The sequence below is a fragment of the Perca fluviatilis genome, chromosome 21 (assembly GCF_010015445.1).
Source record: "Perca fluviatilis chromosome 21, GENO_Pfluv_1.0, whole genome shotgun sequence".
NCBI lineage: Eukaryota > Metazoa > Chordata > Actinopteri > Perciformes > Percidae > Perca > Perca fluviatilis.
This window is the reverse complement of record NC_053132.1, coordinates 3974848-4039268: the sequence shown is the minus strand read 5'-3', so window position 1 is coordinate 4039268 and position 64421 is coordinate 3974848. Positions and strand designations below refer to the sequence as shown.

Genomic DNA, 64421 nt, shown 5'->3' with positions numbered 1-64421 from the left:
TTCCACTTCTGGGATATGTGCTGCTTGGAAATGAATGACTGAGCCTATGAACAATCTCAACATCCATTTAAAAACTTGTTCTGGAGCTTTTATTCATCATCACATGATCTTCCTCAGGAAAAGGTCTTTGTCCAGTTGTCATGGAATTGTAAAAGTTCAAATTAAATTTTTTTTCCAAGCACTTTAAAGACTTCTCGTCCCTGCTGGCCTAAAGAGGTTGTGATTGAAAGTTCATTATTGACTTTGGAAACATACATTTAAAATGTTTCTTATGAGTCGTGCATTTAAAATGAGTTATGATTCACATTAAACAGATACAAAATGTGATAAATGAACAAAAGCTCCTTACATCAGTAATGCACGACAGCTCATCATTCCTGTTTATGATGTGAAGTCCGCTGGAGGCCATTCAAACACTCTGCTTTGCTTTTCCTGGAAGCCCAGTCTGTTTGTGTGTGTGTGTGTGTGTGTGTGTTTTTGTGTGTGTGTGTGTGTGTGTGTGCGCGCAGCCCTAATGCAGGTCTTATTCTTCATCCATGCATACATGTGTGTGTGTGCATGTGTGAAATAGCAATCTAATTCCACTTCCAAGTTGAGTCAGTCAGCAATAATGTTTTGATTTATGTATGTGCGTGTCCGAGTTGGAGAGAGAGAGAGAGAGAGAGAGAGAGAGAGAGAGAGAGAGAGAGAGAGAGAAAAAGACATGAGAGAACATCAAAGTCAGAGCTGGCATATGTTAACATGCAGCTGTCAGGCCTGTACAGAACGGCTTGTGCATATGTCAGAGTGTGTTTGTATATATATGTGTGTTTGTGTGTTGGTCTCAGATGACTCAGGCCCCCTCCCATCCGTCCCAACAGTCCAGTGAAGTCCTTATGTCAGAGCCGTTCATCACGTTTGTGGTTGTGGTGTCAGATATTGGCTGCAATTGAGTAATCACAAAATCTTGGATGCTGATTTTGTTCTTAAAAATGACAAAGGGGACATTTCCACGTCAGAAGTCTGCCACCTGAAACAGAGCAGCAGAAGAACCAGGAATACTTCTACTCCCTGTGGATAACTGTCCAAATAAAAACGGGACTGGCTTCAAATTCCTGTTCCTTGTTTAGAAAATATTCTCCCAGCTCTTTTCTGCTCCTCAGATCTCTGCAGGGTAAATCCAGACAGCTAGCTAGACTATCTGTCCAATCTGAGTTTTCTGTTGCACGACTAAAATAACCTTTAAACGTACACACGTTCCACCAAAACAAGTTCCTTCCTGAGACTAGTTTGTAGCGGCACCGTGGCTTCATCTGGCGCTTAGCACCGCCCAAGACGACTGTGATTGGTTTAAAGAAATGCCAATAAACCAGAGCATGTTTTTCTCCCATCCTGAAATGCTCTGTGGACTAGCCAGACCCTCCTCCGCAGCGCTGTAAAGAAGGTCTGACTTCCTGTGACGACTTTGCCGCTCTTTTGTCCATCTGCGATGCCAGGACATCAATCCATGTTAACCCGGGGTAATATTTTATACTAAGCTCATGTTGCTGCACTTAAAAGAAAATGAAGCAGCTTTCACTTTGATTTAAAAGTTTTTGGACTGAATGTGCAGCAGCGGGGCTCCAGTGCAGGACTCCTTGTTTTGCTTTTGTTCTTACTGGCAGCGTCACGGCTCGTTCTTAAATCCTCAAACTGGCAGCACGGGTCGGTTTCTGTCTCCATGAAAGAACACTTGGTACTTTCTCTGACGTCTATTGACAGGGGCCTATTTTCAAAATATGAACTCGGAGCCAGCCCCTTCCACGCTCCCATTTGTCTTGATATGTGCTGAGCGATGGTGGCTTCATTAGCCGGATGAGAGGCAGCTGAGTCCGGCGCTGATCAAGCCTCAGTATACTGCTGAATCTAAATCCCAGGGTGGAGATGGCCGGCTGGGTAACATCCTTTTGGTGTTTCAGCAGGAAACGCTATGTGTGATAGCCTGAGATCAATATGGATTGACTGGGAGACTCCGGGGCTGGAAGTATGGGACCCAACGTGTCTTTCTGATCTGCGTTATAATTCAGGGCCTGCCTTCTTTGAAGTCGGATATTGAAGAGGAAAAACGTCATAACAAATCAACAAAGGCCCAGTTCGATGTTTGAGTTTTCGTTATCCAAGGAACTAAAGAAATACAATAACTAGTCTCTGTTTTGTACGTTCACAGTCGGGCTTTCACCGCATCTGAAAAACTGAACATCGTGGTAATTGAAAAGTACGGAAGAGGAATGGGGCTAATGTGTGTGTCTGACTTTTTCCTCAGAACTCAAGTACATTTTTCACATGTGGCCCTAATCCTCTTCCGTAGAAAAGAACTATCACCAATGGGAACCGAAAAGTACAGCCCCAGAACTCAATTTAGCCCCTAGTTCCTCTAGTAGTTTGACTCATCCACCACTCCAACCTGCCTTCCTACGTGGACTGTCTTTCTTTCATCTCTCTACCGTTGTCTCTCTTAACACTACGTCATCTTATAGCACCGCGGTCAAGCTGCTTTTTTGGGAAATGAAACGTCGTCGATATAGACTCGACCCAGCAGAAAACGTTTTCAGGGCTTTTTTTATTTGAGGGGAGACAGGCGATGAGCAGAGCAACTGAAAGCAAAGGCTGCTCGCTCTAAAAGAGCCGTTAACGGCAACGCTGTGTGGTTTTAGATCAAGCCGATCTTTGGCTGAGCAGATCGGCCAACCTGAAGTCAAGCGCTTTCTCTTTAACCTTTGAACAGATTTGGTCTTAAACCATCTATGCGTCATGTGAAAAAGTGACACAAGCTTTTATAAAACAGCATGAAGCTGTTACAGAGTAATAACAAAAAGTTATATTCAATTTCAGAGCTGCTGTCATTTCTTGGCTTATAAAATGGGAAGGATTTGTTGATGAAGCTCTTAAAGTGAAAGCAGTAAAGTGTTTTATAGTGTTCTCTTTCCAAAATATGTTTCTCATTACACTTGATTTGTTTTCAGCTGCAGATATTCGGAATTCCAGCAGAAAAATTTAAAGGTGAAGGAGTAGATGTACTTAAAGACACTTTACAGATAGAGGAGGTCTAGACCACACTCTATAATTTACAAAGACCCAACAATTCCAGTAATTCCTCCAAGAGCAAGCATTTTAGTGTGACAGTAGCGAGGACAAACTCCCTTTTAGGGAGAAACTTCGGCAGACCCAGGCTCTTGGTAGGCGGTGTCTGACAGGGCCGGTTGGATGAACAGTGGCAATAATAGTCATAATAAAGATAATGGAACTATGACCAGAAAAGTAGTTGTAGTAGTTCATGGTGTAGCAGGGCGCTGCATACAGTGGGTACGGAAAGTATTCAGACCCCTTTACATTTTTCACTCTGTTTCATTGCAGCCATTTGCTAAAATCATAAAAGTTAATTTCTCATTAATGTACACTCAGCACCCAATCTTGACAAATTTATTAAAAAAGAAAAACTTAAATATCATATGGTCATAAGTATTCAGACCCTTTGCTCAGTATTGAGTAGAAACACCCTTTTGAGCTAGTACAGCCATGAGTCTGCTTGGGAATGATGCAACAAGTTTTTCACACCTGGATTCTGGGATCCTCTGCCATTCTTCCTTGCAGATCTCTCCAGTTCTGTCAGGTTGGATGGTGAACGTTGGTGGACAGCCATTTTCAGGTCTCTCCAGAGATGCTCAATTGGGTTTAGGTCAGGGCTCTGGCTGGGCCAGTCAAGAATGGTCACAGAGTTGTTCCGAAGCCACTCCTTTGTTATTTTAGCTGTGTGCTTAGGGTCATGGTCTTGTTGGAAGGTGAACCTTCGGCCCAGTCTGAGGTCCTGAACACTCTGGATGAGGTTTTCTTCCAGGATATCTCTGTACTTGGCCGCATTCATCTTTCCTTCAATTACAACCAGTCGTCCTGTCCCTGCAGCTGAAAACCACCCCCATAGCATGATGCTGCCCCCACCATGTTTCACTGTTGGGATTGTATTGGGCAGGTGATGAGCAGTGCCTGGTTTTCTCCACACATACCGCTTAGAATTAACGCCAAAAAGTTCAATCTTGGTCTCATCAGACCAGAGCATCTTATTTGTCATCGTCTGGGAGTCCTTCATGTGTTTTTTGGCAAACTCTATGCAGGCTTTCATATGTCTTGCTCTGAGGAGAGGCTTCTGTCGGGCCACTCTGCCATAAAGCCCCGACTGGTGGAGGGCTGCAGTGATAGTTGACTTTGTGGAACTTTCTCCCATCTCCCTACTGCATCTCTGGAGCTCAGCCACAGTGATCTTTGGGTTCTTCTTTACCTCTCTCACCAAGGCTCTTCTCCCACGATTGCTCAGTTTGGCTGGACGGCCAGGTCTAGGAAGAGTTCTGGTCGTCCCAAACTTCTTCCATTTAAGGATTATGGAGGCCAGTGTGCTCTTAGGAACCTTGAGTGCTACAGAAATTCTTTTGTAACCTTGGCCAGATCTGTGCTTGCCACAATTCTGTCTCTGAGCTCCTTGGGCAATTCCTTTGACCTCATGATTCTCATTTGCTCTGACATGCACTGTGAGCTGTAAGGTCTTATATAGACAGGTGTGTGCCTTTCCTAATCAAGTCCAATCAGTTTAATTAAACACAGCAGGACTCCAATGAAGGAGTAGAACCATCTCAAGGAGGATCAGAAGAAATGGACAGCATGTGAGTTAAATATGAGTGTCACAGCAAAGGGTCGGAATACTTATGACCATGTGATATTTCAGTTTTTCTTTTTTAATAAATTCTGTTTTTTTCTGTCAAGATGAGGTGCTTCAATAGATTTTAGCAAATGGCTGCAATGAAACAAAGAGTGAAAAATGTAAAGGGGTCTGAATACTTTCTGTACCCACTGTACATGAATGTATTGAAAAAAAGGTTAAAAAAACATTAAAAAAACAATTCCCAAAAAACTGTCAAAAAAAAAACCTTTTAAACAGCGACCAAAACGTCGAAAGATTTGTCCAAAACACAGAAATGAAGCGCCAAAAACATTGAGAAAAGCAGCAAAAAACTTTCAAAGGAACAAAAACTTCAGGAAAAAAGCCCAGTTTTGATTATTGAGGGGTTGTAACACCCCCTAACAGCACCTTCAGTACAACAACATGGTAGATTTAAAAAGGGGGGGTTCTCACTCAAAAACCTGTTGCAATGATTGAAATCGCTGATCAAACATCTGGGCGAGACGCCACTGCCTCTCTGTTTGGCCAGTTCCCCTCAGGAATAAATCACTTTCGGGGAGTTTCTCTTTAAGGCCTCTAAGCCACATGAACTGAACCTGATTTTGAAATATTTTTGTGGAGGGCAGCCCGGAGAATGCTTACGTCCTCCACACCAAGTTCATCACGCGTGACATGGTCTCGTATAGTCCACACAGCATTCCTGGATGGGAGAAAAACATGCTCTGGTTTATTGGCCTTTCTTTAAACCAATCACAATCGTCTGCAAAATAGCCTCTGGAAGGAACTTGTTTTGGTGGAACGTGTGTACGTTCAAAAGTAGTTTTAGTCGTGCAACAGAAAACTCAGATTGGACAGATAGTCTAGCTAGCTGTCTGGATTTACCCTGCAGAGATCTGAGGAGCAGTTAACCATAGTCCTCATAAATCCACCAGAGGTTAGAACGCCAACACAGAGGAAGAGGAAGAGGAAGGGGACGGACATCTAGCTGAAAAGAAATTGAACAAACCCGGAAATGAAATGTCGTAGATATGGACTACGTGAGACAAAACGCAGAAAACTCTGCACTTCTTCTGTATGTTGCTGCGTTGTTTTATCAAAAAGAGGTCTCGTTCGCAGAGACTTTCACAGAGAAAAGTTGGGATATTTGAGACGAAAGTCTAAAGAGTTATAGGAAAGAATTTGTAATATTTTTGATTCATTGTTCCACTGAGGAACATGTGGTCTTGTTGACTCGTCTCTGGTGAATAATGATGGAGCAATGGCAAACATCTTCCTCCTAACCTGGTAAGAGGTACAATGTAAAAAACAAAACAATAAAAAAGCCTTTTTTAACATTGAAGGCAGGGGACTACAGATGAAAAATAGCTTTTTGGCTAATTCTGGCTTTTTAACCCATGGGAAATCATGTGTTTTATTAATTTGCGCTGTCCCCTTTCATAAATAAACTAAACAAAAAAAAAGAAACAAAGATCGTGTAGAAACTGAGCTCAGAAATGTGGATGAAAGAGGGCTGTTTTATGCACCAAAGGGACTGCTCAGTGTTTCTATCCACTGAGCACGGTGCATCAGCTCAGATAAATATGTCTTCATCACTCTCTGGGATCTTCATCTTACGGAACTCCAGTCCCCGAAGGTGTGGGACGGGACTGCAGCATGTTGCCCTGCAGCCAAAAACCATGACCTAATGACCCGACGGCCGCCTGAGAAGAGTTCATCTGGAGAGCCTCCACCCGAGGAGAAACGGCATGAAGCACGGACGCTTCCTGCAGCCATACATCTGGACAGGCCGTCTGAAAATGAGGAAATACTGAATGTGAGCAGATTAACATTTGGAAACGGTGACGCCTAGTGGACGTACACAGATCTGCTCCTCACTGAGGATTTACAGTTTTTTCCGAAAAGTTTCTCTATCAGAAATGTGGGTTTCTGTCAAGCAAATGAACGTGGATACTCCCATACAATGCTCTTCTCAATTTAAAAAAAGATGATCGGTTCACTATGAATTTGGTTGCTTAATTCAATTTTATAGCATTTGAATTTTTTTTTTTATAAAAGAATTTTGAAAAAGTGACCAAAAAAACCTTCAAAAACGTTTAAAAAAAAAACCCAAAAAAATAGACAAAAACATCGGAAAGTTGGGGAAAGTGACAAAAGGGTCGAAAAAGAATAAATAAATATTTAATTAAAAAAATAAAAAGCTGCATAGTCTACGGGAAGACAACACAAGGATTAACATGATTTAAGACCTAGAACACAATACTTCAGCGTATTTAAGACCTAAAATTTGGATTTAGAAACCCCGCGGAAACCCTGAAAGAAAACGGGCACGTTCAATCTCAAAACAGCGTGCAGCGTTTTGCTACGGTTTCCTGGTTGAACGTGCAACGTGCTAAGAGTAGGGTTGGGTACCGGAACCCGGTTCCACTATGGATCCGGTTCCTACGCAACCGGTAGGAATCGGACCGGATTAGAACGCAAATTTTGGTTCTTCATTTCGGTTCCATTTTATGTGTTGACAAAAATGTTTTCGCTCTGTTGGTCCGAAACGGACGTAACAATATGACACTTTCTCTGTAGTCTACCGTTAGCTAGCTATCGTAATCTGTAGTCTACCGTTAGCTAGCTACCGTAATCTGTAGTCTACCGTTAGCTACCGTAAATGTAGGCTACTTTTAAAATGTCATATTTTCCCTCTGGGCTCACTGAAACGTCAAAGCATATTAACCGTTCACTGCACGTGATCGCTAGTAAACATATTACACTTGCTCTGCTAGTCTATCGTTAGCTATAGCTAGCTTTTAGTGCATTTAAATGCTTAAAGCGAAGCGGTCAAAAGTGTGGCTGTGTTTCACAGCCAAGGATTCTGTGTTAAGTGACTTAGGTTTACTTATTATATTTAAAGCGTCCATATTATGCTCATTTTCAGGTTCATAACTGTATTTTGAGGTTGTACCTGAATAGGTTTACATGGTTTAATTTTCAAAAAACACCATATTTGTGTTGTACTGCACATTGCTGCAGCTCCTCTTTTCTCCCTGTGTGTTGAGCTCTCCGTTTTAGCTACAGAGTGAGACATCTCACTTCTATCCCATCATTTATGGGAGGCACGCATGCGCAGTAGCTAGATTATGTAATTGTGGATTATGGTGAACTAGTGTGTGTTGTAGCAGTGTTTGCCAATGAGAACGAGCTAGCATGCTAACAGTTAGCCCCCTTCATTTCGGCTAGTGCCGTAGAAAGCCGTGCAGATGTAGACCAGCTCACCAGGAGACTGAAGGCAGGACACATTCAGAAACCAGATCTCACTCAGAACACCAGGGATGGATTTTATCAAAGTTTGTATGCGTGTCTCTCGTTTATTGGCTGCGTCCCAGGCGATACCCAACCAGCAGAGGCGTGTCCGTTAACTCGTGGCGATGAGAAAGGCGGAGCGTGTTGCTACGTTTAGTCGGGGCTGAACGTGGCCCCTGGCTCCACCATGGCTGCACCTGATTGGACGAACGCTTCACTCTCGGGGCTGTCTGCTCCCGGATTTCAAAACAAACCATATTGGTGGATCAATTGAAAATTATCTCTTATTTTATAAAAAAAAATATGTTTCGGAAAACATTTTAATGCGAAGAAAAAAAAAAGGCTACGCAGCTGCTGAATCCGTCTTCCTTTTAGATCGACAACGGTCACTTTTAACAGATTTTCAGGATTTTTTTTGGAGAGGCAACCTTTTACCTTTGGTATACTTTGCTTTTAGATCCCCCTGTTGGCTAAGAAGACACCTGAATGCAGTTCAAAATAATTTTCAAATGTCTTTTAATAAACAGAGCACACGGTCTAAGTATCAAGTACACACTAGAAAGGGTCAAAACAGCTCGTCAGTTTTCATCAACTCTTTACAAAGAACAATGCAGGCACTTTACCCAGCTTATAACAGGGAACAGCGGTGGTGGTGGTGGAGGTGGGGAGGGGAGGGGGAGGGGGGTTGTGTGCATGCAGCCATGCACACGTGTTTATAAAACATATACTATATGTAGATTTGTTTTCCTCAAAAAGCACCTCATCACTGTGAATAAAAAAAACATCAAGACTAAAAACACAAATCCGAACATGAAAAAAAGAAACACACACGACCCGTCTCAGTGTGCAGCGCTCTCGCAGCGAAAGAAAAATAAAATAAAAATAAAATAATGGCTGCTGAGATTTTGTTCCAAAAACAACATTTACACATCGAGAAATCAACAACATGAGTTTGGTTCTCACGGCTTAACACAAATACACAAACACCTGATGGAGTCGCAAAGGAACAAGTCCAGATCCACCAGGTTACACCTAGGGGATAGTCGCCTTCCTCTCGCTCTTTGTGTTGGCGTTCTAACGTCGTTGGCGGTTTTTTATATTTTTTTTAAAAGGGACAAAGACATCAAAAAAATAGTCGAAATAAAACTCCAACAAAAAGGGCCAAAGACTTTTGAAAATAAACCAAAAGAAAGCGAAAAAAAGGGTAAAAAAAAACTTTGAAAAAGGTGACAAAAAAGTTGAAAAGGCAACAAAAAAAACACCAAAAAACTTCGGGAAAAGCCCAGTTTTGATTATTGAGGGGGAGGGTGGGGGGGGTTGTAACTCTCACCGCCCACCCCATCCTCCCACCCCCGTAAATGATGCCTATGGAAGAGTGATTTAACGTTGAGTGATCCATCCCATGTCACTGCTTTGGTAAATGTCTTCTGCTTCGATTGAAAGATTTATAATCTATGGATTTAGAAACGTTTTTTTTGAATTTCACGTTTCTAATTCTAAAAGATGCCACGTTTCAGAAAGGTTGACATTTTAGAAGCGCAAGATTTTCACTTGGATGTCAAACCCCCCCGCCCACCCCCCTGGATCTGTAGACGACGCGTGGACTGCAGAAGAAAAGTAGGCAAATCTGCATCTCTCGTGAATGTTTTTACATGTGGGAACATTTTAAGGCTTAAGGTTGAAAGGTTGTAGCCTTAATGAGCGTAGAGAGAGGACAGCGGTCAATAGACCGTGAAAACGACGTGCAGACATCTCTAGAAAATCACCCTCAGTCAATCTGGACTTTGGAGCTCGAAAGCGCTACATCATCATCATCATCATCATCATCATCCGATAACTTTTTCTACCGGAGATGAGAGAGAAGAGACGGTGAAAGTTCTCCGGAGGACACCTGGGATTATAGAGTTGATAACGGCAAGCGGGATTGTCTTAAAAAGATCAAACCGAGGACTCGGATTAGTCAGTCTCTCGGCAGCGTCTGAACCGCAACGTTTTCCCTACAGGAATCGCCAAACCAGCCCATCCTCGTGCAAATGAGCCGGGGCTCATGGCGATAACGTTGTCGTACAATATATACGATTTTTTTTTTTGTTTTCTTTCTTCTTTCTTTGCATGACAAACATGGCTTTTTTCTTCGCCAGCAGCCGTACTTTGTTAATAATATCCGGGAAGACAAAAGTGAAGGAACGGATACACTTGACTTGAAGGTATCTACATAAGAGTGACATGACACGGTCATGAACGTGTCATAAAACATTATAAACAAGTCATAAACGTTTATGACATAACGCTTCTTTTTAGTAAGTGTCATTCGTTTTTTTGATGACCTTCGTCGGATCAAGCCATTCATTCGCCATGAAAGAACTCTTCTTAACCATAGACTGTTAATGTTAATGGACAGAGCATGTGTGATGTCACCCATTGGTTGGTTTGTGGAGGTCTGCTATGAGTCATCCAGTTTGCTGTTACGTGCGCAGCCATCCTGGTTGGGTATGTGACGATTTTAGACGAGAGGGAGGAGCCACGTTACACGCTTTCACTGGCAATCACATCATAGCCACGCCCTAAAACACCCCCTGCTTTATCTCCGATTTTAAAATCAACGAGACCATAGTTCTAAAAATGAAAATCATTCTGTGTTGCAGAAGACTTAAAACTAGCGATTGAGACCATAAACTCATTATGAAAATGTTTACTGAGGTCATAAATCAAGTGAGAAGTGGGTCACTTTCTCATAGACTTCTACAGAAACCGACCTTCTTTTGGAACCGCACGTGTCGCCCCCTGCAGGAATTCAGACAGAACGCAGGTTTAACCCTTGTGTTGTCCTTCGGGTCACCGGGAGGCTCAACACCAGGCCAATACAAAACATCAAATAAACTGGACGGGTCCCAGTGACCCGAAGGACAACACAAGGGTTAAGGAGTCGCCCCCTGCAGGAATAAGGCACTTCCGCATTTGCAGCACTTCGCTGAACCAGATGCTTTGTCCATTAATATTAACAGTCTATGATCTTAACCCAGTAAGTTTACCAGAGAGACTGGCAGTCACTCTGAGAGTCCTGGCATCTGGCTGCCCTCAAACTCGTCCATGCTTCCTGTTTCCGCCGCTGAAAAAAATACTGTCATGCACGACCTCTGCTCGCGCACTCAAAATCCAGGCGAGGCCAGCGAGAGCTACGTCATTTTGACCTCACACTGGCGTCCGACAGGTCGGCTACGGTTAGGGTTCATGTGTTGATAACAGTGTCATGTCACTCTTATGTAGATACCTTCAAGTAAAGAGTTATCGAAAAAACAGCAGCGGAAGAAGGTCCTCTTTCACATGTGCACACACGTACAAACTAAAATGGCCCCCAGGAATTTTTGTAGACGGCTCATTTTAGCCAGTCAGGTAGTTTCCGAAACACACAGAGCAGTCTCATCACATGGAGCCTGTGTAGAAGTGTGTGTGTGTGTGTGTGTGTGTGTGTGTGTGTGTGTGTGTGTGTGTGTGTGTGTGTGTGTGTGTGTTCTCGTTGATCATCATCGTCAAATCAGAGTAATCTGCCGGTCGGTGTTCTCAGTGGTTTGACTGTTCAGCTGGTCCCCGCCACGGCTGCCGGCGAACCCCCACTGGGCCATTTCGCTGTGCTGTTTCCACGGGGATTCGTCGTCGTCGTCCTCCTCCGTTATTTGGAAGAGTGCAGCGTCTCCTGCAGCGACAGGCGGGAGCGCGCCGACGGGAGAGGCATCATCACGGTCTGGACGCCGCTTAGCCTCCACGGGAGCAGGCCCACGAAGTTGTCCTGGTGGTGCGTGTCCAGCGTGAAGCTGAGGGCGCGCGGTGGCGCCGACGGAGGAGGATTGTGGGTGGTGTGGTTCCGGGCCACAGGGGTAGTAGAAGGTGGAGTAGGATGTCGGAGAGGATGAGGAGTGATCGCTGCGTTCCTGGAGAGAGACGGAAGAAGGAGAGGAAGTGAGCGGCAGAAGAGAAAGGTGGTTGTGAATGGCGGATGGATGGATGGATGGATGGATGGATGGATGGATGGAGCACAGGGATGACTCAATGGATGGATGATGGATGACAAGTGCAGCGAGAGAAAATAAAAAAGGTAAAAGGGGAAACAGTCCGTCTTCGTTCAGACAAAGGGTAACTACCAACCTGGACCCTATGTTCCTATGTGTTTTTGTGTCTGAGTGACTGATGGGAACGACAATCTTTGACATTGGTCAGGTATTAAGTGAGATCAACAAGCTACAATCTAAGTTAATAGGACAGTTGCTCAGCTTGTATTTACCTTCCCAAAAGTGCTCATTTTGCAGCTGACAGACTCAGATTAATATTCTAAGTGTCTGACAACATTATGGAAAGGATTTCTAAGGAGGTCGACCTTTCTGTTGAAGAGTAAGATCCTTTTTTTAAACATAAAAAAGTCTGTGAAATTGCCTTCGCTAAACCCACCAGACTCCATGTAAATAAACAGTAATTTAAGCATAGTAAAATACACTTAATTCACAGTCGACGGAAACAAAATAAAACTATGAAAAGCCGTTTTGGGTTGCCTTTCCACTTTTCCAACCATCACAACTCTAGTGTTGGTTGAAATAAACACACAGTTTACTGATTTACATGTGGAAATATGTTGCTCTATACACGCTAAAAGTATTGTTTTTTTAAATGGAGTCTGGTGGGTTTAGCGCTAGCAACTTCAGAGAAAGGTCTTACAGAGGTTTTAAAGGTCTATCTCTTTAGGGATCCTCTCCATAATGTTGTCAGACACTTAGAATAATAATCGGAGCCTGTCAGTAGCAAAATAAAACACTTCAAGTGGACACTAACAGACGATGCACATTTGGCCCGTAGGGTTACATTGCAGCCCGGTCTGTGGCTGCCGGTTACAGCGTTCACGCTTAATACTGGACCAGTTTCAAAGACTGTTGTTCCCATCGGTCACTTGCACACAAAAACTTAGGAAAATAGGGTCCAGGTTATTATTTTACCTTTAAAAAATTGGATCTTTAAAGTCATCTTGTTCACCAGTAAACTTATTTTACTTTTGATATTTTAGGAAATAAGGCTTCTTCACTTTCAGGTGTAGTTTAAGAAGAGAGGCGGCCAATGCATCTGCCTTTGGCTTCCCATAAAATGCTCAGTATACCCAACCCTAACCCATCCGACCCTTATTTAACAGCCACCACTGAGCTTTTGTCAGTGAAAACTTATATGTGCTGGTGAACAAGGAAACATTTACCTAATGCAGTTTGACATGTAATTAGATTTTTTACATTCACTCCTGATATGAAAAGAAAAAACAACATGCATATCAGGTTTTAGAGGTTAAAATTAAGTTCAGCAAACATTTGGTATTAGTACAGAAAGTAGATATAGCAGCCAGAGCCAGATCACAGCAACAACATGACACAAAAGTATGTGGCCAATGGGAATCGACCATTACATTTTACATGCCAGCTTGATTGCTGAGAGTCACACAATATGCGTCCAAAGAAATGCTGTTTATCGAGACTGTAAGACAAGGGATCATGCAGTTACAAGCAACACGTACGAACGAGTGATGCTGCAGTTGCCAGGGAGCAGGGCAGGAATCGAACAGCGGTTGCTAAGGAAGCGGAGAGGCAGTGGGGCTTGGTGATTGGACGATGAGCAGCGGTGGGAGGGGCAGGAAAGTAGGCAGCAGTGCTCATTTGGGGAAGGTTAGTACGTCACTGTCACACCTCACTCTCTGAAAAGCAGGCAGGCAGACACACGCACACGCACACACACACGCACACACACACACACACACACACACACACACACACACACACACACACACACACACACACACACACACACACACACACACACACACACACACACACACACACACACACACACACACACACACACACACAGAGGAAATACAGAAAGACACAGAGGGTTAGCGGGAAAAAAGAAAAAGCTTGAGATGCCTTTGGTTTGGCGAAGTTCTGCCGGGAGTCAGGAACGCTGTAAATGTTATTAATACGTGAATAATGACAACATGAAAGAAAACAGCTGACATAGAGAGTAAAGAGAGGAGACAGAAATTAAAAAGGTCCCGAGACGATTGTTCACGTTATGAGAGTTAAATGGAAAGAATGGTTGACCGGACACACAGTGGATGGATGAATGGATGGATGGATGGATGGGTGGATGGATGGATGGATGAATGGATGGATTGATGGCCCTCAAAGTTTTCTGCCAACATAACGTGTAAAAAATATTTTAAAAAAAAGACGAGAAGCTGGTTAAATCAGATTAATAAGTAAACGGTGATACCTGGGTGGGATGAGTTATGATGGAGGATGAGGATGAAATGATCTCACATCTAATTAGGCTTCATCTAACATCCACTACTACGTTTTCAATAAAAAAAAAATTTTTAAAAACGATCTCCGTCCACACAGTTTTTAGCCTGACATGGTCTGAGTCTGATGCTGCTCCGTTGGGCTGGGATTATGGGGCGTGTTACAACCGAACCAGGAAAGAAAATGCCTCTGCACTCAATTGGATAGACCTACAACCAATCAGAGCGACGGATAGAACTACAACCAATCAGAGCAACAGATAGAACTACAACCAATCAGAGCGACGGATAGACCTACAACCAATCAGAGCAACAGATAGACCTACAACCAGTCAGAGCAACAGATAGACCTACAACCAGTCAGAGCGACAGACAGACCTACAACCAATCAGAGCGACGGATAGACCTACAACCAATCAGAGCAACGGATAGACCTACAACCAATCAGAGCAAGAGATAGACCTACAACCAATCAGAGCAACAGATAGACCTACAACCAGTCAGAGCGACAGACAGACCTACAACCAGTCAGAGCGACAGACAGACCTACAACCAATCAGAGCAACGGATAGACCTACAACCAATCAGAGCAACGGATAGACCTACAACCAATCAGAGCAAGAGATAGACCTACAACCAATCAGAGCAAGAGATAGACCTACAACCAATCAGAGCGACGGATAGAACTACAACCAATCAGAACGACGGATAGACCTACAACCAATCAGAGCAAGAGATAGACCTACAACCAATCAGAGCGACGGAGTATGTGACGTTGCCGAATCCTGTAGGAAGGACGGCAAAAACATCTTTCTTCTTTCCGAACGACAAATGCCTCGATCACGTTTTTTTTAAATGAATGCGCTGTCGATATCTTCTATAACAGACGTGATGGCACATTTCAATTCTCCAGTGGCAGCCATCTTTGTTGTAATACGAATTCAACCCGAGCGCTCTTTGGTGACGAGGTTGATTACGTTCCTGCTGATCATCTGTCCATCATCGTATAAAGCCCGCCCCCTGACAAATCTGATTGGTCCAAACAGCTCTGGTTGGAGCATAGTCGCTCCACAACGGATCAAGTCCAGACTGAACTTCCCGACCTCAAATCTTGTGGGCGGGGCTACGTTCGGCTGGCATCCAGGCTGCACAGTTTTAGCTCCAGCAGAAGAACTAATCCCCGTCCATATTAACGCTTCCGAAAATGCGTATCACATGACTATTCACACACACACTGGGCATGTGCGTCCCGGTGTAAACAGGAAGCAGATAGTCTTGACGTTTTATTATCTTGGAGCGACGACGAGGTGGAACGGTTACTGACAGGTCTGGAAGCTACCTAACCGATGAGACTGACTGACAGGCGGCCTCGTTTCCAAATGTCTCCGTTTGTGTCTGTCCACTACAAAGCAACCTCTGAGTTTTTCAAACAAAAATCGGGCGGAAAACATAACAAAAGTGATTGTTTTTCAAAAACGTAGTAGAGTAGATGTTGCCGTAGCTGCTTGTTTTATCGACACTTTGCCTATTTTGAGGAGCAAACTGAATGATGTTTGCATTCGAGATGAATCTCATATCTACAAACTGTCCCTCTGCTGTCCCTACGGACTCCAGCAGGCAGCGAGACTCTTCAAACCGTACAGCTAGCGGTAGCTTTAGCATGACAGACCACTACAGGGTTCAGTCGGGATACAAATACAAAGGCCTCAGGCCTCATTTACAGCGCAACGTTGGGGGTTTTCTAAGCAGAGTTTTGAGCCAAAAAGCGATCTCCGTGCACACAGGTGTTTTTAGCTCCAGCAGAAGAACTAATCTCTGTTTAAACTAACACGGCCAAACCAAAATATCTCATCAACATTCTGGTGCACTGGGCATAAACAGGATGCAGCGTGTAGACTCCGCCAGTTGAGTCAGAAGGGTTTCGAAATGTCTCCGGTTTAGGGGCTCGGAAACACCAGAGCAGGGGGGATGAGAGGGGGAGATGCCAGAGCAGGGGGAATGAGAGGGGAGATGGAATGAGAGGGGAGATGGAATGAGAGGGGAGATGGAATGAGAGGGGGAGATGCCAGAGCAGGGGGAATGAGGAGGGGAGATGCCAGAGCAGGGGGAATGAGAGGGGAGATGCCAGAGCAGGGGGATGAGAGGGGGAGATGCCAGAGCAGGGGGGATGAGAGGGGAGATGCCAGAGCAGGGGGATGAGAGGGGAGATGCCAGAGCAGGGGGGATGAGAGGGGGAGATGCCAGAGCAGGGGGGATGAGAGGGGGAGATGCCAGAGCAGGGGGGATGAGAGGGGGAAACATAGCAGAAGATCTTCCTTTTTAAACCAAAACGTAGCGATGTAACTGTAGCGTCAGTGGGACACAGAACCAGGGAACTCCTGTAGTGTGCAGGGTAAATGCTCGGTAATGGGAGGATGGTGGCTGGGGTTAATAACAGGGGTCACATACGTGCTGCATTCACCACCGCAGAACGGCGTATACCTCTGTATACAAGGGCTGGACAGCCTCCTGGCCTGACGGACCTGGAAACAACAGTTTACAGCACAGCTCAGTGACAGTCATGTGAAGAGTAGGCACGGGCCGGTACCATAACCTTCAGGGGGAAATATCACGGTTTCACGGTACGTATATCACAGCTTTAAAATCTATTATTTTTTCAAATGTCTGGGTAAAAAAACAACAACTTTTTTTCCCCCATTGTACACAATGGATTTTATTTTGAAACACACTGCACACTGGCAGGCAGAGGGATTACTAAACCGCACCACTCATAAAACAGCAGCTCAGACCGTAGGAACGGTAGGACATCGGAGTGGTTTGGAAACCGTGACTTTTTCTAACCGTGGTGTACCCTGAAACCGGTAACCGGCCCATGCCTAGTAAAGAGCTCCTTTTCCAAAATACTACACATCCATCCATCCACAGAGGCCTGACCACCCCAAGGACAATCCAAACAGGAAGAGTATATGTGTGTGTTTGAGCGTGTGTGTCTGTGTATGTGTGTGTGTGTGTGTGTGTGTGTGTGTGTGTGTGCGTGTGTGTGTGTGTGTGTTTGTGAGCGCGCGTGTGTGTGTGTGTTTGTGAGCGTATGTGTGTGTGAGAATTAACAGGGTAGCACAAAGTATAAGGTAAAAAAAAGAAAGAAAGCAGTTGTCAGGGTGTTAAAACACATTTCAATCATCATCATCATCATCATCATCATCATCAGGTTGTAAACTCCTAAAAAAGGAATAAGAATGATAACCCGTGGACCGTGAGGTACAGACAGACACATCACGGACTTACCACAACACGTACAATCACCTGATGACTAATATAGAATTATTATATTTCTAAACATGGGATAATGAGATTGAAATTGAGCATCTAAGTTATCTAAAGATTGTTTTTCGGTGAATAAATGAAAATAGTTGAACTCAAATGTTCAACGTTTGAAACCTGGTTAAGCGGTTTCTCTGCTGCAGTACCTGCTTCTGCCACCAGAGGGAACCATTTGACCTGATTCTATGGACCACATAGTGTAGAGCTCCTTCAGGTGGACTGATCAAGGGACCTAAACAGTTTCAATCAGGAGTCTTTAAACCAAGGACCCCTTAAACTGACAAAGAGATGCAGCACGGACCCCCTAATACATATATTGTATCAAATTAAAAGTTGCATATTAAACTGGGCCTACAATAACGTGTGGGCAACCTAAAGCCTTTTATACATACCTTTTTAGTGCATAGAACTCTAAGCTATTAAAATAATTGTTGGCTTGATTTTATAAATCATGTTTTTGTGTTAAAGATACGTGTGGCAGTGAATCCTTAGGGCACCTTCACGCTAGCTGCGTGGCGTGAGCGTGGCGTTTCTGTTGCGTGGCAGCTGTGTGGCATTTTCTATGTCTTTGCACCCCAGAAACGTGTCTCAGCTAGCTAGCCTAGCCTTGTCTGTACACATGTATGTATTCTATTCTACCTGGAAACACTTGAAAAATAGGTATCGACCCAATTTCTAGCACACACGCGTTGAGACGTGCGTGTCACGCAGGCAGTGTGTAAGCTCTAACCTGTTAACACGGGAGCCGAAATAAAAACGGACAAGCCCTCAGGATGAACTGTATCTGTGGATCTCAGGGACTACCTTTTTCCAACACACCTGCACAGAAGGGTTTGTGGATGTGCGAGTTGTTTCTTCAGAAAAGAACAGTGTCAAAAGTTCTAAACGTGTACATTTCTGTATCCAGTTCAAGGTTCTGGTCTCGGTTTATAAAGCTCTCAATGCAGGTTCGATGCCATTCAGTTTGTTTTTTTAATTACACCACCCAGTATTCAAATTTGTTTCCACGTCTTATGTTGCGGAGTTTAAACGTCTTTCTCTTTTAACATTTTACCAAATCTACTTAATGTCCTCCGAGTCAGAGAGGATACCTACAGAGTTAGCGGAGCGTCCGGGGCCGCGCTGAGCAACGATCGCCCCTGAGATGGCCTTAATCCAGCTGTGCATGTCCTCTGGACTGTCAGCCTGACACACAGAGAGAGAGAGAGAGAGAGAGAGAGAGAGAGAGAGAGAGAGAGAGAGAGAGAGAGAGAGAATTTAGTGTATCATTTTGCTTTGTTTTCTTCTTTTTCAAAGATACATCCGAGCTACGATGCTAAAGCAGTCATTTGTGGTTACATAAAGAGCTATACTACTACAGTGCTCATCATGTTACGGTGTTAAAATACACATATAACGTGCTTATAAAGAAGCAATAAAACAACAGATATATTGAGAGATGGACATAAATGATGAAACCTTCAAAGAAAACAGCCTGAGAACGAACAACGTGACAAATCATAGTAAGCAATGGCTTTGTCCTAGAGGGTGACGCGGGAATCAATTGTCGCCCCCATCCCACCCCACCCCATCCCATCCCGAGCCCACGAAAAAAATACTCCCGTCACATCCCGATCACGTGACTGCATCCCCCCAAAAAATCCTGTCCCGAGAAAGACTCCTGAATCCCGTCCCGCTCCCGTCCTGTTCCCTATGTTGTCTGAAGTTATCAGACTCTCGGACACGCGCTTCACACCGCGAGCAGGCTCGCGCGCCACCCAGCGGAAAAGAGAGAAAGAAAAAGAGCCGTTGTCTGTCGCTGTCTGGAGGATAACTAGCGCAGTTGACATCGCGCGTGTGCGCTTGGTTAATTGCGGTGAAATCACTGAGGTTGCCTCAAATTTTAGGCTCTATTATACATGCCTTACCTGCGGGCCTAGGCCATTTCATTACGTAATTGCTAACGGAGATCTTCTCACACTCAAAACACACATTTCTCCGTCCCGCTCCCGTTGGTTTCTACGCTCTATCCCGTCCCTATCACGTTACCAACGGTGAAATTGACTCCCGTACCGCGGGACTCCCGCAGGAATACCGAAAAATTGTCACCCTCTACTTTGTCCAGACTGTTGGATCCAACCCTCGCCATGTGTGTTAGCCATAGGTGTAATTTATAGGGGGATTGGGGGGGAAATAATTCTAATAATTTCCTTTACATATGCAGAAAAATTCACCAGAATGCAGAAAATAAAGTGTCTGATGCTCTAAATTTCAATTTTGCTCAAAAGGGGAGCTCTCAACCCCCACCCCACCCCCAATGTTGAACCCAAAATTCTGCCCCTTACCTGTATGTAGAAAGTTCTGGAGCCTGTGACCATTTCAAACAGGTTGTCCCTCATCATCAGCTCACTGCACAGCACAGAAGACAAGAGGGACAGAGCAGCAGCAGCAGTTATTAATGAGCTGCCACGGAGCGCGGTACATTCACCTGCCAACAGCTACGTGTGCTCCCTGACCTCTGTTTGCACTCCTGCACTTTGTGGATCTCCTTCAGCGGGATGACTCTCAGCGCCTCCCTCTCCTGCAAGGAACAAGAGAGGAACAATAACAAGTCATGGTTATGGTTAGGGTTCATGTGTTCATGACTGTGTCATGTCACTCTTATGTAGATACCTTCAAGTAAAGTGTAACCAAACTAAATTAGACCAACTTTTGTTGTTTTTAAGATTATTTTTGGGGCATTTCCGCCTTTAATCACCAGGACCGCATGAAAGGGGGGAGAGAGAGGGGGAACACATGGGTGCGCGCTCTACCAACTGAGCCAACCGGGCGGCCCCCAACTATTGCCTTCTAATGGGCCATTTAGAGTCTCTTCGTTTTGACACAACAAAAACTCTTCTATACATCAGTCCATCCTGTTGCTAAACCAACATCAGTGTGCTGCCAGTTAAGATCTGGATCCGAGGATATCATGAAACATGGTTCTTTGTCATGTCTGTTAATGCGTCTTCATCTTTGTACTCTATGTGTAATTGTTGCCTGGCTCTGTGTGTATTTTTTTTTTCGCGGAGCCTCTCGGGAACGCAAAATGAATTTCGGTGTGAGGTAGAGCTGGACAATATATCAATATTATATCGAAATCGTGATATGAGACTAGATATCGTCTTAGATTTTGGATATTGTAGTATCGTAATATGGCATAAGTGTCTTTTCCTGGTTTTAAAGGCTGCATTACAGTAAAGTGATGTACTTTTCTGAACTTACCAGCCTGTTGTAACTGTTCTATTATTTGCCTTTACCCACTTAGTCATTATATCCACATTACTGATTACTACAATATCGTTGCGGTATTGATATCGAGGTATTTGGTCAAAAATATCGTGATATGATCGCCCAGCCCTAGTGTGAACTGACAATAGAGCTGTAGCGCATCATGGCAGTAAAATAAAACACATTGCATAACCACAGGTGTGGTTCATTCTGCAGACGAGTCAGCTGTGTTCACATGCAGTCCTGCACGTTGATCCGGAAACCAGTTCACTTTCAGATTCTGGGTCAGAGTTCTGGAAGAATTCAGCAGACATGCGGTGGAGTAATATCATAAATATCCAGCCAACAATCTGACAGACTAAATAGGAAGTTAAAATAATGAAATATGATTGAACAGATCAATAAATCATACAAGAGACTTCTAGGTTTTCCCTGTTCAACCACGTTGAGACACACACACACACACACACACACACACACACACACACACACACACACACAGGGTGTGTCCATTTAAGTGCACAGACAGGCTGCGGTTAGGACTCGCTAATCTGCCAGCACGTGGATGGAATGAGGAGGTATTCAGGACACATGCCGCTGCGTGTAGAGACACACCGCTAACTTATGGCAACACACGCCTCTGCTTCTTTCTGCTCTTTCAATTGTTACTTTGAATTCACTTCATTGTTGCAGTGAACATCCGTACAATGATACTACTACATTCTAGGAAGTGCTGTGTGCGTTTGTTCGTGATTAGGTGTAATGTAAGCCAACAGGTTACAGCCAGTTCTAGCTGCTGTTTTTAAAATGAAAGTTCACTCAAATAACAAAAAAAATAAATAAATATTGCTCACCAGGTCAGATTTGTAGTAGCTGACAGCGTTTTCATCCAGCATGAAGTACCTCCTCTTCCAATTCTTCATCTGAGTAAGAGGAGCAGAGCTATCAGCATCAGTGCATTTGTTACTTTAGCCCATCTGGTTACAGCAAAATTAGGTTTAATTTTGTAAAAAAAACAAAAAAAAAAAACAATGACAAAAACACCCAAAGTAAGCCAGAAAAATGTTTTAAAGTCCCAGTGTGTAACGTGTTTAGTTGTTCATTACCAAAATCTGTGTTGCCTGTTCACCAACTTGTCCTTTTTCATGAATATTTACCTCCACCATCAATTCCAAGTGTTCCTATTGGCTTGAAATTTTACATTTACATTCGCATGACCTGGGGTAGACGCTCCATATTCATGCGCCATCTTGAAATATGGTAGCCGGTAAGGGACATACAGGACATACTGCTCCACCTTTCACATTTTCTCTGCCACATGATAAACTCCCAGCTGCTGCTAATGCTGCTAATGGCTATCATGGCTTCCTGGCCCCCGGCGAGTTTGAAGAAGGAAACAAGGAGGACCACACGTATTCAAAATCCAAATTTCAGGAACAGGAGTCTTCTTCTTCACCCAGGAAAGGGATATTAAAAAGAGCAAGAGACCGGCATCATCAGAAAAAAGCAGAAGGCCACCGTAGCTGTAATACCTACTTTGAACTGCGTGGCGCGAGAGAGTTGATTGCGATATATGATCTCAACGCTAGATGGGAGAAATTCTTACACACTGGCCCTTTAAAGTCATCCTGGTCGTGTGTACCAGAGGCTGCAATGTATATTACACCCGGTGGTGCTAGAGGAAAGGAGATGGGCTCATTAACATCTAAAAGGGTTCATCCTCTGAGGGGCAGGAATGCTTTCGGTCAGTTTTCAGGAAAATGGTTTACAAGATTTTCTTATTTCTTGCGCACAAGTTGACAGTTTAGCCTAATGGACGGGTCAAGTCGTCACAATTGACATTAGGAATCCTCCTCTGGAGAGCATTAATATCCACACTTAAGTTAAGTAAAAGCATGATCCCTCTTTCTCTTAAACCGTTAGAACATGGAACTTGGTTTTCACATCTGAGGGGTCTAGGTGCAGAAATGTAAAGCAGAGTCAGACCATGTAGGGGTTTAAGAGTAATTAATAAATTCTTAATTTCTGAAACAAATAGCGATGCAGAACTAACGGGTTCAAAAGGTCATTTATTCCTCCTGCCATTGGCATAGTGAATGACTTTCTTAAAATGTAACTCTTGTAATTCACTTTGTTGTGAAGTAACACGTGAAGTAAATGAGTAAACAGTAGTCGAGTGAAAAATACCCCAACTACTGTGACATGGTTATTTAAAATAAGTTCAAAAATAAATGTCAACCTATTTATGCAACAACAAACCAACCCTGAAGACCGCTGCAATTGGTATTATCTCAAATGTATTAAAGGTGATGAAAATTGCATGAAGCGACTGCCGATGGACATTGAACTGTCAGATGTGATTTCAGCACAAACTTCAAGACTAGCAGCTTGAGCTAACTGACTCAACCAACAAAAGCTGCCATTTTGCATGTGACATTTGACCGTAAGAAATGACAGACCTGATTCCAAACACACATAACAGGCTATGTTCCTAAAAATCAACCAATAAAACCTGAAGTGATCAGGAGCATGTGAAAAGGTGTGCTTGCTGTCTACGTAGCCTACTGCTGGCTGTAAACCCAATGGCCCCTTCGAAGATAATAAAGATACCTTGAATGTAACCAAACTTGTTTTGGTGGAACATGTGTACGTTGAAAATAATTCCGCCAGAACTGGAGATAAATGTTCTATGTGTCTAGTGTTTGTGCGGCGCTTTGCTGCCGTAGACGGGCAACTGCTGCAGAATTAAGGCAAGAAAATCACGAATTGCAGTCCTCTGGGTAAGAGGCATTGAAGGTGTAAATCATGTTGGGGGGGGGGAATCATTGGTTTAACTTTGAACAAGACTCTGAATGTGCTGACTGAATTGGAGGTATTGATTAAAAGCAACTCGAAAGGTTTTAAGTTATATGTCAACTAGAACTTCTGTCTTATCAGCGGGCACTGTGTTTGTGTGTGTGTGTGTGTGTGTGTGTGTGTGTGTGTGTGTGTGTGTGTGTGTGTGTGTGTGTGTGTGTGTGTGTGTGTGTGTGTCCCCTCACCAGAGCCCCCTGTTTGACACAGTATCCGGCCTTGATGATGGCCTGGTCCTGCGCTCCTCTGGACAGGTAGTAGGGCAGGTGATTCTGACCTCGCTTCAAGCCCCCACGCTCCGCCTCGTTATGCCCCTCCCCCTGCTCCTAACAACACACACACACACACACACACACACACACACACACACACACACACACACACACACACACACACACACACACACACACACACACACACACACACACACACACAAACAAACAATGTATAAGGGACTTTGTCTCATACTATTCATCAAACAAAACATTTAATATATCGAACTTGTTAGCAAATAGTTGCTTATTACACACAAATATGGAGCAAGATTAGCATATGGACTTGTGTATCCTCAGATTACTTCATTTGTGTCTATTGCAGGCCTGCGTCTAACGATTACTTTCATCGTCAATTATTTTCCTGATTAATCGATTAGTTGTTTGGTCTATGAAATGTCGATGAAATTAAATTATGAAATTAAAATTGTGAAAAATGTAGAAGATGACGTCCTCAAATGTCTTGTTTTGTCCACAACTCAAAGATATTCAGTTCACTGTCACAGAGGAGAGAAGAAACTTAGAAACATAGTCACATTTAACAAGATGCAATGAAAATACTTTTTCAAACTGATTAATCGATTATCAAAATAGTTGCACTCCTGTAAATAATCTCTGTAAAACTCTTAAAGTGCCGCGTAACATGTCTGTCTCTTTAGGTCTGACTCCCAGTCTCCGTCTCTCAGCCATAGAATTCAAACCGGCCGTCACTCGTCTGTGTTGATGCGTGTTGGGTCACGTGTTTAGTGGCTGCATACCAGCACTGACAGGACCGGACCTGCTGAGCTGCTGCCGATAAAAGCTGCTAACACAATGCATATGACCGCGTGTGCGTGCGTGCGTGTGTGTGTGTGCGCGTGTGTGTGCGTGTGTGTTACCTGTGTAGCAGTGATGATAGGGACTCCACCTATGATTTCAGTCTTGTAGGAGACCTGTTTCATGGCTCCAAGTACTTCCTGGGGAGTCTCTGTGTGGCCGGCGTGGCCCTCGCCTGGCTTTGGCACCTAAAGACACAAAAAAAAAACGGTTCACTGGTTTTTATTCACGGAACTTGTTGAGAATAAGAAAAATATCACTTATCCATTCCTACACACTTCATTTAATTTAGCCGAGGCTTCTATCCAAAGCAACGTCCAATTAATATTTACACACCCACTAGTCTCGCATTGCCAGACCTTTCATCCGCATCTTATTCATCTGTATATCTGTGTTTATAAACTGTCTATTTATATAAGGGTGTTTATTGTGTAAATATGTTTGTTTTATTACTATAAGTATTATTATAACTAATTCTATTTTTTCTATTTCTTATACTTTATGTATATTTTTTCTCCCATGTCTACTTAATGTGTATTTGTGTGTACATTTTTTTCTTTTGAGCTGCTGTGGCACAGGATTTTCCCCAGTGTGGGATTAATAAAGTCTATCCTATCCTATCCTTCCTCCACAGAGCTGCGTAGGAAGGTCCGGGCAGTCCACACAGCATTCCTGGATGGGAGAAAAACGTGTTCTGGTTTATTTATTATTACGCCTGAACTGAACTGTGTCTCTGTGGCCTGATGGGTAATTTTCCATCTGCTGTAGCCTGAGGCAGAAGACAGAGCGGCCTACAAAAACAGGAGAAACAGGGTCACCTATTGATCCATTAGAGCGTGTGTGTGCGTGTGCGTTTGCGTGTGCGTGCGTGCGTGTGTGTATGTATGTGTGTGCGCGCGTGGCTCACAGTGATCTTGGTGGCGTTGTTGAGAACGCTGATCCATTCCACCAGATCCTGCTGGTCATTGGCCTGCAGATAAAACTTCCTCATTCCTGCATTTATAACTACAGAGAGAGAAAGACAGAGAGAGAGAAATGTAAAATGTGTAGGTTGTAACCTTCTCCTTACATTAGAGAAGAAAACACACAAGAGGAAGAAGAAAAATACCACCAGCTTCATGCAAAACTTGATCTAAAATTATCCACTTGTTTCTGGTTTCTCAGAGGGAGAGGATATGTACGGTGTGTGTGTGTGTGTGTGTACAGTATATCTTAACATCCCACACACACACACACACACACAGGTCAGGTCAGAGTCATTGTACAGTTTCCTCCTATTGAGTGACAAAAAGCTACTGTCGGCCCCCCCAGAGGAACAACAACAAGCAGCAAAGGACAAAAGAGAGGAAATAATCCTAACAGGAGAGGGAAGAAGGAGGGAGAGAAATGGATAAGAAGGGCAGAAGCGAGGAAGGACTGGGAATGAAGAAAGTAGAAACGGGAGAGGAGGGATGGCTGGATGAAGGGAGGGAGTAGAAGAAGGTATAGGGAATACGGGTGGGGGGAAAAGTCAATACAGCATGGAATGGCAATATTTTCCGTGGCAATACTGTATCGATACACGGACGCCAAGGAAATGTTTTATTATATTAATTGCACATGAGAATTTCACTTTTTGGTATTAGAACAACAACAACAAAAACTTCCATTTGTGAGATGTGAGATGAACAAACAGAAATGTATCTTTTCAGATAAAACAGATGTTGTCAAAGTTTCCTTTGGGGACATCATTTGAAGTTAGAAAAAAGGTCCTAAATTGCAATATTATGCAGAAAATGTTTAAAAATCGCAATAATAGCGTATCTTGCCATACAGTTAGAACAGTGCTGAACTCAAATAGTAAATCTTAGCACAACAGAGCAAAGTGCAATAAATACACCAGCACTTTTGCACTTAACTTGCCCTGCCAAACATATTTCATGACTTCGTGGTAATGTCTGAAGTTCTACCATGGACTCTGTAACATTTTTTGTGGAAAAAATGCCTTGGTTACCTTGTTTCAAGCCATTCTAGCGCGGTATAAAAAGCCTGCAGGAAGACTCGGCTCGATTTGTGCCAGTTCTCATTAATATTCAACATGCTAAGCTGTTTGAATCTGATTGGCTAACAGCTAGCCAATGAGAGCTTGGCTATCAGAATCCTTTACTCAGCCCAACCAAGCCCCCAGGAGGAGCGCTAAGTCTAAAAGCCAACATGGGCTTAGCGGAGAACGGTGGTACTGCACCCCATGGCCCAGAAAGACTTTTCACAGAGACATTACATGGTGAAAGAAACGTCTATATTTCAGCGGATAATTAGTTTCGGGGTATATCGACCCACCAGCCCGAACACTGAAAGGGTCCTTGTTTAAAACATCACGTTTTTAACATTTTTAACATTCACTAGAAGCGAATCCAGAATTATTAAATATGAAATGATGAACACGCATAATGGACGCGAGCAGACCCACGGGACTGCGCACGCCCGCTCACATGACTGTTCCCCCCGAGCTCATGTAGCTAGCTGTAATAACTGATATAGCTAATGGTTGTAATTCACCATGTGTTCTATTAATACATCCATGGTATTATCTTATGAAGTTATGATACATCCGAGGGATGTATGTATGCTGTAAAGCCTGTTATGTGGATGTAACGTCATTAGCGTTTCCCAAACTGGCGGGGCTATCGGCTAGCTAGCTAGTTGCTAACATTAGGCTACTAGCGTGGCGTTAAGATTATTAAGCTACATAACGTTACTACAGACATAGTGATTATATGGCCTTGGTTTTCTTTGCTATACACATCCGAGGGCTGTATGCTGTAAAGCTTGTAACGTGGATGAGGAGATGAGAAGCCATGGATGAGCTCTGTTCAACGAAACTGCAGGCTAACTGCTAGCGCTTACTAGTAGCTAGCTAGCTAGTAGCACGAACATAATGATTAAATCTCCTTGGTTGTCTAGCTAAATACATCTATCGTTTATTTAGCTAAGCATGTAAACGATCGGGTACAACGAAAACACAATGTTTAACGTTAGCTAGTGAATATTTTAGACAATGAAAACGGCGAGTTCATGAGTTCGCCACTTGTAAGAGCCACGAGAGATAAGCTCATGAACGAGCATGTTGCTACCGGTTGCTAAGACAAAACAAACAAATTGTTGCTAGTGCGCGTGTCCACCGTGACGTCATGGGCCTTTTGAGCAACTCTCATTGGAACGTACGGGGCTTCCCGCCGAACACTTTATCCAGTTCTCTTAATACATCCATGAGCCCAACTGGGCGAGCTCATGAATAGTAATGAGCTCAGGCAACATGATGTCAGACTGACCAGCTTTTGTGACTGGTCTGATTTCTCTGCTTATTTCTGTTCAGTGGCTAGAGCTGACAGAGGAGGTAGCAGTTCATTTTCACATTCACCACATAACACAAACACATATGGACCTAACATATTTCAAAAGTCCCTTTTTAAGATGGTGTATGGTCTGTAAAGTCATAGGTGTCCTTCCTTTATGTCCAAAAAACGCTTCGTTGATCTTATGTTTTTATGTCAATTTAGAATGTTTTTTTACGTGTTTTCGTGTTTGTGTTGTGAAGCAACAGATTGTATAGCACTATGCCCAAGACAAATTTCCCCTAGGGGACAAAAAAAGTGTATTCTATTTTACAGTATTGGGATAACATGGTATCGTGGGGCCTCTGGTATGTGGACGCCTGAACATTGCACCCATACAGTATGTGACTTTAATCTCTTGCTCAAACTCTTCTGGTTACGGTCTTTCCTGCAGATGTTGAACCGGCTGCAGACATTTGCTCCAAATCAGACCCGACAGCATCTGACGTTGGTGATCTGGTCTGGCTCAAAGTCGGCCTTTGAGTTAAGATAAGCCTTTGTTATCTCCTATAGGAGAAATTCATCTTGGGCATTCGAGAGAAACGAAATGGCGACACATCGCGCATAAACACACAATAAACATACAGTTAACCTACATAGAAACATAATCATACATTACATCATCCAATGCTTCAATGAACATCTAATAAACCTTGCACAATACCCCCCTACCTTTCCTCACAATCACAGAAGAACAGAAGTGTTCATCAAAAGGTGTACGATGGGGTTAAGGTCTGCCTAGTCTCGCATTGCCAGACCTTCCTCCACAGCGCTGCGGAGGAAGGTCTGACACAGCCTAGTCCACACAGCATTCCGGGATGGGAGAAAAACGTGCTCTGGTTTATTGGCATTTCTTTAAAGCAATCACAGTCGTCTTGGGTGGCGCTGAGCGCTGGACGGAGCCACGGTGCCTCTGCTAAATAGCCTCAGGAAGCAACTTGTTTTGGTGGAACGTGTACGTTTAAAAGTTTTAGTCGAGCAACAGAAAACTGATTCCGGGATGGGAGAAAAACCTGCTCTGGTTTATTGACATTTCTTTAAACCAATCACAAGCGCCCGACGGAGCAACGATGCCTCTGCAAAATCGCCTTGGGAAGGAACATGTTTTGGTTTTTAGTTTTAGTCGTGCAACAGAAAACTCAGATTGGACAGATAGTCTAGCTAGCTGTCTGGATTTACCCTGCAGAGATCTGAGGAGCAGTTAACCATAGTCCTCATAGATCCACCGGAGGTTAGAACGCCTGAACAATCACGGAAATAAAACATTGTTGATATAGACTACGGTGCTGCACTGTACAGGCCAGTTAAGTTCTTCCACACCAAGGAGGGAAAACCACTTTTTTATGGGCCTGGCTTTGTGCACCGGGGCATTAAAACAAACCAAATCATGTTGAAACAGGAAAGGGACAAAAACACACTGGAAGCTCTCTATTGTCTCACATATGATTGCATATTGTGAACTTAAAGGGGACATATTATGGTTTTCTGTGTTTTCTGTCATAGCTATAATGTTATAAATGTTGGATTTTCATGTTAAACGTGGCCAAAACTTCAAATAATGAGGTAAACGTATTTAAGACAAATCCCTGGGAGCTAAAACGTTCAGATTCCCAACTGTTCTGAACGCTCCAGTTTCAACAGTTTTTTCTACTCTCGGCTAAGTGTTACGCAACTCTAAGCCGGCCTTCTATGATTGGTCATCTGCTTCAGGTAGACAGGACTGGAGGGTTTGTTTTTTTTAAGCTACTGCTGTGCTAACTGTTGCATGTACCTACATGCTAAAGGCAGTAAAATATGTCATCTTGACTGACAGTGTCGTTAAATTCTCCCCAATTCTGGGTCGCATTACTACTTAAACATTTTCCGTTTATGTAGTCTTTTGTTTAAAAGCCTTTATATGCAATTTTTGACTATAAAAAGGGCTGCTATATTCTATTAGTGTTCACTGCTAACTATAGTAGCTACATGGCTAACGGCTGTAAACAATGTAATTTCCAGGAAGCACGCTGGCCAATCAGAGCAGAGGAGGAGGGCTTAAAGAGGCTCTCAGACAGAGGGTGAATACAGGTGCAGCAGCCATGGGAAGTATGAGAAAAATAAAAGTGTTTTTTAAACATTAAAGCGTGTAAACATGTTATAGTACAAACACAAAATGCAAGTATAATCCTGAAAATGCTATATAATAGTTACCCTTTAAGATTTCCCTTCATTGGAGCTAAGGGGCCTCGCCAAATCCATGAAAAGAACAGACCAAAAGTACACAAAGAGGGAGGTAAAGAGGGATGGAGCAGAGCGGGGGAATATAAAGAGAGAGAGAAATGGAGGGGAGGAAGGGAAGAAAATGAAGATGAACTTACCAAAGCAGAACTCGGCCTTTGGTCTGAGTTTGGTGGCATCACTGACCTGAATGAGAGAGAGTAAAGCGTTTAGAGGGAAAACATTCACTCAAATTTTCTTATGCTGATTTTCTGGAAATTTGGTTCAAATTTGGGAAAATGTGCAAAGGAAGACAAAGCCAGAAACCAGAGGAGACTGCTGCATCCACAGCTGGTAGCAGGCCGAGGCAGGCCAAGATGCTAATGTCGGTATGCTAACCAGATACCAACATAGCAATGCTAAAGCTTTGCCATGATAACCATCTTGTTAGCATGCCAACATTGGCTTATTAGTAGAGATGGTCCGATACCATTTTTTGCTTCCTGATTCAGATACCTGAACTTGCGCATCGTCAGATACCGATCACTGATCTGGTGCCATTGTGCAATATATTTTATGATGTTTTGTCTTTGTATAGATGTGATATGATTTATATCTTTGTTGTACGGTCTGGCTGAGGTTAAACTCTTCGTGAAATATAAAAAAAAAGGCAAACAATGAATGCCATAGAACTTTTTTTTATTATCCAGTTTGACAGTCCGTTATAACAGAAAAAGAACATAAATAAACTACTTTAAAGCTTTAGTGCGTATATATATATATATATATATATATATATATATATATATATATATATATATATATATATATATATATATATATATATATATATATATAATACTGTATCTGAAGTCTCTTTTATATAGACCTTAGTGGTCCCCTAATACTGTATCTGAAGTCTCTTTTATATAGACCTTAGTGGTCCCCTAATACTGTATCTGAAGTCTCTTTTATATAGACCTTACTGGTCCCCTATAATACTGTATCTGAAGTCTCTTTTATATAGACCTTAGTGGTCCCCTAATACTGTATCTGAAGTCTCTTTTATATAGACCTTAGTGGTCCCCTAATACTGTATCTGAAGTCTCTTTTATATAGGCCTTAGTGGTCCCCTAATACTGTATCTGAAGTCTCTTTTATATAGGCCTTAGTGGTCCCCTAATACTGTATCTGAAGTCTCTTTTATATAGACCTTAGTGGTCCCCTAATACTGTATCTGAAGTCTCTTTATATAGACCTTACTGGTCTCCTAATACTGTATCTGAAGTCTCTTTATATAGACCTTACTGGTCTCCTAATACTGTATCTGAAGTCTCTTTTAAATAGACCTTACTGGTCCCCTAATACTGTATCTGAAGTCTCTTTTATATAGGCCTTAGTGGTCCCCTAATACTGTATCTGAAGTCTCTTTTATATAGGCCTTAGTGGTCCCCTAATACTGTATCTGAAGTCTCTTTTATATAGGCCTTAGTGGTCCCCTAATACTGTATCGGAAGTCTCTTTATATAGACCTTAGTGGTCCCCTAATACTGTATCTGAAGTCTCTTTATATAGACCTTACTAGTCCCCTAATACTGTATCTGAAGTCTCTTTATATAGACCTTAGTGGTCCCCTAATACTGTATCTGAAGTCTCTTTATATAGACCTTAGTGGTCCCCTAATACTGTATCTGAAGTCTCTTTATATAGACCTTACTGGTCCCCTAATACTGTATCTGAAGTCCCTTTCTAGCCACTAGAGCCAGTCCCACAATGAGCTTTCCTTGGTTAGTTAGTTACTAGGTTAGTTAGTTACTACGTGGAGGAGGGGGGAGGGGCCGTGGGCAATCACGGAAGGCTTGTATCATGTGGACGCTCCAACAGTTTTGTTGTCATTACTTATAATTCCTCATGGGGGAGACAGAAACTACACACTATAGCTTTAAAGTATTAGTATTAGTTTGGTCTAAATTACATGGTGTCAGATCGGTGCATACATTCCAGTACTTGCAGATACTGATACCAGCATTATAGGCGGTATCGGAGACTTTTCCAATACTGGTATCGGCATCGGAGCATCTCTACTTATTAGCCCTAAGTACAACTGGAGCTGTTGGGATTAGTTTTAGACAAAGATGTGGACACATTGAAAATGTGCGTGCGTTTTTGAGAGAGTGAAGAGAGAGAGAGAGAGAGAGAGAGAGAGAGAGAGACAGACAGACAGAGAGAGCGAGAGAGACAGAGAGCTTACCTTGGAGATGTAGGTGAGTTTAAGAGATCCCACCTTCTCCGCACCTTTAGGCAGATTCTGAACAAAGACACAGATAATATATATTTAAGCAGAAGTAAAGGTAGTTTTATTGGAAAACAGGGATTGGGTTTGTTACTTATTCCCTCAGAAAAGGCTTGTAAACACTATGGTTGGGTGATACGGTGGAAAAACAATATATCTATATCTCTATAGACGTATATCACAATATGCAAAACCATGGAATAAATGTTCCACGCAATCAACAGTGTTCCCCTGCTATGCATCACAACCGACAAAGGTCTTTCTTTAAACATATGAAACAAGAAGTGCAGTAACTTAGTAAGTTAGTTTACAGCTGGAATGTGCTCATTCATTTGGAAAGTTATGTTCATAACAATTCGTTCACATGCCCACGTGAGTGCTAAAAGCTAAATGCAGCGTCATAGTTTTGGTTTAAAGAAAACGGTGGGAACTGAAAAAAACCCTGCATCCAACTGAAGCGCCAGCGTTTGAGGAATTCCCCGGCTGTGGGAAGTAAAAATACTACTATTACTACTAACCTTTTTCAATTTCTGTTCTGGTTCCTGTTTGATCTTTCAAACCACTCACATGCGTTTAATACGGGCTTATCTAACATGTTATTGAGAAGTGAAAAAGCTTTTACAGCTTCAGCTAAAATCTCATTTCAGTGTAGTTCTGTGCTATAAATCCACGACTTCCTGTTTAGATCTTTATAACCCCCCAATTGTTCAAACATATCGTTTACACCTCACCTTCCTATGGTAACACTTCTTCTGCCTTACTAACTGCATTTTTATTTCTTCTTTTTTACTGTGAAGTGAATTGAGACTTGTGTGACTCTGCACTTTAAATACAATTGGCTTTAATTTGTTTACAGCGATGAGGAGAGACAGAAGTTCAGTTCATCAAAAATCTACTTGCAGAGACGTGCTTAATAGTTATAAGATATATCAGAGAGCATTGAGGTCAGTGTTGCTGAAGCAAGTTCCTGCAAGCAGATCTTCACTGAGAGCTGATGGTATGATGGTATGCATGGATGTAGAATAAAACCTACATTAGGGCAGCACGCGCACACACACACACACACACACACACACACACACACACACACACACACACAACAACAAGGGAACACACACACACACACAACACACACAAAACACAGAGACACAGACACACACACACAGACACACACACAGACACAACAAACAAAGGACACAGAGGACACACACACAAACACACACACACACACAGAGACACACACACAGACACACACACACAGACACAGAGAGACACACACACAAACACACACACACACACACACACACACACACACACATACACTATGAGGAAAATATTTGATATGCGATAATGTTGAAAATCGCGATAAATTACCAAATATTGAAGTGTACTCAGTTCTGCATTTCTACCGCTTTCAGTTAACATTTTGGACATAGAATTAAGGATAAAAAGGTACCACTAAAGATGAATGACAGTTTAATTTCAAAGTGCAGTTTTCTCTTGATATTTTCTTTCAACTCACAAAACAAATCTCCGAGCATCTATCGCGATATGTTGCAACCTTACACAATATGTATATTGGGCCACTTGATATCGCGATGACGATAAAAAATAAAAACGATATACTGTGCAGCCCTAAGCTGCATGCAGCATTCAAGACTCACCTGTGGGTTGTCCATGTACCACAGCAGGCTGCCCTGCTGAGTGTCCAGGATGAAGTATCGGCGCAGGAACCTGCCGCTGCTCTCATTCTCCTCGATGTCCAGGAAGCCGCAGATGCGATTCTGTCGGTCCACATAAGGCATCGCAACCCTGACCAGCTCAGCCCGCCCTGGGGCATCACAGGAACGCTGGAAGGAGGGTGGACAGGTCGACAGTGAGCCGACGCACTCATTCAGAACAACTGGTCCCACGAATCAACCTCTCCAACAGGTCAGAAGAGACGGCCCTCTCTTTTAACTTGACCCTAGTCTCGCATTACCAGATCTGAAAGTCTGGCTAGTCCACACAGCATTCTGGGATGGGAGAAAAACCTGCTCTGGTTTATTGGCATTTCTTTAAACCAATCACAAGCGCCCGACGGAGCAACGATGCCTCTGCAAAACCACCTTGGGAAGGAACATGTTTTGTTTTTTTAGTTTTAATCAAGCAACAGAAAACTCAGACTGGACAGATAGTCTAGCTAGCTGTCTGGATTTACCCTGCAGAGATCTGAGGACCAGTTAACCATAGTCCTCACAAATCCACCGGAGGTTAGAACGCCAACACAAAGAAAGAGGAAGGGGGACGGAAATCCGGCCGAAATGAGGGACATCCGGCAGGATTTCCAGGAGTGGAACGTTGTCGATATAAACTTACTTTTCTAACCTGGATATAAAAACCAAGTCTTAACCCTCAAACAGGAAGGTGAGGACAGGCCAAACTGGGTCCACTCTCAAGGTAAAACTCAAACTGGCTCTCACAAAGACAGATGTACAACAAGTACACACACAAGAGAAAAACACTTGATTTCCAAGTGACAACAAACAGGGAAACACACACACACACACACACACACACACACACACACACACACACACACACACACACACACACACACACACACACACACACACACACACACACACACACACACACACACACACACACGTTAAAGGCTCTATTGTTTTCTTATTCCCGTGCTGCGGTTTCCTCACCTTGCTCGGAGCATGTTTACTGAGATCAGTGGTTAAATCCAGACTTTCAGTGGGTGTCGTCACACCGCTGACAGCAAACCTTAGCTCTTATTTTGGTACACTCTTAAAGGTCCCATGACATGTTGCTCTTTGCATGTTTTTATTTAGGCCTTAGTGGTCCCCTAATACTGTATCTGAAGTCTCTTTTATTTAGGCCTTAGTGGTCCCCTAATACTGTATCTGAAGTCTCTTTTATATAGGCCTTAGTGGTCCCCTAATACTGTATCTGAAGTCTCTTTTATATAGGCCTTAGTGGTCCCCTAATACTGTATCTGAAGTCTCTTTTATATAGACCTTAGTGGTCCCCTAATACTGTATCTGAAGTCTCTTTTATATAGACCTTAGTGGTCCCCTAATACTGTATCTGAAGTCTTTTTTATATAGGCCTTAGTGGTCCCCTAATACTGTATCTGAAGTCTCTTTTATATAGGCCTTAGTGGTCCCCTAATACTGTATCTGAAGTCTCTTTTATATAGACCTTAGTGGTCCCCTAATACTGTATCTGAAGTCTCTTTTATATAGACCTTAGTGGTCCCCTAATACTGTATCTGAAGTCTCTTTTATATAGGCCTTAGTGGTCCCCTAATACTGTATCTGAAGTCTCTTTTATATAGACCTTAGTGGTCCCCTATACTGTATCTGAAGTCTCTTTTATATAGACCTTAGTGGTCCCCTAATACTGTATCTGAAGTCTCTTTTATATAGACCTTAGTGGTCCCCTAATACTGTATCTGAAGTCTCTTTTATATAGACCTTAGTGGTCCCCTAATACTGTATCTGAAGTCTCTTTTATATAGACCTTAGTGGTCCTCTAATACTGTATCTGAAGTCTCTTTTATATAGACCTTAGTGGTCCTCTAATACTGTATCTGAAGTCTCTTTTATATAGACCTTAGTGGTCCTCTAATACTGTATCTGAAGTCTCTTTTATATAGACCTTAGTGGTCCCCTAATACTGTATCTGAAGTCTCTTTTATATAGAAAGCCATGATGTCGCTTTCTCATGGGGGGGCGAAATTCTCTGGGCGTGCAAAGCAGAGAAAGGGGAGGTAACCTTGCTCCTTATGACCTCATAACAAGCAGATTCCAAAACGGCTCATCTGAGCTTTCATTTTCTCAAAGGCAGAGCAGGATACCCAGGGCTCGGTTTACACCTATCACCATTTCTAGCCACTGGGGGACCATAGGCAGGCTGGGGGAACTCATATTAATGTTAAAAAAAACTCATGAAGTGAAATTTTCATGCCATGGGACCTTTAAGTAGGGCTGCAACTTATATTCAATGTTGACTGATCTGTCGATTATTGTATTATAATAAGTAATATATATATTATTGTTTGGTCTATGATAGGTCAGAAAATGGTGAAAAATGTGGATCAGTGTTTCCCAAAGCCCAATAGGACGTCCTCAAATGTCTTGTTTTGTCCACAACTCAAAAATATTCAGTTTACTCTCCCAGAGGAGAGAAGAAACTAGAAACATATTCACATTTAACAAGGTGGAAAATTAGAGAATTTTGTCGAAAAAAATGACTCAAACGGATTAATCAATTATCAAAAAAGTTGGCGATTCATTTAATAGTTGACAACTAATCGATTCATCTTTGCAGCTCTACTTTTAAGGAACTGAAAGCTGGCAATTGAACATTTGGTCAGATTTGTAATCTTGTTCACTTATTAAATCAGATATTAAATAATTGATTAATTAATTTGGGCTACATCTTCTATTTGTAAACCCATCCCTATGTTTGTGGGTAAAGTTCTTTGTAACTACTATCTAGTTTTAAACCAGCGTATTACTCTCTCACTATAACTCTGTGTTCAGACAGAAAGTGAATATTATTTAATTCCGATAATATTCCATATTAGTTCCTAAGGGTTACTCACATCAGTAGCCGGCAGAATGGGTCATTCTGGGGACATGATAAAAAATAAATAAATAAATAAAAGATAACAATGGAGAAAAGGGAGATCTGGATCGGTTTTTCAAACGCCATTGTTGTGACTTCTGACATCTGTTTTCCTCGTTGGCTTGGCTCTCATTGGCTGTTTACTCCCACACACTACAGGACCCATGGGGATTTTTATCAAACATGGAGACGTCCTGATTGGGATCAACCGAGCTCTACGATTACTACATATTTTACAAATGTTCTAAGTATTGTAAAAAAAAAAAATGTGTTTAACTTTTTGGGGCCTATCTTGCACCCGGCGCAAAGCCCGACGCGAGTGTCTTTGCTAGTTTAAGACCGACGCAGTTGTCAATTTCCCGTCCAGCGCCCGCGTGGTTTAAATAACAAATGCACCTGCGCCCATCTTTGCGCCCATGGGCGTGCTGGTCTTACAGGGAGGTGTGTTCAGGTGCATTCTGGGCGTGCTGGTCTTACAGGGAGGTGTGTTCAGGTGCATTCTGGGCGTGCTGGTCTTACAGGGAGGTGTGTTCAGGTGCATTCTGGGCGTGCTGGTCTTACAGGGAGGTGTGTTCAGGTGCATTCTGGGCGTGCTGGTCTTACAGGGAGGTGTGTTCAGGTGCATTCTGGGCGTGCTGGTCTTACAGGGAGGTGTGTTCAGGTGCATTCTGGGCGAAATTGTACAGTGGGAAGTGATTGCGCCATTGACCAACAAAAACCTGGTCTAAAGCAATAACGCAGCATTTCATTGTTATTTTAACAGAGCATTAGTAAAATGCTCCTAGGCTCGTGCACAGCGCGCGCACACTATGCTTGTTACACACACAGGGTCGCGCAGCACACACACACACACACACACACACACACACACACACACACACACACACACACACACACACACACACACACACACACACACACACACACACACACACACACACACACACACACACACACACACACGTAGAAGATTACAAATAAAAATATTACGGTACAAATCCTCCATCATGATAGCAATGCTCCAAGGTCCAAAAGCGCCTGGCTTTTAAAGGGAATGGGAGATGATCTCCGATTGGTTGATTGCATGTTACGCCCAAAACACACCTCTGATTAATGAAGACACTAAGTACAACCCTTCAGAACCAGGCGCCTGGCACACGGACCCTTTTTTCCGCCGTCAAACTAGCAAAAGTGGATTTGGACACGCCCTAAACACACCTGCACTAGGCGCTTCACGCCGTGCGCTTAGACCGTTAAAACAGGGCCCTTTAACTATCTTCTGTAACTTTTATCCCCCCACATATTGTGGTCTGTGTGTTTCTTTACACTGCTAAAAAAATCAGGTGGAGACAACTATATCCAGTGTTCTCCCTGGGTTTGTTAAAGACTTCGATGCGCATATTTGGCGGAGGAGTTTAGGGGTCCTCCCTCAGAAAATGTGATGCATTTCAATAGAAATAAATCATCAATTTCACATCCCTTTGGAGCGTTATTATCCCCATACCTGTGTCTCAAACGTTGGAAAAGCTAGAGCAGATAGTAAATGAATAACACTCAAAATGCTTAAAGACTAAACTTGTCCATTGGAGACCAAGCTATGACCACTAGATCGGAGTATTTCCTCACCTATAGGCCTTATAATGGTAGGGAAAACCCTGATATCCTTTTTAAAAAAAAATCTGTCTTAAAACGTCCCATGGCATGAACATTTCACTTTATGAGGTTTTTTAAAATGAATATGAGTTCCCCCAGCCTGCCTATAAATGGCGATAGGTGTAAACCGAGCCCTGGGTATCCTGCTCTGCCTTTGAGAAAATGAAATCTCAGATGGACCAATCAGGAATCTTCTCCTTATGAGGTCATAAGGAGAAAGGTTACCTCCCCTTTCTCTGCTTTGCCCGCCCAGAGAATTTGGCCCACCCATGAGAGAGAGAGAGAGAGAGAGAGACATCATGGCTTTCAAACGAGCAAAGTGGCAGTTGGTCAAGGCAAAGAGACTTCAGATACAGTATTAGGGGACCACTAAGGTCTATATAAAAGAGACTTCAGATACAGTATTAGGGGACCACTAAGGTCTATATAAAAGAGACTTCAGATACAGTATTAGGGGACCACTAAGGTCTATATAAAAGAGACTTCAGATACAGTATTAGGGGACCACTAAGGCCTATATAAAAGAGACTTCAGATACAGTATTAGGGAACACTAAGGTCTATATAAAAGCATCCAAAGAGCACCATGTCATGGGACCTTTAAAGATCCCATATTATGCACATTCTCAGGTTCATTCTTGTATTTTGGGTTTCTACGAGAACATGTTTACGTGCTTCAATCTTCAAAAAACACGTCGTTTTTCTCATCCTGTCTGTCTGAATATACCTGTATTCACCCTCTGTCTGAAACGCTCCGTTTTAGCGCCTGTCTCTTTAAGACCTCCCCTCGAAACAGCCCAGTCTTTACAAAGTGCAACCCCTTCTCACTCCGAACTTGTAAGATACGGACATTTGGACAGTGGCTGTCAGCGTCTGATGTGATGAAAAAAGCGCCCTTCGGCGTGTGTGTAGAACGTACCGGGGAGAGCAGCAGCTACACAGCGTTTGAAGATGACGTAGCACTAAGAGCGACCTAAACCCAGCCATCCCGTTCTTAAACCCAACTGTCCCGTTCTTCTTTTACTAAACCCAACCGTCCCGTTCTTGTCCCGCATGTCATGGAAACGTAGCCCACCCTCAACTCCACTGATCCGATTCGCATGATGTTAGAGGGCTACCATATAGGCCTACATTTATTATAGAAACACTTCATACAAACTCACAATTAGCCTATTTTTGATTAGTTTGACAGATTTTTCTACTGACTAACCAATTAATAATTTTTGCTTTTCATAAGTGACACACCTCAAACGTCTATAACATAATATAAACAACACATTAAGTGTAAAACAGTGACACAATAAAGGTTATAATGCCATTCAGGCACTGTCTCTATGGAATATTAGGAGAATTCAAATGGACCTCAGACACACAATACATATAGGCCTAATATTACAGAAATATCATGGTGTTCCTTTACAAGAGACAAGCTAAGGAAACCCTATAACACTACACTTTCCTACATCATAGGCTACTGAATGACATCTCATGTAATTGCAGTTTATTCATGCGTGTAAATGAACAGCAGCAACTCCACTACTGCTGCCAGTAGCTTTTATTTAGATATCACCAGCCCTTACAGCCAAACGCGTGTATACAAGACTACTAGTCACTGTGTATTCACTAAACGAGTCCATTTAAACCCAATTCTTCCCTGTGGAGATCAAACTGTTGTCACAGGCCTTAAAACATCGACCGATTTCCCCCTCCCGTCTCCATTAGCCGTCTGCTAGACACTTCGTACTTATGAATTATTATTTTTTTGGGTGGATATTTGGCTGCGTACAATACAGTGCGACCGTGTGGCGGCACACGAGCTGTAAAAGCGGCGGATTGTGGGTTTACTTACACAGTTCGGCTCAGTCCGAGTCCAGTGGTGGCAGCTGTCCGGCACGAGCGTAAAGTTACACGCAAAATCCCCCAACAATATACAGCTTCCGGTTTTAGCTTTAAAAATAAAAGCGTGTGCCGCTACTTCCGTGTGGACTTCAAAGTAAAATACCTTACCGCCAAAGGGCTGTATAATCAAAAGCAGTAGAGAATGCAACTTGCAATTCAAATTTTAGGATAGGCTACTTAAAGAGCCTTCTTACATACATACATATATACATACATACATACATACATACATACATACATACATACATACATACATACATACATACATACATACATACATACATACATACATACATACATACTGTAGGCCTACATACATACATACTTACTAACTTACTTGCATACTAACTTAGGCTACTTACTTTTAAGTATTTTCATGTTATGCTGCTTTGTAGGCCTAAAATGATGAACACATTAATGCATCAATAATTATAATCAAATTGTGTAATATATTTTTCAGAATTGGGCCATTCTGCATAATGATTTACTTTTGATACTTTACTATATGTTGATGCTAATACTTGTGTGCTTTTTACTTACTTAATTTCTTATACTGCATTGTGACTTTTATTCTCGTATTTGATCTGTTTTTAATTTTAATGTTTTTTTTAATCGTTCAAGCACTTTGAATTGCCCTGTTGCTGAAATGTGCTATACAAATAAAGCTGCCTTGCCTTGCCTTGCCTTAAGTAAAACTCTCCAGGATTTATACTGAGTACTTCTTCCATCAATGACTATGAGGGATTTCTCTCCCCCCCACCCCCCACCCCCCATTTTGTTTCACTGGAAAATGTAATTATCCAGTTAAAAAGAAACAGAGATTAGATGGATATCAAAAAATGTATTTGATTTTAATAGCATTTTTTATCTACCTTTTGTTCAGCGACAGCTTTATGCTTTTATTTTGAAGGCAGAATATGGGTCCTCACAGAGTTAATGCTGAAACATTGATGCATATTTCCAACCAATCCACTGCCAGAGTTAAACCTTCCCCCCCACTCTCTTTTGCAAAGGATGATGGTTAAAGCAGTGTCACAAAAACAATAATAGAGCTCTAACAAAATGCTTCCTTCCGCAAGGATGTCAGCAGTCAGAGGTGGGCACTCTGGTAGTGTATAGTGCCCCCCACACACACACACACACACACACACACACACACACACACACACACACACACACACACACACACACCTGATATAAACTCAAACACCCCCAGAAGAGGAAACAGCATTTGCATTTCATACAAAAGTAGGGGACTTCCCACGGGCATACTTGCCTCACGTGTTTATATGTGTGTGTGTGTGTGTGTGTGTGTGTGTGTGTGTGTGTGTGTGTGTGTGTGTGTGTGTGTGTGTGTGTGTGTGCGTGTGTGTGTCTCTGTGTGTGTGTGTGTGTGTGTGTGTGTACGTGTACGTGTACGTGTACGTGTTGTTTCTGACTGACTGAGCCTAAGTTCATTTCAATGGAAAGGCACTCCTGTGTGTGAATAGGGGCTCTTAGTGGAGAGAACAGAGCAGAATAAACAGGTGGACTGACAGACAGGTAAAAAGACAGACAGGCTGCGTTCACAGTCGGCATCCTGAGATCAGGTTCTGCTTATTGGATGCTGGCGTTAATAATAAATGAGAGGCACAAAGTGGGGCTAGAAGAAGCATGGACTGCTGAGCACTATTCTCTCAAATCAGTGAAGAAAAGGTCCCACACCATCTTTGAGAGTCACCTGTGTGTGTGTGTGTGTGTGTGTGTGTGTGTGTGTGTGTGTGTGTGTGTGTGTGTGTGTGTGTGTGTGTGTGTGTGTGTGTGTGTGTGTGTGTGCGTGTGTGTCTGGGATGGAAAGGTGTGCCAGGTGTTTGTTGGGTGACCATACAGATGTTTTTAATGTTTGTGTTTTTTAGTGTTAAAAGAAAATGTTCTGTGTGAACAGACAATAAAGTTTTATCTTATCTTATCTTATCTTGCATTGGCTTTGATTAGAATCAGCCATTTTCAAACAAAGTATTAATTGTTTGAATTACTAATGCTCAAGAATCCCTTCTCAAGTCCTCACATTTAAAATGGCATTTACAGTTTGCTGTCCTAAAATCTGACATTTGCTCTATTTTGTCTTTTAAAAGTCTTCTGTACATTGTACGCAAGCCTAAAGATTTATTATCGTTCGTCAGCATTATTTCTTTTCTTTTTAAGATAATTTTTTTGGGTCTTTCCCCTTTACCATAGAGTGACAGTGGATAGACATGAAAGGTGGAGAGAGATGGGAGGATGACACGCAGGAAAGGGTAGCAGGGCAGACTTGAACCCGCGCCGCTGCAGGACCCAGCCAACATGGGGCGAACGCCCCCACTGGGCGAGCCAGAGGCTGCCCCATTCCTCAGCATTATTTTCCCTTTTAAGGGTGTCTAAACAACCTGTTGCATCCAAAAAATATGTGTGTAATATGTTCATCTTTTACTCCAACACACCTTTACACAAATGTCTGTATATCAAATTCAGCTTATTCGTACAGCTTAACCTTTGTCTATATGTGAGTCTTGTAATGTTCGCCCGTGCTGTGTTTAGTTTACCTGTGTGAGATCACAAATAAAGAAGTCAAAGTAACTTCCCCCTCGACTATATATATTATAACAGGAAGGAAGGGTAAGAGGCGAGAAGGTGAGAAGAGATAATGAAACAAAGAAAAGTCATCACGTGATGCGAAAAGAGAGGGAGACCTAGAAAAAGAATCGGCATAAGAGACAACGGAGAAGATGAGTCAGAAAGGAAAGATGGCAAGGGAAGAATTCTCCGACTGAAGCAGAGAGAGAGTGTGGGTCAATTCTGACATCTGGTGGTGTCGGACGGAAATCACAGCACAGGAAATCCAGTTTTTTCTCCACCTCCGTCAGTTGTGTTCTCAAAGTGCAAATATGGTGATCAGAATCTCACCAGACAGTCTCAATCTGGGGAATCCTTCAATACGGATGCTACTTCTCGGGGTACTGGGCTGTCAGACTGTCAGTCTTCAGATTTTTCACACTGAACTGAAATGCACTCCTGCACATTTTCTCTGCTGCTAGATTCTATATATTCTACCTCCACCTCACAGTTAATTTAACTTATAACGATCAGTGCTCTGTTACAAGTCTACTTATGCCCTGTTTTTGTTGTCTGTTGTCTGTCCTGTCCCTTGTCTGTCTTAAATGCTCTCCTTTAAGTAGTAATTGCACTTTACGTATATCTATAATGTCTGTACACTACATGTAGCCTGTCTCAAATGTCGTTTTTATATATTTTTAAATGTGTAACACCACTTGATCCATGGTGAAACGTTGTTTCGTCTCACTATTTACAGTATATATGGTTGACTTGACTTGGCTTTTTGCAGTGGCCCTCGTAGACTGTGGCACAGTAGGACCAACAGATTGGTGGACTCTTGCAATTCAACGTCTCCCAGGGACCCAAGCTCCTGATTGCACAATTAACTAGAGATTGTCCAATACCGATACCAGTATCAGTATCGGCTCCGATACTGCCTAAAACGCTGGTATCGGTATCGGGAAGTACTGGAGTTTATGCACCGATCCGATACCACGTAATAAAGCCCTAAAGAAAATCTAAGTTAAAGCAGTTTATTTAGGTTGTTTTTCCGTTATAACTGACTGTCAAACTGGAGAATAAAAGAAAGTTCTGGGGCATTCATTGTTTGTGTTTGTTCATGTTTCACAAAGAGTTTAACCTGAGCCAGACACACAACAAAGATAGAAATCATATCACATCCATACAGGGATAGTAGTATACAGCTGTTAAAACATGATAACATATATGACACACGGGTATCGGATCGGTACTTGGTATCAGCCGATACGCAAGTTCAGGAATCAGAATCTGTATCGGGGAGCAAAAAATGGTATCTCTACAATTAACCACCGTAATATCTGCTTTAGCTCTGCAAAAATGCTAAAAGGTCCTGCTGCTGTTGCTGCTACAACTAATATTCAAACACTAAACTGCTTTTCTTTTTTGTGTGCAACATCGATGTCTTGTGCACATAAGAAACACAATTATCATCTTTTAGGATTGGATTTGGGGCCTCCGTAGTATACAGTGAATTGCACTGAATTGGGCTAATGCCTATTTCAAAAATCACAGTGCTGAACAAACAATAATACATAAGCATAATAGCTATGTGTGTTTTTGTATATGTGTTACATGTTTTATGTGTTTTTATATGTGTTGTTGTGCTCTGGAACATGAAAAGAAGATGTGTGGAAATGATTATCCCTATGGGACAATAAAGACTCTGTCTATCTAAAAAGCCGAGGGCCCCCATCTCGTCTCTGGAACCATCGTTTCCAAAAAAGTGAGCTGATTGGGGTGGTAATGTCATTTGGCTTCCCTCCTCTCTGTCTTTGCCAGAGTTGACGCTCCAGCTGCTATCTGGTGAATGTCAAAGGCCTAATTGTTTTTGAAAGACGGCTCTGCCGGCACCGATGCCAGCCCCTGTGCCAGTCCATTCTTCAGAACTGTATGTTGCCTCAACGGGTCCAGGTGCCCTCGCAAAGCTCTGCCAGGTTCTCCCTGCTCAGGGAGCTTTTTGCATCCCTTGTGAAAAAACTCAGATCTGTTCTTTATTGTCAGAATATTGGACCACACGCGGTACAGTATAGCATCAGTCTGTTGGCTGGCAGGAAGACTGGTGCTGGTGCTGGTGCTGGTGCTGGTGCATGCCACTCAGGGATTTCAGCCAGGCTAAGCGCTCCGCAGTAACAGGTTTTTGAGGTTTGAAGAAGCAAGGCTCGACGCCAACATGACCTGACTGGCCTGGAGAAACAGACAGCCATAGCAGGGTGCATGTCAACAAGCACTGGGATCACTTCAGGTCCTGTGGAATATGGCAAGGACCCGCCATCCAGCTCCGGTGTCTCCTCCCCATCTCTCCTCGAAAACAACTGGACTCACATTTTCCCACAAAAACAGTTAATGGCTGAAAACGTTCATTGGGACGTGGCTGTAGATCGATTCAGTAACTCAGTATCAACTTTCCCCGACTGTGTGTAAATGCTCGGACTATTTAAAGGATTTTTTAAAGGTGGTCCGGTTATTTTCCCTAATTTCCCTCCAGATATTTTCCCTTTTGAGGTGAAGTCGATGTTATGTTCAAGTTGAAGCATTTTCAAGTCGTGCAGACTCAAGGAACCTGTGGCCAGTGGACTTAGGTCCAAATATTGAGGTAATTGTAGGCCTACTTTACTTGAGTCTTTTCTGTTCAGGCCACTTTCTACGTCTACTCCGCTACATCTCAGAGAGAAATATTGTAGTTTTTACTCCACTACATTCATCTGTTACAGCTTTAGTTACTAGTTACTTTACAAATTAAGATATAATAGTATAATAGTTAATATATAGTCCTACAAGTTCATCCGAAATTAGTAATAGTTGATTGACAGAACTGTTTGGATCTTTTCCACTTTCTAAAAATGTGAAGATTTTTCAGCATTGAGTACTTTTACTTTTAATACTTGAAGAACATTTTCCTAAAAATACCTACATACTTTCACTTAAGTAACATTTTTGAAATGTGTGTGGTGTTGGGGTCTGTGGGACCCATTTTCAATGTTTGCTAAAAGAAAAATGATGCTATTTATTATTTCTTCTAACTCAAACTCATGGCCTTGGCTCATTTTCTGTGATGAACATAAAAAACAACTTATTTTCAATGACTGCACACGGTACACCCCCCCTCCCCTACACATAACTATTACACATGAGGTGTTCGGGTCTACTGGACCCGAGTGTAATAATTATAGGTGCTATGAAACTTGACTGTGTCCTCCTTCTAACTGGGCCTGCTGTGTGTGTGTGTGTGTGTGTGTGTGTGTGTGTGTGTGTGTGTGTGTGTGTGTGTGTGTGTGTGTGTGTGTGCGTCTGTATGTGTGCGTGTCTGATTGTAGGTGTCTGTGTGCGGGAATGTTGTCTTTCTGCACCTGCTATTCCCACACAAAGTTACAAAATTGTTACATTTCAAGCACTTTCACCTGTTCTGATTGAGTTCTAAGAAATAAGCACCAATAATGATCAAAAATCTTGTTTCTATTCTTTGTTTTAACCTTTTTTATAATTGAATTTCCTTGTTTTCTCACAAAAAAAACGAAAATGATCATATGATCATAAATGTGATCTCACGGGGGTAAATGGCAAATATGAACAATAAATGATATGTCATTGGTAATTGAGCTAAAGTAAAGATCTATTAAGTATTTGTACATACATTGTTATGGCTGTATTGATTTAAAAGCCTAATAATGTGGTGGTGGGTCCACCAGACCTGGGAACATTGGCTGTGTCACAAAAATATGAACACCACCCAAGGGTTAAGTAAAGGATCTGAACACCTCTTCCAGCGCTGCCTGTGCCAGACGGGGGTGTACACTCCCCGGTGAGTAACGTGAGAGAAATGCTGTGATCCTTCAGGGCGCCACCTCTCGTGTGACTCACCTGAGACAAACCAGGAAACACAGCTTTGTTGCGCCACGTTATTGACAACAGAAAAGACCATAAGATTCACCTTCGGACAAACGCTACACTTCCACTGACTACGGAGAACTTTCGGGAAAAGAAATGCTGGGAGTAATGCGGGATATCTTGAATACTGCCACGTACACCAGCAGCTGACTCTACAGACGGGATAAGAGTTTTACAGGGGGGTGGGGGCTGAAATCACAGCTCAAAGTAAAGGTAACTCTGAGGGAGGAGTGGCACCATTCCATGTCTGCCTGCTGTGGTTTTAGATTCACCTAGAGGACAATGGCTTCCCGTTTTGAGGAGGATTTCTGCTGTCCCGCATGCCAGGACGTCTTCAAAGACCCTGTCCTCCTGTCGTGCAGCCACAGCTTCTGCGGAGCCTGTCTGCAGAGCTGGTGGAGCAAGAAACAATCCCGAGAGTGTCCGGTTTGTCGGACAGTGTCTCAGTGCAGCGATCCGCCCCGTAACTTGGCGTTGAGGAACCTGTGCGAGGCCTTTTTGCGAGAAAAAGGCCAGGGAGCCTCATCGGGGCCCGGGACTCTCTGCCCTCTGCACTCGGAGAAGCTCAAGCTCTTCTGCCTGGACCATCAGCAGCCGGTGTGCGTCGTCTGCCGAGACGCGAAGATACACACTGACCACAGGTTCAGACCAATCGACGAAGTGGCGCAGGATCGCAGAGAGGAGCTCCGGAAGTCCCTGAAAGCCTCGCGGGACAAGCTTAAGGTTTTTAACGACGTCAAAGTGAACTTTGATCAAACGGCGGAGCACATAAAGGTCCAGTCTCGACACACGGAGAGGCAGATTCAGGAGGAGTTTAAGAAGCTCCACCGGTTTCTAGAAGAGGAAGAGGAGGCCAGGATGGCCGCACTGAGGGAGGAGGAGGAGCAGAAGAGCCGGAGGATGAAGGAGAAGATGGAGGCTCTGAGCAGAGAGATAGCAGCTCTTTCAGACACAGTAAGAGCCACAGAAGAGCAGCTGAGAGCCGAAGACGTCCCGTTCCTGATCAACTACAGGGCTGCAGCGGAGAGAGTCCAGCAGCCGGAGGATCCACAGCTGCTCTCGGGGGCTCTGATAGACGTGGTGAAACATCTGGGCAACCTGACCTTCAACATCTGGAAGAAGATGAAAGACGTGGCGCCCTACAGTCCCGTGATTCTGGACCCGAGCACCGCCTATCCTGAGCTCATCCTGTCTGAGGATCTGACCAGCGTGAGGCGTGGAAAGATACAGCGGCTTCCCGAAAACCCTGAGCGGTTCGCGTACTGGGACTCCGTCCTGGGATCTGGATTCAACTCGGGGACTCACAGCTGGGACGTCGAGGTCGGAGACAACAAAGAGTGGGAACTGGGGGTGTTAGCCGAGTCCATCTGCAGGAAAGGATTCGTGGGGTCTACGGCTTGGAGCGTAGACTTCAGCGATGTCGGATACAGAGCGTACTCGCCGGCAAATAAATACACGGATCTCCCAGTCAGGGAGAAGCTCCAGAGGATCCGAGTTCACCTGGACTGGGACAAAGGGAAGCTGTCCTTCTCCGATCCCGATACTAACACACACGTACACACCTTCACACACGCTTTCACTGAGAAAGTGTGCCCATACCTTTGCACCAGGAATGCACTCCCTCTCAAAATACTGCCTGCAGAGATCTCTGTGATAGTGAAAAGTTAGAAATGAGATTTTTTTTCAACTTGCAAGACAACAGTTATGCATTAAGCATGTGAGGATACGTATGAGACATAAGATTAGAAACAGGAAATGATGTCTATGATGACTGTAATCAATGTAGCCTAAGTACGCAAACCTTGCATGCAAAGTATTAACTTTCTGTTTTCCTCGGGACAAATTTGACCCGTTGTGTATTTATCAGAAATAAGTTTTTTTTTTCAACCAAATACCCAAAAATAACTTGGATGCGTGGATGGATGTTCTATGGAAGTCATACAACATTCTTTGCAGGTAAAATCAATGATTACTTTCATTGAATTTTGGTTGTTTTACTCAATTTCGCAGCATTTGAAATTTCTCCTGACTGAACTTTGACATAAACCAGTCTGTGATTCACTCAACATCTTCTGATCTTAACTATTAGTCAAATTATTTCATAAGATCTGCTTTGTTTGAACTCAAAAATGAGGTGTAATGTTATTGAAATGAGGTTTATTGACCACGAATTTTAAAAAGCACGAAAAATATCGGAAAAAGCGCCAAGAAAAGAAAGAAGAACAAGTTCATGGTTGACAGGAAGACAACACAAGGGTTAAACACAAACTGAAATGTTAAGTCTGGAGTCAATGGTATCAAATATGCCCCATAATGCTTTGTGCCTTGTCATTTCTGTAGAAACTACCTGGTCAGGGGACCGTGTTGTTATATTTACATAATATAATATAATATAATAATGGCAAACTGAAATTCAAATGTAGCCAATTACCCATTATTTAGGTATCAATAATTCTAGTCTACTACTTATAAACTGGCAACTGATTGTGTGTCGTCACAATAAAATACCTTTTAGTAAAAGTACCCACCAGAAAGCATGCGTTTTATCTCCACTGCAATGAACTTTGACATTAAACATAGTGAATTATATTCGCTTATACATGTTCAGTTAGCACTTAAAGTTTAATTTAAGTAAAGTTAAAATCATGATTTTAATGTAATGTATGAACAAGATGACAGATGTTGTCCCAGCATCCAAATTGTTAGCTGTTGGACCACCCAGGACTTGTATTCTGTCTCGCAGTCACACTTTAGAGTCCAAGGTAACGTCAAGGCTCTAATTTTTGTCATTTTTTTCAATTTTATTTAAAAAAAATAATGGTTTACATGTGTGAAAAGTTATGTCTGTATTGCAAAACAGACAGTATTCAACGCGTTAAAATAAATAAATGAATAAAGTGATGTGTTTTGTTAATGACTGGATTCTGTCTCCTCTAGTGGAGCTTAATTATCAAATGTCTTTAATCAATTATTGACAGTTGAATTGTCTCATGTGTTTGTGATTTGATTCAGCCTTTGGTTCCACTACAATGTTGTTGCTGCTGCTGCTGCTGCTGCTGTTGCTGCATATTGTAAGTTTGATGGCTGATAAATGTGTTTTTTCTTCAATAAACTAAAGCACCACAGCGTGGGGCAGTTCACAATCCTCTTTTGTATCATGTAAAAAAAAGTAAGTTTTAGATTTCCATTGGGTTAATAGCCTACTCATAGCAAAAAAAATTAAAAACACACTTTTCGCGTTAACCGATTGGCGGATTTTTTCACAGAGTTTTATTTATATTGTTCTTTTTGCTCCTTCTATGGGGTGCAGAGTTATATATTCCGCAATTACTGGCTGTCATTTTTTTTTTACGAGTTTAATGGGAGCACCTGAACGCGGCAAGATTGATAACGATATAGCGTGAAGGTCGAAATACGACATACAAGCAATTCCGGTTATGATTAAAACATGTATTTATATAAGAACCTACATGCCAAAAACCTAGCAAAATAATGTATCAGTGGGACAGTGAATAATGTGTAAATGAATGGACTGTATTAAATTCACATTTTGCAAACATAATTTTATAAACGTTTGCATGCCAGCTTGGCTTAGCTCATAGATATATGGGCTTAGCTACTAATGTTCTTTCCGTATGTTCCCTTAGTACTTTTATTTTTAAGGATAGATTATCGCACATCCGGTCACGTTCTGCTGTGTCCGGTTAACTTGACGCAGCAGCGGGGGAGTCCAATGGAAGCCTTCGTCGCAACCCGGAGGAAACAATCGAGTGCGATTTAGCTTAAAAATATAAGCCGATATCTTTATATAGGGTTATAGACTGTATATTTTCTCAAAAGTCTGGGTCTGCCGTTCTCGCCACTGTGTTTCAAACCCGGTAACTTGCCGTTAAGGGCGTTTGTTCGGCCTTGTTTATACTGTGCAGGGCTGCTTGGATCAGGGAAGCAGGCCCGGCGGTCCTGGGCGAATTTGACGGCCGTTTTGGTTCGGGAGTGGGTTTTGTGCGGATCGGCCCTTTAGCTCACCAAGTAAGTGGACATACGGACAACAGTCAATGTTCTTGTACCGGTAGAAAACGGTCTGTGTTGGAAGTTTTCGCCGTTGGTTCGACACGATGTCAGCTTGTAGTTATTGTTAGCTGTTAGCTTCGAGCTAGCAGTTTGCTGTCTCCTCTGTTGAGCTTTTTTTTGCTAATGCTAACTCGAGCTTTTAGTATCCCAGGGTAAATGTGTTGTGATTCTACGTAACACATATCTCACGGATGTACCGCCTGACGCATCTCCCTCCCACCTGTGTGTTTTGTGTGTTTCCATTAATTTCTTCTGCTAGCATCCCACCAGTGCTGATAGCAGCTAAATTAGCGCCATTAGCTCGCTGCCAAGCTAACGTTAGCCTTGTTTTGTCCAACAGCTGGCTGAGAAGCACTCGAGCTGTCTGCTTGTAATTCCCACACCTAAGCTAACGTTAAACGTCTTGTATATTAACCTAAATATAATATAAATTATATTTATACAATGATACACATTTGACCGATTTTATAGTTTGCTTGCGAACCAAAACATGAACGGTAAGAGCCCGATCTCTTGACTAATACTTCATATTAATCTTGAAGTTAATCTGTCAGAGAACATGACTGACACTGGCTACTGCTGTTCAGTTTGCAAACTTGAATAAACTATATATACAGTGCTCAGCATAAGTGAATACACCCATGCTAAAGTTGACTAAAAAGAGGAATAAAAAATCTTTTGGAAATTGATCTTAATGCCTTAATTTATTTGTGAATGAATAATTTATCGTAAATAAATAAATCTTCTTCCTTAAAATACAGGGGGCATAAGTATAGACACCCCTATGTTAAATTCCCATAGAGGCAGGCAGATTTTTATTTTTAAAGGCCAGTTATTTCATGGATCCAGAATACTATGCATCCTGATAAAGGATGCATAGTTGGCCTTGGCTTTGGAATTAAAATAACCCCCTTTTTCTGTTCTCTTGTTGCAGAGAATATGACCCAGATGCAACAATGACATCCAGATTTGGTAAAACCTACAGCCGCAAGGTAGGAGAGGGCACGTCCAAGTTTGACGAGGTTCTGTCCACCAAGAGAGGCACCCTTAGTACCAAATGGGGCGACACCACCTACAAGGCCAAGGTGGGCTCCAAGCGCGCCGGCGCCCCCAAGAATGACTCTCTCCTGGAGGTTTACAAGAGACCCCGTCCGAGCGCAGACGGCATGGAGGACCCGTTTGGATTCGACAGCGACGAGGAATCCAAGCCGGTGTCTTCCCGCAGCGCCAGCAAGTCGTCCCCCGCCAAGCCGACCTCCGCGGAGCCTCCGCAGTTGGAGAGGCCCGGGCTTTCTCTGGACGCGGGGAGCAGGTCCAGCCTCCAGGGGGGATCCCACACTTTGACGTCCGGAACAGGGGCGTCGTGGCTGCCCAACGACAGGAGCCAGCCCAGGGTGATGGAGGACACCGCTCGGTTCTTCAACAGCAGCACTGCCAGCATAGGTAATACACAGAATTTGAAACCATTCAGCTCAATACATCTATTTATTCATTTAGTTATCATATAGTTTAATGTAGGACTGGGCGATATGGGAAAAAAACAGATATCACGATATTCTTGACCAAATACCTCGATATCGATATTGCGGCGATATTCTAGGGTTGACAATTGGTGCTTTAACAAAATATCTTCACACTTAGATTTTTAGATAAATAATCATCAGTAATGTGGACATAATGACTAAGTGGGGAAAAGGCAAATAATAACAGCTAGAACAGTCTGGTAAGTTCAGAAAATTACATCACTTTACTGTAATGTAGCCTTTAAAACCAGGAAAAGACACTTATGTCATATTACGATATCCAAAATCGAAGACGATATCTAGTCTCATATCACGATATCGATATATTGCCCAGCCCTAGTTTAATGTATTAAAATGCCAATATAATGATAGATGTCCATGCGAGGTAACTAGACTCGAAAGTAATGTCTTGGCAATACTAATTTAATCTTATCAACAGTAAAAAAAAAAAATATAGCTTATATAAGTTTATATAAAAAGAACAGTGAATGGCTAAGACAAGTCATTATGACTGCTGTTGGTTGTAGAATCAGTACAGCAAGTTGTCGATTGATGTTCAAAGCACATAACAACCACAGATAATAACTTTATTGATTCAGGACATCAGAGATGTTATTTTTTTTTTGGTCACTGAATGGCCTGGAATTTGATGTGTTAAATCTTCCTTCTTTTTTTTTTAAGAATGTCTTTTGATATAATGGTGATGATAAAAGGTCTCCTTGAATCTATTGACTAACCTCTGAATAGCTCCTGTCAGTTGGAAAAAGATAAGCTTTTTTTAATCTGGCCTAATTGAAGCACATATGGCTGGGATGAGCGCGTCATAAGCCCTGGTTTTTAAAAGGGCGCATGTTAACCACACAAATTACTTTTGGCACAAAACAAATCTTACCTGGTTAAAAAAAAAACATAAATCCTTGTCAAGCTTGCGATGTCATCCGATGGCTCACAGATCGTAATTTAATTCTGGGTTTTCAGATGACAAACTCGGTGAGCTCCTATAAAACATAATGTTCCTTTTGGACTTTGCATTTGTCTCCATGTGAGCCCCCCTCTTTAACGCTGAAGGTCACACAACTTACAGTACAGTTTTCACTGAGTGTTATCAGAGCAGTAACACCGGTGTTGTTAGTACTCCAGATCAGTCTTGGACTCAGGACCGCTCTCAAGACCACTTTTAGAGGATTTCCTCTCGGAATTGGAACGGATTTGAACTCTGTCTCGTCTGGGGCTGCACAATTAATCGCAATTGTATCGAAAATCGCAGTATGGACTAGTGCAATATCCAAATCGCAGGGGGCGGGCACAATATTTGTTAAAGGCAAAATATGTGTCAAACCGTTCTGAATGTAGTGTGGTGCTGCAGAGACGTTTCAAAATATTTGTGGGGCGACCTCCAGCTCATCCGGTAGTGCGTGCGCTCCATGTAGGCTGAGGTCTTTGCAGCGGCCCTGATTAGAATCTGACCTGTGGCCCTTTGCTGCATATCATCCCCTCTCTCTCTCCCGCTCTCTCTCTCCCTCCCTCCTTTCCTGTCTATTCACTATCAAATAAAGGGAAAAGTCCCCAAAAAATTATCTTAAAAAAAAAACAGGTACAGATCCTCTCTAACATCACACTATAATAATTTATATTTTAATATTTTTCAATGAAAATGACAGTAATGAGACCAAAATGATCAGTCAGTCTGCTTCTGACTGGCTAGTAGTCCTTACCTAGGTACTGTCAAGGCACGCCCTCATACTCTGCTTCTGACTGGCTAGTAGTCCTTACCTAGCTACTGTCAGGGCACGCCCTCATACTCTGCTTCTGACTGGCTAGTAGTCCTTACCTAGGTACTGTCAGGGCACGCCCTCATACTCTGCTTCTGACTGGCTAGTAGTCCTTACCTAGCTACCACTGGCGCGGGCACGCCCTCATACTCTGCTTCTGACTGGCTAGTAGTCCTTACCTAGGTACTGTCAGGCCGCGCCCTCATACTCTGCTTCTGACTGGCTAGTAGTCCTTACCTAGGTACTGTCAGGGCAGCCCTCATACTCTGCTTCTGACTGGCTAGTAGTCCTTACCTAGCTACTGCCTGCTACTGGTGGCCAGCCCTCTCATACTCTGCTTCTGACTGGCTAGTAGTCCTTACCTAGGTACTGTCAGGGCACGCCCTCATACTCTGCTTCTGACTGGCTAGTAGTCCTTACCTAGCTACTCGTCGCGCACCCTCATACTCTGCTTCTGACTGGCTAGTAGTCCTTACCTAGGTACTGTCAGGGCCGCCCTCATACTCTGCTTCTGACTGGCTAGTAGTCCTTACCTAGGTACTTTCAGGGACACGCCCTCATACTCTGCTTCTGACTGGCTAGTAGTCCTTACCTAGCTACTGTCAGGAAAAAACAAAAAAAAAAACTACAGCAAAAAAATACATGTGCAGTACAACAAAATATGGTGTTTTTTGCCTCTAAACCTACCTCTAAATACAATTTATGAACCTGAAAATGAGCATAATATGAGCACTTTTAACCAAGCAACATGGGAGAAATCCGTGTTGTCGTTTCTCCGCTCACCGCCGGTCGCTGTCATCGTCCTCGTCGCTTTCAGCTCGACTTGCCCTCAGCTCTCCGTGACTGCTGCTGGCCACTTGCCAGAGACGCGAGCCACTTGAACCGATTCCGAACAACAAGCTGTGTCTCAGTGAGCACTTGTGCTCAGAGTGCCGTTTCCACAGTGTTGGGACACTGAGCCGTGTTGAAGAGAAGCCAGCGTGTCGCCAAAAGTTCAGCTGAAACGCTGCCATGGGGATGTTGACTCGGTAAATATGACAAAATCCTTAACCAAATAACTCTTTTGATAAAGTATGCCAATATGTAGCGTTCGCTTCGGCTGCCTTCAGACTGATATGGTCATATCCAAGAAGATGTGTGATATCCTGTTCAAATTTGAACAGAAAATGAAATCAAAACTCCATGCCACTTAACTGTAAATTTACACTATAATGTAATTATAATTATAAAGAATTTTATATTTAAAAGTCTGCGACGTGAAAGCAGCTTATATAAAGCCGGTGGCTTCTAGCTGCCTTTGTCAGCCTTTTAATAAATCCACAAAATATACAAATATAACTGAAAAAAAAACTTCTATTCAGTTTATTTCACAAACTTAATTTTTAAGTAATTCTACTTTAAATGCGTGCGACCTGTGGGCATGCAGTGCGCAGCCCGTGAACGCAAAGTAGATGTTTGTTTTGGTACCTCCTATATTTGTGATTCGGAATCTAAAATTGTACTTTAAAGGAACACGCCGACTTATTGGGACTTCATCTTATTCCCCGTGTCCCCCAGAGTTGGATAAGTCCATATATACCCTTCTCATCTCCGTGCGTGTTGTAACTCTGTCTGACGCACCCACCGCTAGCCTAGCTTAGCACAGATCCTGGAGGTAACCGGCTCCATCTAGCCAGCTTAGCACAGATCCTGGAGGTAACCTGCTCCATCTAGCCTAGCTTAGCACAGATCCTGGAGGTAACCGGCTCCATCTAGCCTACAGCTCCCAATAAGTGACAAAATAACGCCAACATTTTCCTATTTACATGTTGTGATTGGTAGTCACAGCGTGTACAAATAACAAGGTCACATGACACACGGCCATCTTCTCTGTTCTGGGCTTCAGGTGCTGCAGGCAAATCACTCCGCCCAAGTAGCAGCAGTAGCAGTGCTTCGCCTTCTGAGACTATAATTCCCAGTATGTATACGGTTAGAAGATGGCTGTGTGTCATGTGACCTTGTTATTTGTACACGCTGTGACTATAATCACAACATGTAAATAGGAACATGTTTTGTCACTTATTGGGAGCAGTAGGCTAGATGGAGCCGGTTACCTCCAGGATCTGTGCTAAGCTAGGCTACCGGTGGGTGCGTTCAAATAAGTCAGATTTTTAAGATAAAACTGAGTAAGTGATTATGAAAAACCCTGTCAGGTGCAGCCCAGAAACACTGCGTGTAATCTGGTCCGAGTCCAATTAGAACACGTTGATGCTGTGACACCCAAACAGTCATCTCTGCAGGTTTCTGGGGGTGTCACACTTACAGACTTGTTTCTATCTGCCCATTACAACCGAAGGGTGAAGTAATTCACTTTAGAGTTGAAAGGGTTGTATTTCCTGAATTATTTGAGTGTGAAATGTTTGGATTGGATTTTCTGAAAGCTCAAAAATCACCATTTTTATAATGGTTTTGTCACTTGTGTAATCGCCTGTTGTTAATACGAGCACTGAGCGCAGCTCATTTTTCCCAGCAGAAAGGCCTTGATGTTAGCAGTCCTCTCAACAATCTGAGGAAGAACTGAAAGTCTATTTAATCCCCCGCACATTTTTGCAGCAGTGTCAACATAGCACAGACCCAGGCTTTTTTTTTTTTTCTGTTTCTCAAAATAAGAGCTTATCTGAACTCTTGTAATCAGGATGTAATGTTTACATGTGCAAATGCAAACCGCAAGCTCCAAAAAGCCCTTTCACCTAGAGCTGTATAGTTGTTTGGGGCTATACAGAGGAGTCAGTCAGGCAGTGTTAAAGTCAAAGGAGACTTTCAGCGTTGGGTTGGTGCACATTCTGTCTTCTGATCACGTTTTGTACGGGTCAGTTCTGTACCATGTTTGGGAGTATATTTAGGATTAGACTGATTCAGTCCATCCTCTGTTGGATCATCAGTCCCCGACTAAATCGTCACTCACACCGCCCCCGTTACAGCTAGGGTGTCCTTGATCGAGACTTGTAAACCTCCTCCTCCTCCTGTCGCCATCTTCTCTGGATAAGAGAGTCGGCTAAACGCCTGAAACGCAGTGTAGTGATTTATCAGGCTTTGGTAGGGGTGGGAATCTTCACCGGTCTCAGATTCGATTATCCCGTCAGCGATTTGATCCGATTAGATATCACGATGCATCACCTCCTCAATATTATGATATATTGCTACTAGGGCTGTGTTCGATTGAAGAAATTCTTAGTCGACTAACACTCCACTAACACTTCAATTGTATCGACTAATCGATTAGTTGATTTAATCGACAGATCTGTAAATCTGAGTTTCTCCGCAAAGAGTCATGCAAAAGGATGCATATATTGAATAAGATAATGCCTCCTTTTGCGTATTTAAACACATTTCAGAAAATGTGTAATACCACACATAATTGCCTTAATGAAAGTAATTAAAGTTTCACAGTGATATCTATTAGGTAAAATGTCAACCCTTAATTCTTGTGTTTACCAGAGATAAGCGTGTTATACGTTCTTGGAAATAAGTCATTCAGCATGAAAAAAGCCTCAAACATGACTAATGGACTAAAGAAATCTAAGCTGACTAAGACCAAAACGACCGATTAGTCGACTAATCGACTAAGAGGGAACAGCCCTAATTGCTACACATAGTTTTCATCAACAAATTCAAGAAGTGAGATGGATTCCTGAATGTAGAAAAGGCTGAACACAGCAGACAAAAAAAAATAGAAGCAACAACCGGAAAATCAACAAGGCAATAATCGATTATGGTCTGTCACTGCATCGATGCAGAGTAGTCTAGGTCCGCGTTGCGATGCAATGATTAATTTCAACCCCCCTAGGCTTTGGCATAGACATGCAAAATTTGCAACAGAGGTTTTATTTTCTTATTGTAAAAAGCTCAAGTGGACATCCAAATTCGAGACAAGATAATGAAACTCTGAGTAGAGAAAGATGGAAGTTGAGTGCCTTGGGATGGTCCAGATGCCAGACATTTACCTACAATGGTCAAAGCATTTGGCTAAGGTCAGCCCCCCCCCCCCTTTCTCTTAAAGACCACGACTGTTGCTGATGCTCTGGAGCAGTGGACACAAAGGGAGAAAAGTACATGTTTTATCCATTTTTTATTTTATTTTTTTGTTAGTGTTCATTTCCTGTTCGTCAAATAAGGTCTGAACACAGTGAAGTAGTGAAAATGGCCTACTTTCTAGTTTTGCTAAGCTTCGACAACACAGCCTTAAAAAAACAAACAACCCACAGCTTTTTTACAGAGCCAATACAGATATTCTTTCAGGTACACTGAAGCAATTTCCTGTGTTTTGGCAGAGTAATGACTCCAGTGTTGTCACCTGTTTATCTGCCAACGGTGAAATGATCACAGGCTGCTAATAACCAAAGTGTGTGGTTTGGTCCTGACAAGTGGGTCCAGGCAGTTTCGATTACGCTAAGAAGACACTAACAAGACATACGCTAACGTGTGTGTGTGTGTGTGTGTGTGTGCGTCCTGTTTTCAGTGTGTCGAGGTGCTTTTCGAAATGGTGCAATCTTTTATGCACATCATCGCTCTGCTGAGCAGCATGCAAAGTTAACCAACAGCAAACTGTGGGCACAGTTTTTCTGTTGGTTGCAACCCGCCACTTTTCTGCATGACATGTAAAGGATGGAAAAACTGTGTAGGTTTGATAACTGTGGACAGATGTTGGCTGTCTCAGAGAACCCATTGTGCATGAATGAGTTTCCCCTGTATTTACCAGCATCTGTGATAATTCTCCATATTAAAGGTGGGGTAGGCAGTTTATATATGGTGTCGTTTGGCAACAATTCTGTAATAATCTTTCAGCATGTCGTAATTCAAGTGGTCTGAGAGAAAACTAGACTTCTGCGTCTCCTCCATGGCTCTGTGTTCAGGCTTTTAGTAAAGGTATCCCGTGACGCAGGACTTTGACCAATCGCAGATCGTTTCAGAGAGCGAGAGTGTTCCTATTGGCTGTTCTGCCAGCGAGGGGAGAGGGAGCGCTGCAGGAAGAGGTCTACTTCCAATTCTGGCGTTTTAGAAAAAATTCTACTTCCTGCGGCTTTAACCTAATGCCTTTTTACCCTGTTAATTACTAAATTGTCCATCCTCTTGTTCAGATCAATTACTAATCATAGTAAGTCATGTGCAGAGAATATAATGTCCCAGCACCACTGATTGTTGACATTAGTAGAGGAACTGATCAGTCAGTCGACCCAACGTTCTCTGTTTCTGTTTCTCAAATATGAGGATTTGCTGCTTTTCTCTTCCGTTGTTGATGAATAGCTTTTGGTTTTGGACTGTTGGTCGTCACCCTGGGCCCTTTACATTTGGGATGGATGTTTTTCAGTATTTTCTGACAATAATATACAGGTGAATCAATTATGAAAACGCTAAGTAGTTGTCGTCCTAGTGGATATCAAGATACCTGTAGATATTATAAATAATAATACAGTGTTTCCTGGATTTTTTTTTTTTTTTTTTAGCAGTGGGGGCAGGTCTGTCCTAACAACAATTAATATTTCCAGATGTTTGATATCAGGATGATGAGCTGACAGAACTGACAAGTTGAACGTTGTCCAATCAGAATAGACCCACCGCGGTGACGTTTTCGGTGGAGCTGTTGGTTTAATAGTCGACTCGGATGAAAGCCAACGTTTTGACAATAAACTCCATCAACTCAACAGTATGTGGAGTTAAACTGGACGGGCCTAATAACCTCTGAATAGTTCTACTTGTTGAGTGCATTATGTCGACAGGATCATTTAAAAGGCAACCGCGACTACATTGTGCTTCTGCCCTATTTCTGATATTGTGGCGGCAGAAATTTTGCCATGGTGGGCCGCTAGTACAAACTTCAACATAGAGGAAACCCTGTAGGGCTGGGGGCGATATGGAGAAAATCAAATATCACGATATTTTTGACCAAATACCTCTATCGATACCGCAACGATATTGTAGCGTTGACTATTTGTGCTTACACAAAATATTTACACAATGAGAGTTTTGATAAATAATCATCAGTAATGTGGATATAATGATTAAGTGGGTAAAGGCAAATAATAGAAGAGCTACAACAGTCTGGTAAGTTCATCACTTTACTGTAATGCAGCCTTTTAAAGGGGTGATAGAATGCAAAACCGATTTTACCCTGTCATAGTTGAATAACGACAGTTCGGTGGGTAAATAGGACATAAATAGAAGCTCAAAGTCCCACTGACACCCCTTTACTATGAAAGTGTTGAGTTATTTAAACAAACTATTGGGGAAATAAACGCCGCTTGTCCGCGAGTCTCATTGATGGAGCCTGCGGCTGGATGTAGCTCTATCAATGAGAGCTAGCTAGCCTCCTCTTAGAATTCCTCTGGAATTCACAAATATTCATTAACTTGAAATCGGACACCGTTGTTGGCTTTATAAGACATTTAGGGAGATGTTGTATAAGTGGCGTGACGAAATTCAAACTGTAAATATAATCGAATTAAGGCGAAAAGGAAGCTAACTATCCGTGGTTTGTAGCTAGGATTGAAGGGACAGTCACAGCTAACGAAACACCTAGTCTTCACAAATATTCATTAACTTGAAATCGGACGCAGTTGTTAGCTTTATAAGACCTATAGTTAGATTTTGTGTAAGTGGGGTGACGAAATTCAAACTTTAAATATAATTAAGGCGAAAAGGAAGCTAACTATCCGTGGTTTGTAGCTACACATAGCTAGGATTGAGGGGACAGTCACAGCTAACGAAACACTTTGTCTTCACAAATATTCATTAAATTGAAATCGGACACCGTTGTTAGCTTTATAAGACCTTTAATTAGATTTTGTATGAGTGGCGTGACGTGTGTAACATGTGGTAAGAGATTGCTGGTGTAACAAGCTCGCTGACGGCGCTCTCACTCTCACACAACGGGCCATTTAGCTAGCAGGAAGAGGGGAGTTGAAGGCCCTGGAGCTCTGTCAGGGCAGCAGCGTTTGGTGGTCCCTGCTGTGGGCTGGCAGCCGTGACCGAGCTCCAAGTACCTCATAGCAGGCCGGGGTCTGTGAAGGAAGGCAGGCCGGGCGGCGAGGCAGCACCAGCGGCTGAACTCCGACACACAGTCTTACCAAATTTGCAATTGGCCATCAATTTTCGTAAAACGGCCCATATTTGAGCTTTATATAGTTGATTTCTCGCTTAAAAAAGATTCAGAAGTGATTTTAATAACGAAATAGCCCGATAAACAATGTATAACTTTGCAGTGTCTGAAATATGAGGCTTGCTGCCGAGTCTCCCATGTGTTTCTATGTAGTTTGCTCAAACCAATCAGCGTGCAGCTCATTCTGAATATTAACGAGCATACCATATTTGGAAGAAAAGCTCTTGTTCCAAATAGAGCCATATTCACAGGGTAGTTAAGGGCCTAATAAAATATCATTCGGGCAATTTTCAGCCCAACCAATGTTACATACCCCATTAGGAGACCTTAAGGAACAGTGTAAAATACCCTATATAATCATTCTATCACCCCTTTAAAATCAGAAAAAGACAACAGTTATGCCATATTACAATAACAAAAATCTAAGACGATATCTAGTCTTATATCAGGATATCGATGTAATATCGATATATTGCCCAGCTCTAAAACCCTGTAATAAGTAAAAGATCTGAGTTCTTAACAAGTTTAAAGTTGACTTTTTAAATTAACTTCAAAGCATGGAAACATTTGATGACAGTGACACCACTATGATATCTGACAGCACTGATTCTGCTTTCCTTTTTCGTAGGAAAGTCCCAGCAGAGTTCCTCGTTGGCAGAGAACCAGCACAGCTACTCGTGGTACCAAAATGCTTCCGAGAGCGATAAGAAGCCCCTGGCGCAGACCACCACCCTGAAGACCGGGTCCAATTTGGAGTCCACCTTCGACTCCTGGGAAGCCATCATGGGTCTCCGTCCGCCCTCACCCAGCCAGGAACCTCGCAACCCGGCGCCCACGCTCTCCTGGGCTCCAGCGGGCATCGCCGTGGGCAGCTCTGACCTCGGGCAGACCCGGCGCGAGAAGCGCCCCTCTCCCCCGAGGCTCCAGAGCCCCAGCGAGAGCGAGGACCTCGGAGGCGACTCGGACTTCCTCGTGGAGACGTCGGACTACTCCCAGACTTCGTCGTCCTCGTCGCTCGTAAGAAACTCGAACTGTCGGACGTACAGGAGGCCTAACAAACAGGGCTCTGGCAAAGCCTCGGACTCCAGCGGCTCTCCCGGCGCCGCTTTTGGCACCGATCTTCCCAAATCCACGACTGACGGCGGTAGTAAGACGACGGGGGGCGGAGGAGGAGGCCGGGGGCGGGGCAGGACGAGGGACTACACGGTGCTGCACCCCTCCTCCGTGTCGATGTGCAACGTCACCATCCAGCCCCGAGGCGTGGAGGAGTTCAGCGCCGACGCAGCGCCCTCTGGCGGTGGCGGCAGCGCTGTGTCCGCCAGCACGGTGGAGATGGGAGAGGCGGGTTGGCAGCGGAAGAAGACGGAACAACAAAACACAAGGTAGGACAACGCCAGGTGGCAGGGCTGGGCCTTTCCTCCAACGTACAGTACAGGCCAAAAGTTTGGACACACCTTCTCATTCAATGCGTTTTTTTTATTTATTTTCATGACTATTTACATTGTAGATTCTCACTGAAGGCATCAAAACTATGAATGAACACATATGGAATTATGTACTTAACAAAAAAGTGTGAAATAACTTAAAACATGTCTTATATTTTAGATTCTTCAAAGTAGCCACTCTTTTTTTATTAATAAGGGAAATAATTCCACTAATGAACCCTGACAAAGCACACCTGTGAAGGTAAAACCATTTCAGGTGACTACCTCATGAAGCTCATTGAGAGAACACCAAGGGTTTGCAGAGTTATCAAAAAAAGCAAAGGGTGGCTACTTTGAAGAATCTAAAATATAAGACATGTTTTTATTTATTTCACACTTTTTTGTTAAGTACATAATTCCATATGAGTTCATTCATAGTTTTGATGCCTTCAGTGAGAATCTACAATGTAAATAGTCATGAAAATAAAGAAACACATTGAATGAGAAGGTGTGTCCAAACTTTTGGCCTGTACTGTATATGTAGTTTAGATAACTTAGCCAGCAACAAGTTTAGTTAAAGGGGCTCTGAGCCATGTTGGGTGACGTATCTTCTTGTTGACGTTCGAAATATTGTCAAACAAAACGGAGGCTAGCTCGCCCCTCCCTCCTCCTATATGTTGTATTCACCAAGGTCAGCGCTAATTACATTAGAGCCCGGCCAATATATTGGTGGGCCGATATTAGGGATTTTCCAAACTATCAGCATTTATAATGGCCGATTGACAAATCAGTCTGATAATTGAATATTAAAAAAATAAAGTAAAAACAGATGAAAACCATGTTCTGAGTGTTGGCATTGCATAGTTTGTCCAGCAGAGGGCGCTCTAAAACATCCCTGTTGGCAACACTCTTTGATTTTGTTGTTGTTATTGTCTTTTTATTCAAAGGACTTTAAGTTTAATATCTTATGTTACTCATTTCTGGATTTAAAAAAAGATATATATCGGCCAATATATCAGATTTTTAAATCATCAAATATTTGTATCGGTATCTGCCTTAAAAAGTCCTTTATCGGTCGGGGTCTAAATTCTATCCTTGTGTTGGTAGTAGTAGAAAAACCAAA

General features: G+C 42.8%; 3 protein-coding genes across 9 annotated transcripts in view; 2 read left to right on the top strand and 1 right to left on the bottom strand.

The window, feature by feature from the left end:
* Window positions 1-10986: 10986 nt before the first annotated feature.
* LOC120551345 (pleckstrin homology domain-containing family A member 1-like) lies at window positions 10987-40896 on the bottom strand. 7 transcript variants are annotated; one of them, XM_039788724.1, is made up of 14 exons: window positions 40826-40896; window positions 34345-34530; window positions 32639-32695; window positions 30549-30594; window positions 25725-25822; window positions 24880-25005; window positions 23918-24049; window positions 21731-21799; window positions 20123-20187; window positions 19952-20015; window positions 18723-18812; window positions 16755-16828; window positions 13930-13966; window positions 10987-11907 (listed from the first exon to the last, which is right to left on the bottom strand). In XM_039788724.1, the coding sequence occupies exons 2-14, from the start codon at window positions 34483-34485 to the stop codon at window positions 11509-11511; spliced, it is 1398 nt and encodes a 465-aa protein (XP_039644658.1). In that variant the 5' UTR covers window positions 34486-34530; window positions 40826-40896; the 3' UTR covers window positions 10987-11508. The 7 variants fall into 7 exon arrangements, 6 of the variants coding, with proteins under 6 accessions (XP_039644658.1, XP_039644657.1, XP_039644659.1 ...); XM_039788723.1 differs by having other exon boundaries at window positions 10988-11907; window positions 23918-24055; XM_039788725.1 differs by having other exon boundaries at window positions 10988-11907; window positions 16788-16828; window positions 23918-24055.
* A 6402-nt stretch (window positions 40897-47298) lies between these two features.
* LOC120550648 (tripartite motif-containing protein 35-like) lies at window positions 47299-50518 on the top strand. The gene has a single exon (XM_039787281.1). The coding sequence runs from the start codon at window positions 47656-47658 to the stop codon at window positions 49039-49041; it is 1386 nt and encodes a 461-aa protein (XP_039643215.1). The 5' UTR covers window positions 47299-47655; the 3' UTR covers window positions 49042-50518.
* Window positions 50519-51073: 555 nt separating this feature from the next.
* The window catches only part of waplb (WAPL cohesin release factor b), a 40482-nt gene continuing 27134 nt past the window's right edge, over window positions 51074-64421 (top strand). The window contains exons 1-3 of the mRNA XM_039788251.1: window positions 51074-51402; window positions 52379-52887; window positions 62503-63256. Coding sequence (XP_039644185.1) covers window positions 52401-52887; window positions 62503-63256 — 1241 coding nt within the window. The 5' untranslated portion in view covers window positions 51074-51402; window positions 52379-52400. The remainder of the gene's footprint in view (window positions 51403-52378; window positions 52888-62502; window positions 63257-64421) is intronic.

Coding starts and splice junctions, on each gene's coding strand:
- LOC120551345 (XM_039788723.1), bottom strand. CDS start 34,485: ATGCCTTATGTGGACCGACAGAATCGCATCTGCGGCTTCCTGGACATC. Junction 32,696..34,344: donor GGTACATGGACAACCCACAG/GTGAGTCTTGAA, acceptor GTCTTTGTTCAG/AATCTGCCTAAAGGTGCGGA. Junction 21,800..23,917: donor GTGTCAAACAGGGGGCTCTG/GTGAGGGGACAC, acceptor CCTCTTACTCAG/ATGAAGAATTGGAAGAGGAG.
- LOC120550648 (XM_039787281.1), top strand. CDS start 47,656: ATGGCTTCCCGTTTTGAGGAGGATTTCTGCTGTCCCGCATGCCAGGAC.